The sequence below is a fragment of the Schistocerca americana genome, chromosome 6 (assembly GCF_021461395.2).
Source record: "Schistocerca americana isolate TAMUIC-IGC-003095 chromosome 6, iqSchAmer2.1, whole genome shotgun sequence".
Lineage (NCBI taxonomy): Eukaryota > Metazoa > Arthropoda > Insecta > Orthoptera > Acrididae > Schistocerca > Schistocerca americana.
This window is the reverse complement of record NC_060124.1, coordinates 574,015,461-574,087,549: the sequence shown is the minus strand read 5'-3', so window position 1 is coordinate 574,087,549 and position 72,089 is coordinate 574,015,461. Positions and strand designations below refer to the sequence as shown.

Genomic DNA, 72,089 nt, shown 5'->3' with positions numbered 1-72,089 from the left:
CCATTCACTATGTGGAACTGTATATATTGTGTTCTGTCGAAGTTTAATGAGAGCCCATTTGCAGAGAACCACTTAATTATTTTCTGAAAAACATCGTTTACAATTTCATCAGTTAATTCTTGTCTGTTGGGTGTGATAGCTATACCCGTATCATCAGCAAACAGTATCAGCTTTGCATCTTCGTGAATATAGAATGGAAAGTCATTAATATATATTAAGAACAGCAGAGGACCCAAGACTGAACCTTGCGGCACCCCATTCTTGATTGTTCCCCAGTTTGAGTGCATCCTTATTTTAAGATAGTAAAGAATACCGGGAATTTTCGAAGTCTGTTTCCTCAAGAGTCTTTTAGAGTTGCAACTGCTTTGGATTTGAGTTCTAAATTTCACGTACCATGCATATAAAAAAAATTACAAAAATCCGATTACCGTGCAGTCTCCTTGTAAGTAAAAGAAGAGGAAGAAGAAGAAGCACAGCTCACATACCTATAGGAAATCGGACTAAGTTGTAATGAAGTTTCTAAGATTTAAGCGTTTCGACGGAGCAACGCTACGGGCATTAAAACGTACTGTTCGGCAGCAAACTTCATTCAGAGTACACAGTGTTATAGCCCTTCGATAACTGATGTCTAAGTGCTAAAGCTAGACTGTAACTTCTGACCTAATAAGACAAACAGAATCGCCTGAAATGAGATTTGATATTACACGAATTAAATTTGTAGTCATTTGTAGATCTTACAAAGAAATGCAGAATAAAGTGGAAGAATCATGTTCAACTTGTCGAAGGCCGTGGTGTGTCTAAAAATACCGTACACCAAAATCTCAGAGAAAAATTAAATATTGGCCATCCTTTTAAACGATGGCGTGACCAGTTCTGCATCTGAAGAGGCCAGCGGGTCTAATCCAAGATGTTGATGATGATAATACTTATTACTTTATCACCTTGTGGAAAAATTCTCTTGTACAGGAGATAAAGAGACTTCCGGTTGAAATTACCTCGTCATGTGGACAACACGAGTAACACATTCGAGTGTGAATGTCACCTTTAGACCTTTGCGTTTATATGTTTGTCCTTTGCACTACGTCCATGTTCAAATGCGTTCGAATCTACTGCTGGACAGTCAGCGAGCTTTGTTTTCGACTTTTTCCCATATCATCGCAAGTAATTTGTCGTATAGTTTAAGAAATCTTCCGGATCAGTGGTTCGAATTTCCGTCAACAGATTCCCATGTGAAAAGCCACTCCTTTTCTTTAAGAACTCATGAAGCAATTTCGTCTATTTCATTGTTTTCGTTTTTTTCAGCCATCATTATGGCATACGCTTTCTCCTGGTTCGACATGTTGAATATTGAACGGCTGAGGGCCCCTTTAAGGTCTATAGGCATTAGTTCATCTTCGGTACTATGAAATAGATCTCTTGTACTGAAAGCTCTTTGGTTTCTATATTTTTGGAGGAGGTACTTAGAATCAAGAGAAAGAGTCCGGTAAATATGGGCTCTAAAATCTGTACCTTAAGGGGAGGTTTACTATCTTCGGCCCGAAAAAAGCATGTTCTTCGAGAATATTTTCTCTGGATGTGCTATATATATCAATTTCAAATTTAGTCAAAATGTTTATTGACATTTACTCTACAAACTGAAATTTTTTCGACCGGAAATGTCGAAGAGCAAATGCGGAAGTGCCATCGGCATGAAAAAAAAAATCGATGTAAACCTCCAATCGCGGTATGTCACAGGTCAGCTGGCTCTTCTGAAATCAAAACTGAGTTGACGTTAGAGAAGTATGTAAGATTCTTTAGGAGTTGTACCTCGCTTAAGTTATTTGGACCATAGAAAACAAAATGGCGGCCGTTTGAAAAAAATAGGGCGGCCAAGTTAAAATATTTATAGTTGATGGATCGGAATAAAAGTGGTACAACACCTAGACAATTTAGTTAGCTTCGACGGAAACAAAGAATCATGACAATCGGTTCAGTAGATTTGAAGTTGCCATATCGCGCGTTAGAAAAAGTCATTTCGAGAAAAATGCGTTTGAAGTTTTGACTACATATAAATGCAATATTATGCAACCTACGTTCAATCTGCTATTCCGGGTCCATAAATTAGTCGTTCCTCTTCTTCATACAGGGCGTTCTGCTCGACCTGGGCCATCCTGCGCTGCTCCAGAGCGCTCGTACAGCCGGTGACAAGCGATTTTCGGCCGCTTGAATCCCGTGGTTGTCCGAATGCTTGGAGAACTGCGTCGAATAGAGTCCCAGGGTGACGTTCATCATTGTCATGGTCTTCAAAATTGCTGAATACCCTTCGTTGAAACTGCTCACTGCCAGGAACGTCGCAATCTCAACAGTCTTCCCACCAGAATGCAAATGCTTGTGGGCTAACTTCCAAACACACGCGTTCAAACTTTCATTTGAATTTTGTGTGTTTCCTCCCAAGCATCGGTACAGTAACTCGTCCTCTGAAAGGGCCTCTGAGATGGGATGAATCACTTTTTGAACTTCTTTAGAGAGCGGCTGGTCGTGTTGCTATTCGTCCAGATGTCCGGTAGCCTCTGCAATGCGCCATTTGCACCAGCTAGTTTCCCCAGCCGGACAATTTTGATGTTGTGGGTGGTTATCCGTCGAACACTTGTGGAAATACGTTGCCCAAATCGCCTTCTTCATCTGTGTCACTGAATTGGAGTGCCGTCGGATTGCCAAGCCTTAGTACGTCGTAAGCTTCTTGATCATTTTATCAGTTTTAGTCATGGGCAAGCACATAGAATAATTTTTCGCGGCTGCAAAGTCAAAATTCCCGAAAAAAACTGGTGCGTGAAAAAGGCCGATTTGAGGCAGGTGCATTTTTTTGTTCAACCGCGAATAGCACACATTTCCGTTCCGTATTCGGAAAAATCGTTTCAGGGGTGGATTCTAAACACTTTTATGGATCCAAAAAAGCTATTTAAAAAAATCGATTTTTTGAACCAAAAGATAGTAAACCTCCCCTTAAGAACTATGGACACTTTCTCAGTAGAAGAGAAGTGTTTCGCAGAATCGAAGATGAATAAATTCTCACAGCTCTTAACGTATGCACTTTAGAGCCTGTGTTTGTTGACAGATTTTTTCCTGATCAGTGTCACCTCATGTGTCCCACTGTCAAATGTATCAGAAGATTTTCGCTTATAACTATTGACTCGGTCGTTAACGGATCAGGAAAGGGTCCCTTACCTCAAATCGATACATTTACCCTTCTCCATCATCCCTGGAAATTCCTTAACATAATAACAGACAGATCGTGTATTGTACATTATATTAAGATTTTTAAGTAAAGCAACCGTCGTGTATGCAGAAAGGTTTACAGTGACTGCTTGAAAGTACTGTCCAATTAGTGCTGGTAAATCCATTTGGAAACTTACTTGTGTGAGTGGAGAAAAACAACGTGAGAAAGACGACGTGGCGTGCTTTAGCCTGCGCCCGCCTGCGCTGTAGAAGTCTTGCGAGCTTCTGTATGCTGACTGCGCGGCAGTCCTGCGCGTGCGCAGTAGAGCTGCGCGAAAGCCGCGAGTAAATACATCACAAAGTGCGTGGGACGGCGGCACACGGAGCAGCTAGCTAGTCAGTCACTGAAGTAAATTAAACGTCTCAGCATTTTATTCTGTTCTTGTCGCTTGCTTCCTATACACTGGTAATGACTACTTGAAAGCTACACACTACAGTTTAATTAATAAATTGGCCTTTGAATGCCACGGTTAGTTTCACCGCACTCTCAGTACTTCTAATCAATTCGTCATACGCTGTCGGTTCGCTATACAGTGTCGGACACTCAAATTGTAACATCGTCAAAGCGGCCCGCAATAAATGGCAAATTCACATGGGGTGTACTCCATACTTCGATATTATTATTACATTTAATATTACAAAAGGTCCATTGCTTACCTAGTGCTTACAGTAATGTACAGTAATACTACTAATACACAATTCTACTTCATTTACAACAAAAATAGTTGTTTATAAAGTTCTTCCTGCAAATTCTTGTAGTTATGCATTCTATGGAGGTCGACTAGCCGCTTCCAGGGCGTTCCCGTCCCAACCGGGGTAAAGTGGGCCAACTACTACCATGCCTTGTATTCTGAAAACGTATTTACTACCTCAAAAAACGCCAGCTGTTTGATAATACTAGCGTTCTAACTACCGCTAGTACTACATCAGTATTAAGAACGTTGTCTTAATTCTACATCATCTTAGAGTGTTTTAGAGGGAGGAGAGAAAACCGTCTTGCTAAACGGGGCATTCAGATCGTAGGCGATGGCCATACCAAAAGTAGGCTAGTCTGAATCCGACGGTAAACCCTGCCGAATAACATACATAGACCGCAAGACCTTGTTATTCAACACGGTATGGAGTCTCCAGCTCTCAAACATTCCTCCTACTCCATCTTGCGTCCTATTCATTACGGCCAGCAGGTGGCCAAACCACAGACCTCCTACTGGTTATGTCTTGTTCGTTTCCAACAATCATAATCCCAAATACTGTTTCATTGCCGTATTAGAAATTGGATCAGTTAGTTTGCAAGGTATCAGCATCGTTAAGAAATTGTATTACGTCCTGCATGCCAAGTCGTCTTCTACATACACTGACGGAGAAAAATCGCAGCACCAAGAAATAATTAACGTAGAGTAAAGAAATTTCGGGCATATGTTTGTCTGGGCAACAAATTTATGTGATTAACGTTGTAGAATCACAGGTTAATGTAAGCACGAGAAAAGCCGTTGCAAATGTGAAATTCTGCTGCCGGCCGGAGTGGTCGACCGGTTCTAGGCGCTACAGTCTGGAACCGCGCGACTGCTACGGTCGCAGGTTCGAATCCTGCCTCGGGCATGGATATGTGTGATGTTCTTAGGTTAGTTAGGGTTAAGTAGTTCTAAGTTCTAGGGGACTGATGACCACAGCAGTTTAGTCCCATAGTGTTCAGAGCCATTTGTGAACTGCTGATACATTAATATCCGGTGAAGCGCCAGAATGTTGAATACAAGCATGTGGGGGAGTTCATGCCTGTTGCACTTAGTCGGTCAATAAGGGAACGGTTAATGCGAATCACTGATGACGCTGGAGTTGTCATTCCATGATGTCGCATGTGCGCTCGGCCGGAGACAGATCTGGTAACTGAGGAGGTTAATGTAACACGTCGACACTCTGTAGAGCATGGTGGGCTACAGAAGCAGTATGGGGCGAGCGTTATCCTGTTGGAAAAAACCACATGGAATGCTGTTCATGAATGTGAAACGTGACAGTCTAATTGAAACCCATTTAAACACGTAAATTTTAACCATAAACAGTAATTTCTGACAGACGTGTATGGAAATATGTACTTGAGGAAAAGCTACGAAGAAAATAATTATGGAATCTTAATTACACTAATGCGTAGAAGCTCTGTAAATGAAGGGAACATTTTCCGTAAAGGGAACGTCTAGTAATTAATAAAAAATGTAAATGTATTATTGTAATTTCTTATTCGAGAAGTTATTCTCGAATAAAATAACAGACATGTACCGGTACTAAAATCGAAGTGTACTAGCTGTTGTGAAATAAACATACAGTTGTTTATGTATTTTCAATTTTTATGTCAATTTTAATTGTTAATTAATCAAAAAAAGATTCAAAACAATGCCGAGGATTGTTTGGGATTGTTAAAAAAGTATAAATAGTTATAGCCATGCTGGCAAAGGGAATCAGTACTTTGTGTGATGTTGGACAGAAAGCATGTTGCTTCTTGAGTAAGATTTATTTCAATATTGTAAGTATGTTACAACTTATTTCAGATTTTGTCAAGATGCTTTTAATTACAATTACTTTGAAATTGTAATAAATGTTCAGTGGAAACAATATACGGGATTAATTATTTAAAAAATAATTTTATAGATTTTTTTTTTTTCAGTGGCTGATATCCAGGAGTTCTGCTGCGACAGATTGTCAGATCTGATGAGTAAAATGGCGCATAGAATGTTATAAATGGTAGCACAGTCTGACGTACAAATTTGCCGTTAGGATGTTTGGGACAGCCACGGCAGTGCTCCTGCTGTCATACTACATCGCACCCCAGACCGTAACTCCAGTGCGTGTACGCCGCAGACAGGTTTGTTACAGGCGCGCGACTGGCCTCCTAACCAATTCATGGCCATCACTGGCGCCGAGGCAGATCCAGCTTTCACCAGGAAACACAAAAGACCCCCTCTCTGTCCTCTGAAGTTGCGGACGGTTGCGGTTTCGGGACAGTGGAATGTACGCTACAGGGGGTCTGACTCTGATTTGTCCTTGAAATAACCGATTTGTAACAGTTCATTGTGTCCCTGTGGTGCCAACTGCTGCTCGAACTGCTGTTGCAGACACAGTGCAATGCACCACAGCCATAAGCCGGACTGGAGTCCGGTCTTCTTCTGTCCGTAACTTTCTGTGATTACTGCTGCCAGCAAAGGTCTACGTTGGCTACGTTCCTGCCAAGCCTCCATTCAATACAGCGGAAGGAGCACCCAGCTTCTCGTAGCCCTATTACACGACCTAGATCAGACTCAGCGAGCTGCTGATAATGGCGTCTTCGACGTTTTAAATATACATTCTTGACTAACATCAACTCACTGCATCCAATCTCAAAAGTAGCTAACGCCCACGACAGTTACAGCGCGTGTTTAAAGTAAACCTGACGCTGCTTGCGCCATTCCTGTGCTACTGAAGCGAAATCTGAATAGGCGTCAGCTTTCAGATGTAGAAACGCGTCTACCAGCTTTCGTTCATCTCGCACAATTCCTTCTTGGTGTTGGGACTTTTTTCCGTCAGTGTATTTGTGCAATATCTTTAAAAGTGAGACACTGGAAGTTGATGTGCACTGGGGAACCCAGATGAACACTACAGTCGCATCGTTCAGAATCCTGTTTCCCTTTTCTGTGTAGATACACAGAGTATGGCTCGTCTGTAACAAGAGGCAGGTTCCAGAAGCACCGGTAGACTGTAATACACTGTACTCTTCTTACAGCCGTAGCAAGTTTCACAAAACACAGCCTGTGGGTTCATAAACAGGAACTGTATCCGACCATTGACACAAATAAATTAGCATGACATATAATCTCCACTACCCAAGAGTAACAAGTCTTACCTCCAACTTCCTCACTGTGCATTATAAAGTGCCAGTTCTGACGGAAGTATGTCCACAGGTACTTATACAGGGTGGTCCATTGATCGTGACCGCGCCAAATATCTCACGAAATATCGCTTTGAGATAGATGGCGCTGTAATAGCCACAAACGTATAAGTACGTGGTATCACTTATCATTCCGCCAGTGCGGACGGTATTTGCTTCGTGATAAATTACCCGTGTTAAAATGGACCGTTTACCATTTGCGGAAAAGGTCTATATCGTGTTGATGTATGGCTATTGTGATCAAAATGCCCAACGGGCGTGTGCTATGATTGCTGCTCGGTATCCCAGGCGACATCATCCAAGTGTCCGGACCGTTCGCCGGATAATTACGTTATTTAAGGAAACAGGAAGTAGGTGTTTTAGCTGCTGTCGCGGCTAATCCGCACATCAGTAGCAAACAAATTGCGCAAGAATCGGGAATCTCAAAAACGTCGGTGTTGAGAATGCTACATCAACATCGATTGCAGTCGTACCATATTTCCAAGCATCAGGAATTGCATGGGGACGACTTTCAACGTCGTGTACAGTTCTGACACTGGGCACAAGAGAAATTACGGGACGATGACATATCTTTTGCAGGCGTTCTATTTAGCGACGAAGCGTCATTCACCAACAGCGGTAACGTAAACCGGCATATTATTGCAACGGGGCAACGGAAAATCCACGATGGCTGCGACAAGTGGAACATCAGCGACCTCGGCGGGTTAATGTATGGTGCGGCATTATGGGAGGAAGGATAATTGGCCCCCATTTTATCGATGGCAATCTAAATGGTGCAATGTATGCTAATTTCCTACGTAATGTTCTATCGGTGTTACTACAAGATGTTCCACTGCATGACAGAATGGCGATGTACTTCCAACATAATGGATGTCTGGCACAAAGCTCGCGTGCGGTTGAAGCGGTATTAAATAGCATATTTCATGATAGGTGGATTGGTCGTCGAAGAACCATATCATGGCCCGCAAGTTCACCGTATCTGACGTCCCCGGATTTCTTTCTGTGGAGAAAGTTGAAGGATATTTGCTATAGTGATCCACCGACAACGCCTGACAACATGCGTCAGCGCATTGTCAATGCATGTGCGAACATTACGGAAGGCGAACTACTCACTGTTGAGAGGAATGTAGTTACACGTATTGCCAAATGCATTGAGGTTGACGGACATCATTTTGAGCGTTTATTGCATTAATGTGGTATTTTCAGGTTATCACGCTGTAACAGCATGCGTTCTCAGAAATGATAAGTTCGCAAAAGTACATTTATCACATTGGAACAACCGAAATAAAATGTTCAGACGTACCTACGTTGTGTATTTTAATTTAAAAAACCTGCCTGTGACCAACTGTTCGTCTAAAATTGTGAGACATATGTTCGTGACTATTACAGCGCCATCTATCACAAAGCGAAAAATGTGGTCCAACTAAAACATTCATATTCCTTTACGTACTACACGAGTATGTAATAAAAATGGGGGTTCCTATAAAAAAAAACCGCAGTTGATATCCGTTTGACCTATGACAGCGGTATCTAGCGGGCCAACCATAGCGCCATCTGGTTCCCCCTTCAAGATAGATGAATTTCGTTCTTTGTAGTTTTTTCGTATGATGCTTATTTCGTGAGATATTTGGCCCGGTCACTATCAATGGACCACCCTGTATACGGTTTTCCTTGATTATTTATTATGACTGTGGGTCATAATAGTACCTCACAACTTGTGAGGTACTATTGTCACTTTCAGTTTGTTGTACCATTCATTTAGAATGTTGATTACGATATGTATTCTGTTCCCTAATAGGAGTCGACTATTGCCATGCACCACGATCGGCAGGTAGTCGGCATAAGCGACAGCCCCCAACGTCGCTGCTTGATCCCGCAAAGACTGCAGTAGGGTTCAACGTTCACATCGCAAAAGACAGGCTTGCATACTGAGGCTTGGGGCACCCTTTAGTAATGTCTTTAGTCGCAGATACATCTTGGGATGATACTCTTACCACCCAGTCTCTGTAGTAAGCACTGAGACAGTTGTACAGTGAGCCAGGATACTCCACTTCGTGCAGTAGTGAGATTGGTGAAGCCCAGGACAAACTATCAAATGCCGCAGAGATGTTAACGATAACCCCAACAACACATGTACAAGCTGACGAGTGAACAAGTTCGGCTGTCAGGTTCAACGCATCCTCGGTGGACTTCACATCAGGAACCAAACTGCCACTCGTGCATAGTGACCAATATATGGTAACTCCACAACCTCACATGTAGCACATATAGAAAACTTTTACCAAGTGTGTCTAACAGACAAACTAGACGACAGAACTGAGCTTATTGTGAATCATTTTTTGGACTTTTTGAGACCCACGATCTGGGTGGCCAACTCATTCGCTCGAATTATCCAGTACACTTTCCGGGTTCTTTGGAACATTTATCCCTTGATCTAACACTTACTGAATTATGTTACTAGCGCTGGTGAAAGCACCGGAAATACGCTGAAGTGACGGAAGTCGTGGGACGCCTGCTAATATCGTGTCCGACCGCCTTTTGCCCAGCGTAGAGTAGCAACTCGATGTTGCATGGACTCAACAAGTTGTTGGAAGTCCCCTACAGAAATATTGAGCTATGTTTCCTCTATAGACGTCCATAATTGCTAAAGCGTCGCTACTGCAGGATTTTCTACACGAATTCAGCTCTCGATTATGTCTCATAATTGTCCGACGAGCGACGGGCGACCTGGGTGGCCAAATCATTCTCTCGAATTGTCCAGCATGCTTCTCAAACCAATCGCAGGCAACTGTGGCCCAGTGACATGACACATTGTCATCCAGAAAAATTTTGTCGTTATCTGTGAACATAAAGTGTATGAGCGGCTGCAAATGGTCTCCAAGTAGTCGAACATAACCATTTCCAGTCGAGGATCGGTTCAGTTGGACCAGACTATCCAGTCAATTCCATGTAAATACAGCCCACACCATTATGGAGGCACCACCAGCCTGCACAGTGCCTAGTTGACAACTAGGGTCCACGGCTTCGTAGGGTCTTCCCCACACTGGGAGCCTACCATCAGCCCTTATTACAGGAAATCGGTACTCATCTGACCAGGCCATGGTTTTCCAGTCATCTAGGGTCCAACCGATACGGTCACGAGCCCAGGATAGGCGCTGTAGGCGATCTCGTGCTGTTAGTAAGGGCACTCGTGTTAGTCGTCTGCTGGCCATAACCCATAAGGAATCGATGGATCAGGAGGGCCATAACACCATGCATTGTCTCAACGATCCAAGGCGACTGGCGCCTCACAGGACATATTCATCGTTCACTGTGCCATGAAGGATCATACAGCTACATGACGTCCTCAAGTCAGGAAATGGGTCAGTCTGTACCGAGACAAGTGTCGACACAGATAGTGCAGTGACGTCAGGAGGGCCACCGACTGTCATCACAGTGACCACTGACTTGGCTTCCCTTGATGCAATAGCAGAGAGAGAGGGGCGCCAACAATGGTGCACCCAGCGACATCACTGAACACAGTAGTGGCACCATGAGTCCAGGTTCTGCATATAGCATCATGTTGGATGTATCCTTGTGTGGGGACTCTGAAGAGAACGAATGTTACCAGCTTGTATTCATCATCAACACACAGGCCGGTACCCATAAGGATGGTGTGGAGTGCCATTGGGTATATCAAATACTTCTGGTTCAGAGAGCCAGTAGTACGGACAGAAGGCAATACATTTCTCACGTTAAGGCTGACAGGTCCAACCCCGCCCCATCAATGTATCTGTGACATTTTCTTTCAATGTGCTAACACAGGATAACATGTCGACAGTGCTGTCATAACTTGCCAGGATACAGAGGGTGTTTGATCAGTGCACTGGCAATCACGTCCATTGTTAACATCTGGCACTGCTCATTGAGGGAATGGCACACTACCATTGCAAGCTGATACGGCTGATGAATACTGGAACAACATGGATCGAAGTACCTGCATGTGTCACCCTAACTCGGTTCGACTCGATACCCAACCACGTTAGAGCCATCCTCGTCCACAGAAGTGGAAGCTTTATGTACTAAATTTCTCTTCTTGTGTCTCCCAGTACCACCTAGAAATTACAAACGTCTCCGTTTTCAACGTCGCTAACGTACGTTTCTGTGATGGTCCTCGACTTGGATGTAGCCGTTTCGAATACAGCTGCTTGATGAAATTTTCACCACCTGTGTTTGGCTGGGAAGTGAAGGAGAAGTGGTGGCGTCAAGTTCATCATCACCAATCTCTGCACAAATGTCGTGGATTAAATTCCAAACCTCTCTGTTGCGTCTCATGAATTGAGGGTATGTGACACTGTATGTGGTGATCCACCCCTCACGTGGGGATTTTAAACTTGACAGCCTCCTTAGTGGTATTGGAGAAGAGCGGGTTATGCCCTGGCAAGTGTTTTCACCATCTGCCCTCCCTCATTATCATGCAACACAAACATCACACCTATTACAGAAATGTCTCCATCTACATACACAACCTGCAAACCTCCGTACGGTACATGGCGAAGGGTACCTTTTACCACTAGTAGTAATTTCAAAAACAGAGTGAGAGAAAAACGACTGTCCAAAAGACTTCCTTCGAGCCCTAATTTTGTCGCATCTTATCTTCATGGTCCTTACGCAGAAACTACGTTGAAACGTTCTACAGTCAGCGTCAAATGCTGATTTCGATTTCCTAAATTTCTTCAATAGTGCCTTGTGGAAAGAGGATCGCTTTCCCTTCAGGGATTCCCATTTCGGTTCATGAAGAATCTCTGCAATACTTGCGTGCTGATCAAACATACCAGTAACAAATCAGGCAGTATGCCTCTGAATTGCTTCGATGTCTTCCTTTAACCCAACTTGGTGTGGATCCCAAACATTAGAACAGCACTCAAGAATAAGTCGCATTAGCGTTCTATGCTCCGTCTCCTTTATGGATGAGTTACACTTCCCCAAAATAAAACGAAATCGATCGCCTTCCCTATTACCAACCTGACATACACATTCCATTTCATATCGCTTCGCACCGTTACGCCCAGATATCTAATCGAAGTGACTGCGTTACGCTGAACGCTGCTAGTGCTGCATTCAAACGCCACGAGACTCCTACAGTCACTCAGCAACGACACCTTCAAATTGCTCTGAGAACTATGGGACTTAATATCTGAGGTAATCAGTCCCCTAGAACTTAGAACTACTTAAACCTAAGTAACCTAAGGACATTACACACAACCATGCCCGAGGCGGGATTCGAACCTGCGACCGTAGCAGTAGCGCGGTTCCGGACTGAAGAGCCTAGAACGGCTCGGCCACAGCGGCCGCCGACGACACCCTCCCGCACACCACAGCGTCAACAGCGAACAGCCGTAAATTTCTACTCACTCTGACCGTCAGGTTGTTTATGCACGAGGGACTTTAATAAGTAACACAGCACGTTTTTTTCTCCGCCAATTTAGCTTAAAAATGCAGAATTTGTTGTGGAACATCGAAGTTTCAGTTCCGATCGGTGACGGCGCTATATGTAGCCTTCAAAATGGTATCTGTAACGAATGTGCGTTCCAAGCGGAGAGCTGCTATTGACTTTCTTTTGGTTGTAAATCAGAGCATTACTGATACTCATAGGCCCTTGCAGAATGTCTACGAGACCTAGCACTGAATAAAGGCACGGTGAGTTGATGGGGGGGAGGCATCTGTCGTCACCGCATCAAGGTCGCACAAACGTGTCCCATCTCCCGCGTGCTGGCCGGCCGCACACAGGTGTGACTCCCGCAGTGCTAGAACGTGTGGACACTCTCATTCGAGGTGATCGACGGATCACAATCAAACATTCCGCTGCTCAACCGGACATCTCTTTTGGTCGTGTTTACATACGCGCACACCAGCTGGGGTGCTCAAAGTGTGTGCTCTCTGGTTTCTCGCCGGCTAACAGAAGTCCATAAAGAACAGCGTAGGACCGTCTGTGCGCGTTATGAGGCTGTTCGTGACAGTATTTTGTGATACACTGTCACATGCAACGAAAAATGGGTTCATCATTTCGAACCGAAAAAAAATGGCAACCTACGGAACGGCACCATCGTCAACCGAAAAAGTCATGGCGACGGCCTCCTTGGTCTCTTAAAGGGGGTATTCTGTTTGGTATCGTCACTCACAGTGCGACGATCACTCTAAAGTGAATCGTGCTACCCCTCTCAGGAAGAATAAAAAACTTCAGCGTGTTCGTCGCCACAAAACTGCAAACCATCTTGTTCTTCTCCATGACAACGGAAGGCCTCACACAAGCCTGCGCACCCGAGACGCTTTCACAAAACTACATCTACATCTACATCTACATTGATACTCCGCAAGCCACCCAACGGTGTGTGGCGGAGGGCACTTTACGTGCCACTGTCATTACCTCCCTTTCCTGTTCCAGTCGCGTATGGTTCGCGGGAAGAACGACTGTCTGAAAGCCTCCGTGCGTGCTCGAATCTCTCTAATTTTACATTCGTGATCTCGTTGGAAGGTATAAGTAGGGGGAAGCAATATATTCGATACCTCATCCAGAAACGCACCCTCTCGAAACCTGGCGAGCAAGTTACACCGCGATGCAGAGCGCCTCTCTTGCAGAGTCTGCCACTTGAGTTTATTAAACATCTCCGTAACGCTATCATGGTTACCAAATAACCCGGTAACGAAACGCACCGCTCTTCTTTGGATCTTCTCAATCTCCTCCGTCAACCCGACCTGGTACGGATCCCACACTGATGAGCAATACTCAAGTATAGGTCGAACGAGTGTTTTGTAAGCCACCTCCTTTGTTGATGGACTACATTTTCTAAGCACTCTCCCAATGAATCTCAACCTGGTACCCGCCTTACCAACAATTAATTTTATATGATCATTCCACTTCAAATCGTTCCGCACGCATACTCCCAGATATTTTACAGATATTTTACTCCGTGGCTCTGTTGTTCCCCGTCCTCTCTACTGCCCAGACCTCGCATCCTCCGACTTCTGCCTGTGTGGCGGAATCGAAGAGGCACGCCGCGCGAAGGAGTACGTGTGTGATGGGGAGGATATCGATGCGGCAAGACGTTGGCTCCTAGATCGGCCAGTAGACTGGTACCATGCGAGCATACAGGCCTTCCCAGTATGGTGGCGTAAGGCAGTCGCACTGAACGGAGATTGTGTTCAAAAATAGGGCTCTGTGGCAAAAAAAAGTGTTGCATTACTTACCGAATGCCCCTCGCACTACCAATTCCGATTTCGCACTCGAGTGTTGTAGTAAATATGTGAATGTGATCTGTAACTAGCTTATTATGACAACTGAAAACCCAAAAAGCTTAGATCAAGAACCATCGATAGTGTTTGTCGGCTCGTGTGGCGAATGTCACATACGCAAGCGCATGCACAAGCGGGGCTGTACCGTGAACGTGACGAGACAGGAACACGCCCAGGACGTATGCACTGAGGGGTGCAAAAATTCACCGAACAAAAAAAAAAAAAAATTAACCGGGAGTAGTCCTACCCTCATGTTCGTATCTTCTGCCTACGAGAAGGAGTCTTTCTCTCGACCTGCGACAGCAAATGCATGCTGTCTCACACTGTCATTTCGTCCAAGTAGCCGGCCGCGGTGGTCTAGCGGTTCTGGCGCTGCAGTCCGGAACCGCGGGACTGCTACGGTCGCAGGTTCGAATCCTGCCTCGGGCATGGGTGTGTGTGATGTCCTCAGGTTAGTTAGGTTTAAGTAGTTCTAAGTTCTAGGGGACTTATGACCTAAGATGTTGAGTCCCATAGTGCTCAGAGCCATTTGATCCATTTTTCGTCCAAGTAGCATCGTGAAGAAACGACTGCTGCCGAACAGAATCTATCACTAACTTGCTTTCTCTGCCGACAGGAAGCTTGGTTTACGCAGCTACTGACTGAACATGTTGCTCTTGTTCGACAATGGAGTTCTTGCCTCTACTTCGCTACGGCGGCGAATGCCGAAGCAAAGGCCCTGTTTCAACGAAGGCATGTCACTTCTGCCATTTCTGCAAGCTGAGAACTAAAGGGAGTCTGTCTGGGCTACAGTTCCTCAAGGAAATCAAGTCTCTCATGAAAGCTGTGTATCTTATCTCCAAAAAAGTGCAGCTGTTTTTGATGCTAAATATAGCAGAGATGTTGCTGCAGCGCTGCTAGTTAAAGAGATACCTACTTTCGAGTTCCAGGTGAAAGAGCTGCTCTAGAGCACTGACACAACTCGCCAGTTGACTATTTTAAGCTCTTTCTTAAGCTTTTTTTAAAGAGGTACTTATCCAGACAGAAACTGCTTTCAATATATTTATATGATAAAATCTGCGTAAGGTCGAATATGGGTGGTGGAAGCAGACTGTCAAATGTAGTTGTCTTTTCGCCAGAATACGACATAGTTGTTAAACGTTACTTGAAAACATAATCAATGACTTTGCTTCTTTCAAAGCAAGGGTATGTCAAGTAAAATTATATTAAGAACACAGTTCCATTAAAGAAATAATATCTCAACCCTTAGTTACAGCCCTTTTATTTTATTTTTAATTAATAATTTACGCATTATTAATTATTTTTCAGGAGCCGATAAGATAGTTTCTAAATTACAATGTTTTTTTTTTTACCATACATCATACTAAAACAAATTTGCAGTAGCTGCCATGTACGATACGACATAGATTTTGTTTTTACTTTCAGTTTTTTTAGAAATTTTACACAATTTGTTATTTATTCACTACAATGATAGATTTAACTCGATGTGTACAATATTTTTCATCAATATAGTTAATTTAAGTACTGAATTTCAATAGTGTTTTATTTTCATTACAGTTGCCTTTAAAATATGCTAAATGTATGTAGAATATTTGCAAAATGGCAGTATTATGTCCGGCGGAAGGGGGGGGGGGGGCTAGCTTTGGCAGTTCTGCTAGCGGCGCATGATCAGCTCTGTACTGCTCTGGCTGTACAAGAAACAACCATGTCTGCTGCAGTCGTAGAAGCGTGACAAGATGTGAACAGACTTTGACAAAAAGTATTAATTAGAGTTCAGAAAGGCTTGGTATACGAAAATTCGGTCTCGTAATAGTGCTGATTACACAAACAGAAAGAGGCCGACTAATTTTGAAACAAAAGTATAGAATTAGAGAAAAACGTCCAACAAGAGACGAAAATAGAAAGAGAGCAAATATGCGTTTACTTGTATAATTAGACAGTAGAATGACAGATGAATTAACTCCCAGTGAAACAGTCTACACGGGATCGAAACCAAAGGTGTTCGTTAATGGCATTATGAAGAAACCGAGATCATATAGATCGACGATTATAGGCCTATATGTAGTTCCTATTGAAGAATTTGAGCGGTTTACATCATATGTTACTGGGTAAAATCATCATCAGTGCTTCCTGGAGTAGGCTGCACACCTCAGTTTTGGATCTTATCGTGTTTTTCCGCAGAAATGCATCAGAACGTTCTCGATTTACATAGTCACATTTTCAACACAAAATAAATTTAAGGATGAAATGCATTCCCGCGATAGCAGTTAATTATGTTGTGACTTCAGGCGATCTAAACGAAAAGGTTTTGGTGGCATATAACCCACTTGATGCAGCATGTAGGTAAAATGTTATATGTGGAGTCCAGGCGGATGATAGAGATCGACAAGAGATTAAACAGGCCATCAGGTTTACAGTAATATGTGAGAAATAAGGGCACTCACTAAATCCGTGTTACAAGATTGTGAAAGAACTGAAATTAAATTAGAGACTCGTATACTCACTTTCGATGTGTAGACCTATAGGTGCAATTGGGTTACTTGTACGGCTCGAGACACAACGTAGCCCTACACAGTCCAGGGTACGAATGTGTTATTTCCCAACGACATGTTTACAACTGTCAAACTCGGAGATGCAGTGCTGCCACACGCAACACGCCTGTACGTCAATTAGTCCAGTCAAATTCTTGCAAATGTGGGGTTCAAGATTTAATTTTTTTAACTCGTTCATAAGGTTGTAAAAACTTGAAATTCAAGTTTTATCAACAAAATTTGTGTTGACTAAACTTTTTGCAGTCAAAATACTGTGAAAATATTAGACATTTTTTCAGTTTTTTAAAAGAATATCAATTTTTTGTGCGCCTAGCGCTTTGGCGTCTATTTCGTTCTTAAAAGAGCACAAAATTCTCCACAAATTAGATTCCTACCGCTTTTTGCTACACCCAGTAACAATGGCGTTGTAGTTTTCAAAAAAATACGACTTTTCGAACTTCGAGCAGAATGACAAAATACCTAGTTTTGAGTACTTTTATTTCAGTATCCGTTTATTTAGTAAAAATATATTATATATTACGTTTTATATTGGACCTGAACATCTCACTTTGCGGCAAGGCCAGCATATATGTTATTGCGGACGTTACATTCAGTACCCAGTGACCCTTTTGGGATGATCACTCGTAGAAAGTTTGTGAAGAAATTTAATCATTGGAACAGTACTGCACAAATACTTGATAGGTCACCTAGTAAAACGCCATCAGCTGGTGAATCAATGACTTCAATATTACACGTTCCGGGATAACCCATCATCAGATATCAAATACACTGACTAGTACAGATGAACTGAAGTTACACTATGTGATCAAAAGTACATTTTTCATATTAGGTGCATTGAGCTGCCACCTACTGCCATGTACTCCATATCAGCGACCTCAGTAGTCATTAGACATCGTGAGAGAGCAGAATGGGGGCTCCGCGGAACTCACTGAGTCCGAATGTGGTCAGGTGACTGGGCGTCATGTGTGTCATACGTCTCCACGCGGGATTTCCACGTCCCAAATATCCCTAGATCCACTATTTCCGATGTGATAGTGAAGTGGAAACGTGAAGGGACACGTACAGTACAAAAGCCTATAGGCTGACCTCGTCTGTTGACTGATAGAGACCGCCCACAGTTGAAGAGGGTCGTAATGTGTAATAGGCAGACATCTATCCAGACCATCACACAGGAATCCATTTCAAGTACCATGACAGTTAGGCGGGAGGTGAGAAAACTTGGATTTCATGGTCGATCAGCTGCTCATAAGCTACACATCACGCCGGTAAATGCCAAACGACGCCTCGCTTGTTGTAAGGAGCGTAAACATTGGACTATTGAACAATGGAAAAACGTTGTATGGAGTGACGAATCACGGTGCACAATGTGGCGATCTGATGGCAGGGTGAGAGTGTGGCGAATGCCCAGTGAACGTCATCTGCCAGCGTGTGTAATGCCAACAGTAAAATTCGGAGGCGGTGGTGTTATGGTGTTGTCGTGCTTTTGAAGGAGGGGGCTTGCAGACCTTGTTGTTTTGCGTGGCACTATCACAGCACAGGCCTACATTGATGTTTTAAGCACCTTCTTGTTTACCAATGTTGAAGAGCAATTCGGGGTTGGCGATTGCATCTTTCAAGACGATCGAGCACCTGTTCATAATGCAGGACCTGTAATGGACTGGCCTGCACAGAGTCCTGACCTGAGTCCTACAGAACACCTTTGGGATGTTTTGGAACGCCAACTTCGTGCCAGGCCTCTCCGAACGACATCGATACCTCTCCTCAGTGTAGCACTCCGTGAAGAATGGGCTGCCATTCGCCAAGAAACCTTCCAGCACCTGATTGAACGTGTGCCTGCGAGAGTGGAAGCTGTCATCAAGGCTAAGGGTGGGTCAGCACCATATTGAATTCCAGCATTACCGATGGAGGGCACCACGAACTTGTAATTCATTTTCAGCCAGGTGTTCGGATACTTTTGGTCACATAGTGTATATGTTACATAAATGATCGTCTGCCTCTGACAGGTATGTATGTAACACACAATTTCAGCTCATCTGTACAACTTAGCATACCGGAATCTTATATCCGATGACCAGTTATCACGAAATGCGTAATATTAAAGTCAATCATTCACCAGCTGATGACTTTTTACAAAGTGACCTATTCAAAATTTATGCAGTACTGGCCCAGCAATATAATATGGGCGCTTGCTTCCTGTACGACTCCTTGCCGCACCTCCAAGAAATCGAGTCACACTGTGAAGTGAACAGTGTAATGTGAGAACACGGTGTAATGTGAGAACAATTTGTAGATGCAAGATCGAGATGACATGGGCTCACGTAAGATCTGTGATTGATTTTCAGTGAATCCTCTACATCTACATCTACATTAATACTCCGCAAGCCACCCAACGGTGTGTGGCGGAGGGCACTTTACGTGCCACTGTCATTACCTCCCTTTCCTGTTCCAGTCGCGTATGGTTCGCGGGAAGAACGACTGTCTGAAAGCCTCCGTGCGCGCTCTAATCTCTCTAATTTTACATTCGTGATCTCCTCGGGAAGTATAAGTAGGGGGAAGCAATATATTCGATACCTCATCCAGAAACGCACCCTCTCGAAACCTGGCGAGCAAGCTACACCGCGATGCAGAGCGCCTCTCTTGCAGAGTCTGCCACTTGAGTTTATTAAACATCTCCGTAACGCTATCACGGTTACCAAATAACCCAGTGACGAAACGCGCCGCTCTCCTTTGGATCTTCTCTATCTCCTCCGTCAACCCGACCTGGTACGGATCCCACACTGATGAGCAATACTCAAGTATAGGTCGAACGAGTGTTTTGTAAGCCACCTCCTTTGTTGATGGACTACATTTTCTAAGCACTCTCCCAATGAATCTCTACCTGGTACCCGCCTTACCAACAATTAGTTTTATATGATCATTCCACTTCAAATCGTTCCGTACGCATACTCCCAGATATTTTACAGAAGTAACTGCTACCAGTGTTTGTTCCGCTATCATATAATCATACAATAAAGGATCCTTCTTTCTATGTATTCGCAATACATTACATTTGTCTATGTTAAGGGTCAGTTGCCACTCCCTGCACCAAGTGCCTATCCGCTGCAGATCTTCCTGTATTTTGCTACAATTTTCTAATGCAGCAACTTCTCTGTATACTACAGCATCATCCGCGAAAAGCCGCATGGAACTTCCAACACTATCTACTAAGTCATTTATATATATTGTGAAAAGCAATGGTCCCATAACACTCCCCTGTGGCACGCCAGAGGTTACTTTAACGTCTGGAGACGTCTCTCCATTGATAACAACATGCTGTGTTCTGTTTGCCAAAAACTCCTCAATCCAGCCACACAGCTGGTCTGATATTCCGTAGGCTCTTACTTTGCTTATCAGGCGACAGTGCGGAACTGTATCGAACGCCTTCCGGAAGTCAAGAAAAATAGCATCTACCTGGGAGCCTGTATCTAATATTTTCTGGGTCTCATGAACAAATAAGGCGAGTTGGGTCTCACACGATCGCTGTTTCCGGAATCCATGTTGATTCCTACATAGTAGATTCTGGGTTTCCAGAAATGACATGATACGCGAGCAAAAAACATGTTCTAAAATTCTACAAGAGATCGACGTAAGAGATATAGGTCTATAGTTTTGCGCATCTGCTCGACGACCCTTCTTGAAGACTGGGACTATCTGTGCTCTTTTCCAATCATTTGGAACCCTCCGTTCCTCTAGAGACTTGCGGTACACGGCTGTTAGAAGGGGGGCAAGTTCTTTCGCGTACTCTGTGTAGAATCGAATTGGTATCCCGTCAGGTCCAGTGGACTTTCCTCTATTGAGTGATTCCAGTTGCTTTTCTATTCCTTGGACACTTATTTCGATGTCAGCCATTTTTTCGTTTGTGCGAGGATTTAGAGAAGGAACTGCAGTGCGGTCTTCCTCTGTGAAACAGCTTTGGAAAAAGGTGTTTAGTATTTCAGCTTTACGCGTGTCATCCTCTGTTTCAATGCCATCATCATCCCGTAGTGTCTGGATATGCTGTTTCGAGCCACTTACTGATTTAACGTAAGACCAGAACTTCCTAGGATTTTCTGTCAAGTCGGTACATAGAATTTTACTTTCGAATTCAATGAACGCTTCACGCATAGCCCTCCTTACGCTAACTTTGACATCGTTTAGCTTCTGTTTGTCTGAGAGGTTTTGGCTGCGTTTAAACTTGGAGTGGAGCTCTCTTTGCTTTCGCAGTAGTTTCCTAACTTTGTTGTTGTACCACGGTGGGTTTTTCCCGTCCCTCACAGTTTTACTCGGCACGTACCTGTCTAAAACGCATTTTACTATTGCCTTGAACTTTTTCCATAAACACTCAACATTGTCAGTGTCGGAACAGAAATTTTCGTTTTGATTTGTTAGGTAGTCTGAAATCTGCCTTCTATTACTCTTGCTAAACAGATAAACCTTCCTCCCTTTTTTTATATTCCTATTAACTTCCATATTCAGGGATGCTGCAACGGCCTTATGGTCACTGATTCCCTGTTCTGTACATACAGATTCGAAAAGTTCGGGTCTGTTTGTTATCAGTAGGTCCAATATGTTATCTCCACGAGTCGGTTCTCTGTTTAATTGCTCGAGGTAATTTTCGGATAGTGCACTCAGTATAATGTCACTCGATGCTCTGTCCCTACCACCCGTCCTAAACATTTGAGTGTCCCAGTCTATATCTGGTAAATTGAAATCTCCACCTAAGACTATAACATGCTGAGAAAATTTATGTGAAATGTATTCCAAATTTTCTCTCAGTTGTTCCGCCACTAATGCTGCTGAGTCGGGAGGTCGGTAAAAGGAGCCAATTATTAACCTAGTTCGGTTGTTTAGTGTAACCTCCACCCATAATAATTCACAGGAACTATCCACTTCTACTTCACTACAGGATAAACTACTACTAACAGCGATGAACACTCCACCACCGGTTGCATGCAATCTATCCTTTCTAAACACCGTCTGTACCTTTGTAAAAATTTCGGCAGAATTTATCTCTGGCTTAATCCAGCTTTCTGTACCTATAACGATTTCGGCTTCGGTGCTTTCTATCAGCGCTTGAAGTTCCGGTACTTTACCAACGCAGCTTCGACAGTTGACAATTACAATACCGATTGCTGCTTGGTCCCCGCATGTCCTGACTTTGCCCCGCACCCGTTGAGGCTGTTGCCCTTTCTGTACTTGCCCAAGGCCATCTAACCTAAAAAACCGCCCAGCCCACGCCACACAACCCCTGCTACCCGTGTAGCCGCTTGTTGCGTGTAGTGGACTCCTGACCTATCCAGCGGAACCCGAAACCCCACCACCCTATGGCGCAAGTCGAGGAATCTGCAGCCCACACGGTCGCAGAACCGTCTCAGCCTCTGATTCAGACCCTCCACTCGGCTCTGTACCAAAGGTCCGCAGTCAGTCCTGTCGACGATGCTGCAGATGGTGAGCTCTGCTTTCATCCCGCTAGCGAGACTGGCAGTCTTCACCAAATCAGATAGCCGCCGGAAGCCAGAGAGGATTTCCTCCGATCCATAGCGACACACATCATTGGTGCCGACATGAGCGACCACCTGCAGATGGGTGCACCCTGTACCCTTCATGGCATCCAGAAGGACCCTTTCCACATCTGGAATGACTCCCCCCGGTATGCACACGGAGTGCACATTGGTTTTCTTCCCCTCTCTTGCTGCCATTTCCCTAAGGGGCCCCATTACGCGCCTAACGTTGGAGCTCCCAACTACCAATAAGCCCACCCTCTGCGACTGCCCGGATCTTGCAGACTGAGGGGCAACCTCTGGAACAGGACAAGCAGCCATGTCAGGCCGAAGATCAGTATCAGCCTGAGACAGAGCCTGAAACCGGTTCGTCAGACAAACTGGAGAGGCTTTCCGTTCAGCCCTCCGGAATGTCTTTCGCCCCCTGCCACACCTTGAAACGACCTCCCACTCTACCACAGGTGAGGGATCAGCCTCAATGCGGGCAGTATCCCGGGCAACCACAGTCGTAGTCCGATCAGGGGATGCGTGGGACGAGCTGGCCGTCCCCGACAAACCCCCATCCCGACCCCCACAGTGATGCCCATTGGCAACAGCCTCAAGCTGTGTGACCGAAGCCAACACTGCCTGAAGCTGGGAGCGAAGGGATGCCAACTCAGCCTGCATCCGAACACAGCAGTTGCAGTCCCTATCCATGCTAAAAACTGTTTTGCTAAGAACGTCTGAACTAATCTACAGAGAGCGCAAACAAATCGACAAAATTTAAACGGTTATTAAAATACAAGATTGCCTAGTAAATGCAGTAATGCTGCTACTTGCGCACTGCTGACACTGCTCGGCGGCGGAAGGAGACTAAGCGAAATTACACTATTCAGGTACTAAAACACGATGCTACACTCTCAAATACTATAATACGCCCGAAATTTATGAATTAAACAATGCAAGAACCAAAAACACGCAAAGAAATTAAGAATTAAACTATGTAACAAATGAGTGAGCTAGGAGTATACGACTTGCTGCTCAGCTGCTTATCCAACGGCGGCAGGGAGCACACTGACTGCGACCAACCGACACTGGCCGTTCAAAACAAAACAGTAGACAAACGACTACGCGAATTTACACTATTCAGGTACTAAAACGCGATGCTACAACTCTCAAATACTATAATACGCTCGAAATTTATGAATTAAACAATGCAAGTACCAAAAACACGCAAAGAAATTAAGAATTAAACTATGTAACAAATGAGTGAGCTAGGAGTATACGACTTGCTGCTGCAGCTGCTTATCCAACGGCGGCAGGGGGCACACTGACTGCGACCAACCGACACTGGCCGTTCAAAACAAAACAGTAGACAAACGACTACGCGAATTTACACTATTCAGGTACTAAAACGCGATGCTACAACTCTCAAATACTATAATACGCCCGAAATTTATGACTTAAACAATGCAAGTACCAAAAACACGCAAAGAAATTAAGAATTAAACTATGTAACAAATGAGTGAGCTAGGAGTATACGACTTGCTGCTGCAGCTGCTTATCCAACGGCGGCAGGGGGCACCTCCTTCCCTGAATGTGATTTTATAATGTCTATTACAAGTGGTGTGGTCGGAGCCGGGAATGTTAATTGCCATAGGTGACACAAAGAAAGGGGGGGGGATGGCGAAGGGTGGAGGGGAAGTACGAAATGAAAAGGTGGTGACCATTTCCAGAATGTAAGGTTGCAAGGAAAACATAAAGTTGTGCTTCTCCTTTTTGCGGTCAATATTATAAAAGCGGGGAGCACTGACGTTATTCCTGCTGACGCTTTAGCTCTTTTCCAAAGGATTTGTTAAATGAAACAAGGTGAAGAAGAATTAAAAGCCTTTCTGAATTATGAATTTTCTCCTTATCCAATATCTTAATTCTCAGAGAAGTGCATGTGAAAAGGAACAAAATCTTCATTCTACAACGCCTTTGTTCCAGTGAAGGATGCGAACTCAACTACAGCGTGTAATTTTTTTTTTTTTTTTTTGTCATTGATGGAAGGTACCATGGACTACCTAAAGGGGGGGGGGGGGGGAGGGAGGATTGAGGGGGTTCGGACTCCGCCCGTCCTTATCTTATGCAGAAAACTCCCATGTTACCTGATTATCTGCTTTGTGAAACCCCGTGTCTCAAGTTAGTAGTCATGCACCGCAGTTGGTTGAGATAGCAACAAACCATGGAGCTGTGATATAACACACGATAGCTGTGCTCTGAATTTGGGTTTGTCTTTTCCCCACCTCTCCGGCACCCCCTCCCAGCCCCATCGCTATGCGCGCCATGGACTGAAGCCGGTCGCATGTGTAGTTTCGCTTTGGGCAGTCAAAAATTATTGATGATAGTTTCAGACGTCGTGGATCAGCGGATTTTAAACTTCATGAGTGAATGTTTGATTAGTGACGTTTGAAAAATGTATGAGAGGGACAAGTCAGCAATCTCTTTTGGGGCTCGATCATTGCGGAGGTATTTCTTAAATTTATCTATGTAGAAGATGTTTCAACTCAAGCACTGACAGCAACAATTATAACGCGTCTCATATCTTATAACTTGGAGACTGATAAATGTATTGGGCGAGGCTTTGATGACGCTGCGGTGATCAGGGGTCGGTTACTAGGTGTGAGAATAACAATTGCAGAACGATACCCAAGAGCGCAATTCGTACACTGTGCGGCGCACGTTCTTAACCTAGTTCTAGCGCATTCATGCGATGTACCTAGGATACGGAACTGGACAGGAACTACGAAAAGTGCAATAAACTTTTTTCAACAATCTCCATTTCGGAACAACCTTCTGAACAAAATTGCGCAACATGTTAACTCTTTGTTGTGTGCTGTCCTTAGGTTAGTTAGGTTTAAGTAGTTCTAAGTTCTAGGGGACTGATGACCATAGATGTTAAGTCCCATAGTGCTCAGAGCCATTTGAACCATGTTAACTCTTCCCATTCAACGTTTACCTCCCTTTGTGAGGTGCGGTAGACCAAAAAGCATTTGGCTGACGAAAGACTTGCAGAAATGCTTCCTACAGCAGGCGCAACGCTTGTGACACTTGAAGACCCTGCTAGTAGGGATGTCGCCACCCGAGCATACCAGCTGCAGACCACCTTGGAAACTAGGCAGTTTATTGTGTCGTTAGTCATACTAAGAAAAGTGTTTTCATATACAGTGAACCTAAACAAAGCAATGGAGAAGGACAGTGTCGACTTGACGAACACTTGCAGCTATGCGAAAAAAAAATAAATAGTAGTTTGCAAAATATTCAGAGTGAAAGTTAATTCTCAGTCGTTTTCGGGCAGGCAAAACAGATGAGTCCAAGTGATACAGTTGTTCCAAGAACGACTGGAGGCCAAACCCAACGCAGCAGTGTACCGGGAGAAACTGCCGAAATATACAGTGCGTAGCATAAAGAATCATCTGATTTGGCACGTTCATATTTCTGAAACTAATAAACACACACAATGAAATTTGTGTTTTGATGAACGGGAAACTCAAAAAGTTTTCAATATGCTCGCCTTGAGATGCACGGCATATGTCAATTCGGTATTCAAATTGTTCCCACACTACAGCGAGTATGTTTTGAGTTACAGCTTCCACAGCTACTGTTATGCGTATGCGATGTCTCAGTTCATTCATTGTAGCTGGTAACGGAGAGACATAGACAGAGTCTTTTATAAACCCCCATGAGAAGTAATCACATACAGGCAGGTCCGGTGACCTTGCAGACCAGTATTGTAAGACTGAATCATTTGACCAAGGGCGACCGATCCACCGTTCAGTAATCCTTTGATTTAAAAATCCCGCACTTCCAGATGCCAGTGTGGCGGTGGCCCCGCCTTCATTTACCATCCTGTTGGTAAACGAAGTCGTTCGAATCACTCTCCAATTGTGGGAAAAGAAAGTTCTCAAGCATATTGAGGTATGTGCTTCCTATGACAGTGTTCTCGTAGAACACAAAACACTTTCTTTTGTCCCGACACCGTTTTTACTAGAACTGAAGTGGGCGCAACTGCTGCTACGTAGCAGGAACGATGTAAAACTCGCGAGTTTGCTCTTTGTTCACGCACATATCTCACACAACGTAATAGTTATGATTTTTTATCGGATGATTCTTTTTGATACACCCTGTATTACCGCCGAAACATATTTTACCCTTTTATTGAACATGTGATTACGGAACTCGATGCTCCTTTTAAACCACGTGAAGAAACAATCCAAGGGATTCAGAAGCTTTTGCCTGAGAAAACCAGTAATGACACCAGGGCAAACGAAAGTTTTAGAAAGAAAACACAAATACTTTTGGGTGAAAATGCAGGCATAGTTCTTCTGAGTGAATATGGGATATGGCGCAATCACTGGAAAATTGTAGGGCAAAAAACCGCCACTGCAGTAAAAGCTATTGATCATGCAATGAATAGTTTTCTCCTTTGATAAAAAAGCTTTTCACCTCTTTAGCCACACTCCCAGTGTCTCCTGGACCCCAGAAAGACGGTTCTCCACTCTAAAGAGGCTTAACACTTAACATTAGAAAAAAAAGGGAGACGACAGACTTACTGGTCTTGCTCTAATGAGTGTTTGTCATGATCCGGTAGTGCAACGAGATTCAGAAGGAATTGTAAGCAAGTTGGTAATAAGACACAAAAGGCTAAATATAATACGTTAAACTACAGTCACTTGAATTACAATAACTTATGATCTAAAGATACAATCAAACGCCAAAGTGTCACAAACTTAAATATAGACAAAGAATACTGTAATAATACTGTAAAATTTTATTATATAATACAATCATTCATATAATTTAATAATATATAAATACCTAGAATTGTAGATTAGTTTCGTTTGTCATCCATAAGTATCTTATTACATACAATACATATTTTTTATTTGAAGGTGGCTAGATTAATTAGTGCTTATCAGCAGCTTTACATTATGTGATGTGGATTCTAATTGCTTATGGGATTTTTAATTTACAACTGACTAATTTTATTGGCGATAAACAACAGTTTCCTTTTATGGTGTGAATGCAGTTATAGGAAAAATCTAGTTTCTCTTCCTAAAGTGCAGTGATGGACAGTATTGGGGCAAAGGGAGTTCTGCACCATTCTGTACTGTTGCCAGATGTATCCAAGATAGTGGCTATGACATCATCCAAGATGGTGGTGTGTAGAACTGGCAACAGCACATGATGTTACCCAAGATGGTGGACATGACATCATCCAATATGGCGCCCGTGACATCAGCTGATGATGCAAGTACCGTTATCCAAGATGCTGGGGAAGTGCCACACCCCCTACCATTCCCACCCTTGCAATGTCTCCCCTAGTGTGAAGTTCAAATTCCATCAGGACAATGCAACCTCTACTAACCTAAATCATCTGACCTATACCTCTTCCTAGTGATTGGCACAAAGTTTGAACTTCGGTGGTAAAGAAAGGTCACTTGCGCTATCTCTACTAACCTAAGAAAATGGCAGGAAAGAAAGGGTGTATAGCCACTTCCAATAACCTAAGTCACCCGACCGCCACCCCTTCCCAGGGATTGGTGGGGAAAGGACTCAGCCTGAGCTGGACCTAAGTCTTAATTATTTTGCATGCACAATTTATTTAAACAATTTGATGCAGTACAGCCATCCAGTGTGTTCACCATGAGGCCCGGACTCCAACTGACCTAGTACACAGTACTGCTACCAGAGAGCACTCTCATCTGTGGTGTAACCCAAGATGGTGTCATGATGTCAGCCGATGATGCAAGTACCATTATCCGAGATGGTGGGAAACAGTGTGTTTGCCATGAGGTCCAGGTCCTCTACACAGTACCACCACCAGAGTGCTCGGTCATCCATTCTGTGACATAGTCCAAGATGGCAGTCTGGTGGTGGTGGAGAGGAAGGGTATATTGTTTATTTATTAAAAAAATCATGTTGTGGGGGATGGACAACCGTTGCTCATCGTTCTCTGCTCTTTGGTAACATTTTGCATAAATTAATGCTCAGCACTGCCACTGCAGACACTGACCCCAGCTCTGACTCCACCCCGGCCACCACATCATCGCTGTGGCGTCCATGGGCTGCCCTTCCTCAGGCCATCAGGTTAGAGGTGCAGCAACCAGGCTGCTCGCAACGATCTGATTCCACAGTGTCTCCTCCTCCATCATCACGTCCTCGCCGATCACATGAGGTTCAGCACATACATCTGCCCACCACACCGCAGAACTCCAAGGTGTGCTCACAGCGATCCCATATGCAAAACACCTCTGGGCTGCATGTGTGTTTACTGTTGCTGACACTATACCTGTGGATACTAACGTCACAGACCATGCTATAGAAATCTGCTTGATAACAGCACAGGCTGCTTTCTCCCTAGCGATCCTAACAGCTCATATAAGATGCGTCCAGCTATGTGAACCTGCCCCAGCAGAAGTCACATCTCACTGTGAAACGCCCGCATGGTGACTCACCATCTAAAAGATTCACAGGAGATTGAATATTAGAGCGTGAAACTGATCTCCAACCCAGCAGTATATTAGTGAGTACCATGTTGATGTAGTAAACATACATTTCCTATCCTGTGCCATACAAACTCATCCCTTTTACATCATTTGTAGATATACCATGAAGACAGACAGCACTGTATATACTCCTCGCAGCAGTAGATATATCCATGCGAGGTCGGTGGTCATCAACCCCCCAATGGGGGACCAGAGTGCTCTCTGCAGACCAAAGCTACTCTCAGAACAGTTCTACAAATGCGGGCTCGTTTCCCCTTGGCACAAACATGTTACTGTTTCTGGTCCGGACATGCTTGCTAGCTCACTTTTCTACATCCAACTCCAGCCTCAGGGATTACAAATGGGTCAAATGGCTCTGAGCACTATGGGACTCAACTGCTGAGGTCATTAGTCCCCTAGAGCTTAGAACTAGTTAAACCTAACTAACCTAAGGACATCACAAACATCCATGCCCGAGGCAGGATTCGAACCTGCGACCGTAGCGGTCTTGCGGTTCCAGACTGCAGCGCCTTTAACCGCACGGCCACTTCGGCCGGCTTCAGGGATTACAAGAACACATGAATGTTCACATGGTTTGCCATAATATTATACCATTTTCGTGGTACTTCACGATATCACGCACACAGCAGCATCCTACCGATCGCTCGCACAATGTAATTCAAAAGATATAGAGTGGAAATTATTTTCTACAAACCCCAAACTTTAGCTAGGTGGAGAGTGCTAGAGTAACTAGAAACTTGTCCCATCTGTGAAGACCTTTATGTGAGAACTCGAAACAAAAGAGGAAAATGATATTTCCACTTGCCAATACCAATGTCGGTGATGTATCAGATTCCAAAACATCTCTATAATTTACAAAGTCAACTAAGGTGTTTCTTGTGTCTAGAGTACTGCCAAATGTGTCTTTCACCTCCTAGATGTACACACCACTATCCATGTTACCTCAACTAAATAAAGGCGCGAAATGTGTAGAAACAGTCAACTGAACAATCTACATGGGAGGGAATAACGATCCAGAGCAAACACACATCCCTATTCAATCTTCTCAAATTTCCACGTGATTCGTGATTACGAAAGCCGCCCAACACATACTAAGTATTTGTTCGCTATTCTGCCATCTAGAGGACGACACATTTAACTCAGCTACCTTTCTGCATTCCAACAGACCTTTGCATTTGGACTGCTCCTACTGCTAATGCAAAATGTGAATCAGGCCCACGACAGACCACGCATATACAGAATCTTCCTACAAAATCGTTCACATATATATTTTATCCCTGTACTTATAACTAACTGTTATGATGACGATATCAGTTGAATGATATTTGACAATGAGTGAAGTATCGGAAATACGCCCTGTTGACGGCAGTGGATCCGGAAATATAAATATCAGTACCATTTTTATCACTTGACATACTCTTCCCTTTGCTGTCACAGTACTTGATGTCAAATCCATACCTTCCTCATGAATGGACATAGTCATTTCCTTTACACAAGTCAGAACACAAACACATATTTTATAAGCTTGATGCTTAAGGAGAACCTATCACACACCACCTACTACTAAGTATAATACTTCGTCAATAACTGATTACCTATGATACAAAATAATACTGAGAGAAAATCAGTGATGGGTTTACATGTCTCATAAGTTTTTCTTGCGAGTGCTATCACTGTGTCTTAGAAAGTGATGTTTAACGTCTTACTAACCGCCAGATTTTAAAAAACCTGATCCCAACAACTACTGTGTGTTACTGTCTCAAGTGGTCTTGGTTCTACATGTGCACACAAGTACCCATGTTAAAAGCTATACTGACTTTATAAATCTACGTATGACATTACCTACGAATCACATGCTTATTCCAGACAAATGCCGAAACGATGATTGTTGGAGGATATATTATTAGACCAGCAGTCCAGTTACACGTAACCCACGATGCAAGCTAATCATAAAATCGCTCAGTTTTGAAAGTGATTTGGCTAAGAAGCGGGTTATGAAACCACTATTTGCAACCCTGTGGCGGCAGCACCGTCCAACGCACGAAGGGCTGAACTACGGCACTGCCGACACAAGTAGGGGCAGCTGTACCGTTATGCGGAATTTCGGCAACGGTGCGTCGCACACCGGACCGCACGGGAACAAAGCTGCCATCAGTGCGAGCTAGTCGACGCGACGCGACACACGTCTCCCCAGTTCTTCCGCCGCGGACCACGTGCGTCGAGTCAACGTGACTCCGCCGTAAATGCGTACGCGCGGGCGTAAACGCAGTCGCCGTTAAATTGTCTTTCGTTTCTTCGCGGACGTTACGGCGCCTCCGGTCGCGCCAAGAGCAGAACATTCTGTGACGCGGCCTTTTGTCTCGCTCGGTCCACGCGGTCGCGCCACGGCTCGTCACTGGAGTGTGCACCCTCCGGGATCGGTGACCGAGCCGTGCCGCCAGTGCAACGCGCCTATATAGGCGGACATTAGCGAAGTATATTATTTGTCATTTATTGTAACGGCAGGAAAAATAAATGTGTCCTGTCCAGAAACCGCTTTAGTCATTTATTGCCACAAAGCCTCTCCCATGAGCACAGTGCGTGGGCGCGGTGATAAATGCCGGTTCACTGCACATGAGCGACTGTAAGCGGAGATACAACACGTTCCCGCTTCACTGGTGACCCCGACGTGATCTGAGGCTAAAAAAACACGTGGTGACAAACGTTCGTCGGTACGAGAGACGTGGAACCGCGAGTAGGCTTGCGCGCATACGCCCGCGCCGAACAGTGCTCCGTAGTAATTTTTTTTTTTTTTAACTAACTTTTTTTGTATTGTTTTTGTGTGCGTATATTTTGATCGCGGACTGCTTAGTGTTATTTTTTTCTTTTCGTGTGTTTCCCTTGTGTTATTTTCACTGTGTGCTTTCCTCTTGTACGAGGATTCGACTCTGAACTAAGATGGCGACACTAGAGGAGTTGCGAAAGACCGTCGAAGAACTGCTCGCACGCAACACGAGGCTAGAGAATGAGCTACAGGCACGGACTACACGCGCGGACGCCGCGCAGCCGCAGACAGCTCAGGACAATGTTGGCGCGCAAATCCCCGCCACACCGACGCCTCCTACGACCGCCGGAACGTTGACAAGCGCTGGACGGGCATTGATCAGGCTGCCTCCCTTTTGGCCGCGCGACCCCGTGATGTGGTTCAGCCAGGTTGAGGCGGTATTTATGAGCAACCACGTGACCTGCGACCTGGCGAAATTCGGGCACGTGGTGAGCCAGCTGGACCAGAATTATGCGGCCGAAGTGCGGGATATAATCACCGCCCCACCGACGCAGTCGAGCTACAAACGGCTCAAGGAAGAGCTGATCTGGCGGATTTCGTCGTCAGAGGAACAGCGTGTGCACCAACTGCTGCGGCAAGAGGAATGCGGCGATCGGAGGCCCTCGCAATTCCTGCGCCACTTGCGGAGCCTCGCGCAGTCCGATATGGTGCCAGATTCGCTGTTGCGCACTATCTGGGTGCGCAGCCTCCCAGCTCAGGTGCAGGCAGTGATAGCCGCACAGACGGAGATGCAGCTGGACGCCGTCGCTAACTTGGCCGACAGGGTGCACGATGCGCTGACAACGGCGCCTAGCACCGCGGCTGCGGCAGCTTACGACTCCGTCCCCCCACCTCCGTGGCGGCCAGCGCCTCCCGCACCCGCATCGGATGCCGACCTGCACCAGCTAGTACAAAACTTGACCGCGCAGGTGGCAGCTCTCTCGACGCAAGTCGACCGGTTGGCGCGCTCGCAGCAAGAGGGCAGCACGCGCCGCAGCAGCAGCAGACCGGGCGACAGGCGGCGTGGCTCGCGCAGCCGGCAACGCAGCAACAGCCGCTCCAACGGTACCCCGCCGACGTCACACCACGCACAAAGCGGCTACTGCTGGTACCACGCCCGCTTCGGCAACGAAGCAACCAGGTGCCGCGCTCCTTGCTCGCACCCAAACGCCAGCTGCGACCGGACCTAGGCGCACCCGGCTGCAATATGATATCGAAGCGTCTGTTTGTTGCGGAACGGGGGGCAGGCGTGAGGTACCTCGTCGACACGGGTTCGGACCTCTCGATCTTCCCCCGTTCTATGTTACGAGACCGCAGGCGGGCCGAGGCACTCTGCCTTACAGCGGCGAACAACTCCACGATTAAAACTTACGGCACACACAGCCGCAATATAGATCTGGGCCTACGGCGCACGTTCTCGTGGACTTTTACCGTGGCCGACGTCAATGAGCCGATCCTGGGCGCAGACTTTCTCGGCCACTACGGGCTACTAGCCGACATCGCAAACGGCCAGCTCATCGACGCCACGACTAAGTTAAAGATAGCGGGACAGCGCCGGCAGGCTGCATACTACAGCGTTAAACCCGTGAAGTGCCCCGGACCATACGCTGACATTCTGGAACAATTCCCCGACCTCACCCGCCCAGCCGGTGCACCGAGAGACATCAAACATTCGACGGTACACCACATAATAACCACACCCGGACCCCCTACATCGTGTCGCCCACGTCGACTCGCGCCGGACAGACTCGCAGCAGCAAAGGCAGAGTTCGAGGCCATGCTGCGGCAAGGCATCGTGCGACCATCGAGCAGCCCATGGTCATCGGCGTTGCATTTAGTGCCCAAGAAAGACAATTCGTGGCGCCCGTGTGGGGACTATCGCGCCCTTAATTCGCGAACGGTGCCGGACCGATACCCAGTCCCACACCTTCAAGACTTCAGCTACGCCTTGGCGGGCTGCGCGGTGTTCAGCAAGATTGACTGCGCAAAGGCGTACACCCAAATTCCAGTGGCGCCCGAAGACATCGAAAAAACAGCCATCGTAACGCCCTTTGGGCTTTTCGAAAGCCTGTTTATGACTTTCGGTCTTCGGAATGCTGCCCAGACTTGGCAGCGGTTCCTGGACGGCGTCTTGCGAGGCTTGCCATTTTGCTTCGCCTACCTCGACGACATCTTGGTGTATTCCAAGTCGCCCGAACTCCACCGCCGCCACTTAACGACCGTCTTTCAGCGCCTGAGTGAAGCCGACATCGTCATTAACCCCGCTAAATGCGAGTTTGGCGTGACGGAAATTGAGTTCCTCGGCCATTTAATTACGCCCACCGGATCGACACCGCTACCGGAGAAAGTGAAGGCAATACAGAACATGCCGCGTCCGCAGACGCACAGAGAATTACGACGCTACCTCGGCATGTTGAACTTTTATCGTCGACACCTGCCCAACGCCGCAGCAGTGCAAGAGCCGCTGACTAAGGCGTTACAAGGTCCTACCTCAAAAGGAAAGACCGTCGTGAATTGGACAGACGCAATGGAGCAGAGCTTCACGGACTCAAAAAGGAGTCTCGTGGAAGCGACGCTGCTCGCGCACCCGGTACATGACGCGGACTTAGCTGTAGTCGTGGACGCCAGCCAGGCCGCCATCGGCGCGGCGTTACAACAGCGCGTCGGTGGGAGTTGGCAGCCTCTCGGTTTTTTCTCTAAAAAGCTTTCCGATTCACAACGTGCTTGGAGCGCTTATGACCGAGAGTTGCTTGCGGTGTACGCGGCGGTGAAATACTTCCGACCGTCCATAGAAGCCCGACAGTTCATCATTTTCACCGATCACAAACCCATCACCCACGCGTTCGAGAACAACCACACCAAGTGTTCACCGCGCCAACTCCAGCAGTTAGAGTACGTATCACAATTCACGACTGACATTCGACACATTTCGGGGATAGACAATATCGTCGCCGATTGTTTGTCCCGAGCGTGTGCCGTTATTTCACCCCCTGTGAACTTTGAGGACGTGGCCCAAGTACAGGAGAGTGACGAAGAACTGCACCGCTTCCGTCACGACACTTCCAGCGGCCTGCAACTGGAGCTGGTGCCTGTCCCCGGCTCCGCACGGAAGATTTGGTGTGACACCTCAACCGGCACGCACCGACCGTTCCTCCCGGGGAAATTCCGGCGCAGTGCCTTCGACCGTGTCCACGGACTGTCACACCCCGGCACCAACACCACTGCGACGCTCGTGGCTGCGCGTTTCGTCTGGCCCGGGCTTCGGAAGGACTGCCGCGAATGGGCGCGCACTTGCACGTCATGTCAGCGCGCCAAAGTCGGGAGGCACACCCACGCACCCGTGGGCACCTTCCCGGACGCGACACGCCGATTTGCACACGTCCACGTGGACCTCGTCGGCCCGCTTCCTCTCTCACAAGGCAAGCGGTACCTCCTAACAATGGTGGACCGCTTCACTCGCTGGCCGGAAGCAACGCCCGTCGCGGACGTCACAGCCGAGACCGTCGCCACAGCATTCGTCGACACCTGGGTGGCACGCTTCGGATGTCCCAGTCACGTGACAACTGATCGCGGCCGCCAGTTTGACTGCGCGTTGTTCACGCACGTCGCCAGACTGTGTGGCACCCGGTTACACAGGACAACCAGCTACCATCCGGCGTCGAATGGCATGGTCGAACGGTTCCACAGGACTCTCAAAGCCGCTCTAACCTGCCACGACACCTCATGGCCAGAGGCGCTCCCACTGGTGCTGCTCGGCCTGCGAGTCACGCCGAAGGAGGAGATCGGCGCGTCACCTGCCGACCTCGTTTACGGGCAATCTCTGACAATCCCGGGCGATTTTGTCGAAGATGCAAGTCTCCCACGCGACGCCGTGGCACCCACTCTGGCGGAACGTCTGCGCAGTCACATGGCCGGCCTCCGAGCGCACGCACCGACGCGGCACGGCACCGGGAAGATATTCGTCCACGCCGACCTGCAGCGCTGCACGCACGTCATGTTGCGTACCGACGCAGTACGGCCACCTCTCCGACCGCCCTACAGTGGACCGCACCGCGTGATCGCCCGAGGAGACAAAACGCTGGTCCTCGAGTGCAACGGAAAGCCGTCGACAGTGTCAGTCGACCGCGTCAAACCAGCCTACGTCTTGCCCGCTCCATCAGCCACGCATTTCTTCGACCCGGCAGAAGATCTGATCACGGACGACACGCACTCTGCCAGCGGTCAGACGGAACCCGCACCCGGAGCCGCCGGTGACGCACAGCCGCAGCCTGCTGTCATCGCGCCGCCACGTGCGCCTCCCTCCACCACGCCCAGGCAGCTGGTACGGCCGCCCGGACCGCGCCCACCACAGGCGCACCGGTCGCCCCCACCACAGCCGCCAGCGGACTACGTCACGCGCGCCGGCCGCCGCGTCCGATTCAAACGGCCGTGCTGCGTCGCCAGCGCGCCACGACACCCAAACCGGCAATCACGCGCCCGAGCCACCGAACGCCGTCAGAATTCGGCGCCCACGAGCCGCCGTCCGCTGTAGAGACCCGACCTCCAGCTGCAAGTGCCTTCGGCCGGTAACTCCAGTCGAGCGTTCGTCACAGCTCCTGGACCCGCGTTCGCGTCTTTTGCCTCCGCCGCGTCGGGCGTTGAGGCCGGATCGGCACCCGCGCCTGCTTACCTCATTCGCTTCTCCGTCGAGCCCCGGACATCGCGCACCACACCGCCCGGCTTGTCCGTAGTAGCTCCCGGACCCGCGTTCGAGTTCCGACGGTACCGCACTCGCGCAAGCGCCTTCCAGACGTCGCCTCCAATGACCTGCAACGCGCGCCTTCACGCGCATCGCTACGGACAGTCGCAGCCAGTGCCTGCTGCCGCTGTCACTAGCCGCCAGCGCGAGGACACGCCCACCGCACGCTCGCCGGTCCGGCGCGCTGACGTCACGGGCCGCCGCCCTTCCGACGCCGACCGACCCCCGCCAAAGCTGCCGCACTGCCATCACGCAGTGCACGAACTTTAAACACACGCGAACGATCGCCGCGTTTTCGCAGCTACGGAGCTCCGCTCTCCAAGGGGGGATCTGTGTGGCGGCAGCACCGTCCAACGCACGAAGGGCTGAACTACGGCACTGCCGACACAAGTAGGGGCAGCTGTACCGTTATGCGGAATTTCGGCAACGGTGCGTCGCACACCGGACCGCACGGGAACAAAGCTGCCATCAGTGCGAGCTAGTCGACGCGACGCGACACACGTCTCCCCAGTTCTTCCGCCGCGGACCACGTGCGTCGAGTCAACGTGACTCCGCCGTAAATGCGTACGCGCAGGCGTAAACGCAGTCGCCGTTAAATTGTCTTTCGTTTCTTCGCGGACGTTACGGCGCCTCCGGTCGCGCCAAGAGCAGAACATTCTGTGACGCGGCCTTTTGTCTCGCTCGGTCCACGCGGTCGCGCCACGGCTCGTCACTGGAGTGTGCACCCTCCGGGATCGGTGACCGAGCCGTGCCGCCAGTGCAACGCGCCTATATAGGCGGACATTAGCGAAGTATATTATTTGTCATTTATTGTAACGGCAGGAAAAATAAATGTGTCCTGTCCAGAAACCGCTTTAGTCATTTATTGCCACAAAGCCTCTCCCATGAGCACAGTGCGTGGGCGCGGTGATAAATGCCGGTTCACTGCACATGAGCGACTGTAAGCGGAGATACAACACGTTCCCGCTTCAACCCCCTCACGCCGCCACCGCTAGATATTTCTCCAGTATTTGTAACGCATTCTCTCTCAATGCCATGTCATAGGTTCTGCGTTGGCGAGGGTTACCAAACTACATTAGAACTCATCTGTCACATTGACTGAATAGCTGATGGCTATGCGTACCATTTCGACTGATTCCTCATATTGCAGTCATGTACGTGATCACTGTTTAGGTGCTAGCCATCCCCAGAAGGTGTCACCATGCCACAAAACTCCTTCTACAACTCAAACAAGCGCTGACAGTTGTAACCAACAGTGTGCCAGGGGATGGATGGGATGAATAAGACACCGCCAGAGTACTGAAGTAATAAGCATCACAGTTGATACTGTGAGCAATTTTAGCAATTTTACACTAATTTCAACACTGACCAGTGACGCCACAGCGTGTTTCCCAGTTTCAGTGTCATAGCTAAACCACCCCTTATCCACTTTGCAGGTGTAGTTGCGAATGTGGATAGATGACTATGCAGTACGTCCATTCATTCTTAATTCTCGAACACATACATCATCAAAGTATATCAGACAGCACTCTACATATTTCTAACACCTCGGGCATAGTGCTTCATTGGCGATCTATCTCTGTGCTGATGGGAGTCACAGAGCATTCTCACAGTCTTAGGGTATAATTAGAGGCTGAAAGACCCCCTCACACTGTCATTGACCAACCCACCCTGCAGTAGTTTAGCTATGACACTGAAACTGGGAAACACGCTGTGGCATCACTGGTCAGTGTTGAAATTAGTGCAAAATTGCTAAAATTGCTCACAGTTTCAACTGTGATGCTTATTATTTCAGTACTCTGGCGGTGTCTTATTCATCCCATCCATCCCCTGGCACACTGTTGGTTACAACTGTCAGCGCTTGTTGGAGTTGTAGAGGGAGTTTTGGGGCATGGTGACACCTTCTGGGGATGGCTAGCACCTAAACAGTGATCACGTACATGACTGCAATATGAGGAATCAGTAGAAATGGTACGCATAGCCATCAGCTATTCAGTCAATGTGACAGATGAATTCTAATGTAGTTTGGCAACCCACGCCAACGCCGTAAAACTTGTCCAGTTTCCTTCGCTGTAAATGAAATTTATTTTAAATCATCCAGTGTGTGCGTTGCATTATGGTAACAGCAGTAACAACATGATTTACACAGTGCAACTTCTAGAGGTAGCCCAGTTGACCTATCTTCCCTCCAAAATTCATACTCCCCGCCATGGGGGTTTGGCAGGGGTGTGTGGCTCTTTCCAGCCACCTTGGGTAACGGTACTCGCGTCATCAGCTGACATCACAGCAGCAATCTTGAATGACATCAACCGCATCACAGAGCGACGTCTTGGATAACTGTACTGTGGGGTTATGTCCGTTTTGTCTGTGAGAGGCAGTGGATCAGAACATCTTAATGTCAGTTTAGAACCTAACACAGAACTCGAGGTCATGGTGGAAAAACAAAATGTATGCAATGTATAAAGTGTGTTAAAGCAGAAAAATATAAAGTTTCAAACAACGAGACAGGGCCACAGGGATGTCTCTTACGACTTACAGTACAGTCCATGGGGTACGATCATTCTCCTAGAGTACAGGTGATGGAACTTCATACTGGCCTGTGCAGTTGATCACTACCTGTATATTTAATAGTATCATCACATGTGCCCAATGCCTGCATGCATGTGGTATTTGTTTTCGATATATAGGCGGAGGGAGATGTGGTAAAAGTCTTATCTAGCACTCTATCGGATGAAGTTAGTTGAGCTTTTACAGTTTGCAGTGTTTCTCTGATGGATGGTACAGAATAACGAAGATAGTATGTTGTGGGGATAGATGTGGACGGATGTGAATCTGTACTACTTGTATGTAGTTTGGGGGTGCACCACAGTGCAGTAGCAGAAATCCTCGTCCATCTCTCAGTTCCTGTTTCCATCGAATCCTCAAAACACAGTCCCGATGCGGCTTAGCCTGTTTCTACACGGGTTGCAGAAGGTGGTAGGTATAGCTTTCTCCAACTTCTACTCAGTTCCGACTTACATTGGAACAATCACATGCGAAAATCTACAGGGACAGTAGCATAGAGTCGGAGGGGTAGTCATAAGATGCGTAGGGGCTACCTAAAACCACGTTGAAATTTTACTATAGCAGATAGGTTTGAGACAGGTTGCTCGTTTCTAGATATGATAGTGCCAGAAATATGATTAACTAGTGACTGTAATCATTAGAGGACTTCTCGATAGGGTCCAACGCAGGGGTAGGTGGTTGAATGGAAAGACATGATTCCTAATCGCAGACATCTTTTCTAGCAGATAGCATAACACTAGAGATCTGAAAGTTAGTGTACATTTCTTATGATCTCAAACATCACACCATCTACTACTGTTTGTGATCCTTCTCAACAATCATCCCCTATAGCTCAGTGGATATATCGCAGAACCTCTGACATGGCATTGAGAGAGAATGCGTTACAAATACTGGAGAAATATCTAGCGGTGGCGGCGTGAGGGGGTTGCAAATAGTGGTTTCATAACCCGCTTCTTAGCCAAATCACTTTCAAAACTGAGCGATTTTATGATTAGTTTGCATCGTGGGTTACGTGTAACTGGACTGCTGGTCTAATAATATATCCTCCAACAATCATCGTTTCGGCATTTGTCTGGAATAAGCATGTGATTCGTAGGTAATGTCGTACGTAGATTTATAAAGTCAGTATAGCTTTTAACATGGGTACTTGTGTGCACATGTAGAACTAAGACCACTTGAAACAGTAACATACAGTAGTTGTTGGGATCAGGTTTTTTAACATCTGGCGGTTAGTAAGACGTTAAACATCTCTTTCTAAGACACAGTGATAGCACTCGCAAGAAAAACTTATGAGACATGTAAACCCATCACTGATTTTCTCTCAGTATTATTTTGTATCATAGGTAATTAGTTATTGACGAAGTATTATACTTAGTAGTATGGGGTGTGTGATAGGATCGCCTTAAGCATCAGGCTTATAAAATATGTGTTTGTGTTCTGACTTGTGCAAAGGAAATGACTATGTCCATTCACAAGGGTGGTATAGATTTGATGTCAAGTACTGTGACAGCAAAGGGAAGAGTATGTCAAGTGATAAAAATGGTACTGATATTTATATTTCCAGAGCCACTGCCGTCAATAGGGCGTATTTCCGATACTTCTCTCATTGTCGAATGTCGTTCAGCTGATATCATCATCGTAACATTTAGTTGTAAGTACAGGGATAAAATATATATGTGAACGACTTCGTAGGAAGATTGTATCTATGCGTGGTCTGTGGTGGGGCCGTTTCACGTTTCGCGTTAGCGGCAGGAGAAGTCTGAATGCAAAGGCCTGTTGGAATGCAGGAATGTAGCTGAGTTAAATGTGTCGTCCTCTAGACGGCAGAATAGCGAACTAATACTTAGCATGTGTTGGGAAGCTTTCGTAATTGCGTGGAAATTTGAGAAGATTGAATAGGGATGTGTGTTTGCTCTGGATCGTTATTCCCTCACATGTAGATTGTTCAGTTGACTGCTTCTGCACATTTCGCGTCTTTATTTAGTTGAGGGAACATGGATTGTGGTGTGTGCGTCTAACAGGTGAAAATTTGGCACCTTTATTTAGTTGAGGGAACATCGATTGTGGTGTGTGCATCTAGGAGGTGAAGGCACATTTGGCAGTTCTCTAGACACGAGAAACACCTTAGTCGAGTTTGTAAATTAGAGGGATGATTTGGAATCTGTTACATCACCGACATTGGTATTCGCAAGTGGATATATCATTTTCCTCTATTTGTTTCAAGTTCTCACACAAAGGTCATCACAGATGGGACAAGTCTCTAGTTACTCTAACACTCTCCACCTAGCTAAAGTTTGGAGTTTGTAGAAAAATAATTTCCACTCTATATCTTTTGAATTACATTGTGTGAGCGATCAGTAGGATGCTGCCATGTGCTTGATATCGCGAAGTACCACGAAAATGGTATTATATTATGGCCAACCATGTGAACATTCATGTGTTCTTGTAATCCCTGAGGCTGGAGTTGGGTGTAGAAAAGTGAGCTAGCAAGCATGTCTGGACCAGAAAAAGTAACATGTTTGTGACGAGGGGAAACGAGCCCGCATTTGTAGAACTGTTCTGAGAGTAACTTTGGTCTGCGGAGGGCACTCAGGTCAGTCGTTGCGGAGTGGATGACCGCCGACCTCGCATGGATATATCTACTGCTGTGAGTAGTATATACAGTGCTGTCTGTCTCCACGGTATATCTACAAATGATGTAAGAGGGATGATTTTGTATGGCACCAGATAGGAAATGTATGTTTACTACATCAACATGGTACTCAGTGATATATTACAGGGTTGGAGATCGGTTTCACACTCTAATATTCAAACTCCTGTCCTCAGTGGGGGAGCAGTGTAATTGAGTAAGAGTCTTTCCATATTTGACGATATGGAGGGGCACTTTGCAGGGTTTAATTGTCGGTGCAATACTGCTATCTGCGTAATTTTTTTTTTTTTTCCCACTGAAAGTCTCGTCAGCAGAAAGAAAGAAAAAGCGGATGGTGCTTCCACACCGGCTGCATCAGTAATTAGCTGGGTAAATTCGATAAGAGCCAATCATATTCCCCCATTCATTCACATGACATCCTTTTTGCTGGGATATAGGAGCCTCTACATAGTGGTGAGAACGTTTGCATATGTTGCAAGCAGGAAGGGGTGCCACATTAGGACTGCGAGAAAGAATGCACATTCGAGGTTATTCTGAGCTATTTTCATAAACATGTTCTCTTAAGACAAGAATTTCCATGCAGACAGGCAGAGACATCGTGAAAGCTCCAAAAAAAGCAACCGATAACTGTTTCTGGGACATTATAGAGTTTACATGAGGTTGACTATAGAGTTTACATGAGGTTGACTCAGTTTTTATTTTACGTAGCCATGTGACATCAGTGTAACATTGAGAATCTTTTAGATGGTGAGTGACCATGCTGGCACTTCGCAGTGAGGCGTCAGGTACGCATCGCTGGACACATCTCGTATGACTCGCCAGAATCGCTAGGGGGAAAGCAGCCTGTGCTATCATGGAACAGATTTCTTTAGTGCTGGCTGTGACATCAGTACCCACCGGTAAACACACCTTGGAGTTCTGTGGGGAGGTGGACAGGGGTGTGTGCTGTACCTCATGTGATTGGCGAGGACATGATTGGTGAGGAGGAGATACTGCGGAATTGGGCCACTGCGAGCAGCCTGGTTGCTGCATCCCTAACCCGCTAGACTGAGGGAGGGTGGCCCATGGACGCCAGAGCGATGCTTTGGCGGGCGCGGCCAGGGTGGGGTCATGGTCAGGGGCAGCAGCTGCAGCGGTGGTGGGGACGGAGGCATCGTTGGGGATTGGGTGGTAAGATGTGTTTTTTACTAGTGATCTTTTTTTAAGGTGTATTCCATCTATTCACTTACCAATAGGATGCTGCAAATTAAAAACTACTCCATACATGTGTAAAATATGGATATAATTAATTTGCATAAATTTTTTATATCAACGTGGTGTTAGTGGTACAGTAGTTAAGGGGAGGGTGTGCATGAGTGGGTGACATGAAGCAGAACGGCAGGTTAAGTACAGAAAACTAGGTTAATTTGCGTAATTCTTATGTAAAATGCAGTGCAATAGTTTAAGGGGATGTGTGACAAAGAAGAATGCGTCAGAAATGGCGTTCAAAAGCACGTGAAATTCGAAAAGTGTACCAGAAAATGGTGAGTAGACATAACTAATTAGTTAATTTGGTATCAAAGGCGGTAGAATAGTTTAAGGGTATGGGGGTGACATGGAAAACCACTTTGGAAAACAATAGGTTAAGTGCTGACAAAGGGCCAAACATTAGGTTAAGACATCCAGAGTACAGTGCTGAACATTAGGTTATGTAGCATGTTTGCTCCATGCAATTACTTCTTACAAGACCTACATGTTTCCAAACAGCAGAGAATGATGCGAAAGAAAAATCCAACCTCCACAAACTGATTTTTTTTATATATAAACAATATACTCTTGAATTTCCAGTTATGAGACCCTTCCTCTCCACCACCAGATTGCCATCTTGGATTACATCACAGAATGGCTGACCGCACCCTCTCGTGGTGGTACTGTGTACTAGGTCAGTTGGAGTCTGGATCTTGTGGTGAACACACTGGATGGCTGTACTGCATCAAATTGTTTATATAAATTGTGCATGCAAAATAATAAAGACTTATGTCCAGCACAGGCCGAATCCTTTTCCCGCCAATCCCTAGGAAGAGCTGGCAGTCAGATGACTTAGGTTAGTGGAGGTAACCCAAGTGACCTTTCTTTCCTGCCATTTTCTTAGTTTAGTAGAGGCTGCACTGTCCTGATGGAATTTGAACTGCCCACCAGGGAGGGGGGGGTGGCAGGGGGGCTTAGCGCTTTTCCACCATCTTGGATAATGTTACTTGCATCATCAGCTGATGTCACGGCCGCCATCTTGGATGACATCATGGCCGCCATCTTGGGTGACCATGCACTGTTGCTATGTCTACACTCCACCATCTTAGATGACTTCATCGCTGCCATCGTGGATATATCTGGCAACAATGTAGAGTGTGCAAAACTCTCTTTGCCCCCAATACTATGGGCACCCCCGCTAAAAGCTGTAGGTGGATCAGTGGAAGGTACCTTATACACAAAGTAACCTGGCCTTGAAATGTTCCCTTCAAATCAGTACCCAAATTTATGTTTCTTACCCGCAAAGTTATTTTTGATCTCAGTTTTGTCTTATACTGACGATATAATCTGGAGCAATCAAGTGCACACCAAGGTAGAAAATCAGAGACACAAAGCAGAGAGCAGGGAAAAGTGATAGCTTTTTTCCAAGAAAATTCCGCACTGGCTGTATGAATGATTTTTATTAAATCTGCGACTGGTTTCGCAGGTAAATGGTGGGGAGTGGCTACAGGGCAATTTTCAACGTTACTATGTTACAAATAGCGTATACTGCCTGAGGATGCACTGATAAGTGGTGCGAGACCAGCGCAGATTTAATCAAAATCATTCATACAGGCAGTGCGGAATTTTCTTGGAAAAAATGCTGAAGTTTGGCTATGGTTACCCGCCCCACAAAACAAAAGTGATAGCGGTTTGGTTGCCAGAGATAAATAGTAACACTAGGGCAGTGTAAACTACAGACACACTGTGCAGCTGTCCGTGGGGAGAAGTTTCACTTCAGAGAATTAACTGAGAACTCCATCCACCGCCTACATGCTGTCATAAGGCGTCACTGTAGAAGATGGTCATGAAAAGGCAGGTCTTAGCAGAGGCACCAAGCTGGGTACTTGCTCCTGAGAACTGCAACGTCAGTGGGTTTACACAGATTAGAATGCTACTACAGCAGTCCCCAACCACAGAAGGGCAGAGGGCGGGGCCAAGTGACGTAAAACACTGTTGTTTCTGGCCATAACAGGAGTGGCAGTGACATTTAGCTTCCATCTGAACGCTGTTGATGCCAGCCTTGGAATTTGTTAATGTAAACTCCAGAAGCATCCCTACCTATCAAGTAGGAGTAGGGGAGGAATCTAAATGTTGTTGGTGAGAGGCACCCTGGAGGTGCAAAGCGACTCGCGAGATTGTCCAGAGCTTGTTAAGTGCTGGTGGGTTGGTGGGTGAACTATAGAAAGGGAGAAATGGTGTGCTGCCACGATTGTATAACAGTGCATATTTTTGTATTCAGAGGGAGTTCTCAGTCAGATCGCTGGAGCACCGACTCCGTGTCGCTCGCAGGCAGCCTCGGTAATCTGCGACATGTCTGTTTACCTCACTTGGAATGCTGCTCTCGAGTTTGTACTTAACAGACTGCTAGTGCTCGATACTTCTGTTAGCATCAGCTCCCATGGCCTCAAACACTTACTTATATTGTGCAACCACTTACCTCCCTTGCATTTTCTAATGTTTAGAATTGGCATTCAGTTTAGTAGCTAGTCTGCTCGCAAATAAATACTACTAATCAAACCCCTGAATTCCATGAGTTTACTGCTGCAAGTATCCTGTCGAGTCCCAAAATCCGCATCTCTCGTAGATGCCCTGTGACAGCGTTCGGCGCTGATCGAAGACATCAGCCTGCCTTCACTGGGAATTTGTCTTTCTGCATTTGATCCTCACTGCTCGGAAATTGCAGACTGACCTCGAACCCTCTGTCTTCCCTCTGTCTTGTGTCAGGACACAACATAGTTACATATGTCTGGTGCCAGATGAGTGGTGATTTTCTTAACGATTTTTGAGATAGATGGGAGCTTCACACACACTCAGCCTTACGCCATGAGTAGACTGACGACTTTCAGACTCACATGAGAAGCAGCACTTGCACCTCGGTGAGAACAGATGGAGCGCAAAGAGCGGAAGAATTACACCGAGGTCCCGGAGATGGACGCCTGACGAGGGAAGATGCAGCCAGGGCAGCTTTGCCTCCACGGCTTCACGACAACGTGGGGGTCAGGTGAACGGTCGAGTGACAATGAGATGAAGCTGTAGCTGCGGACCAGCGAGGACCGCCAGGACATACACGTGGCAATAGCGCGACCCGGCAGCGTAGGTCGCGTGGAGCCTTTGCGAGTTGAAGCAGCGGCCGGCGAGCAGACGGCAGGCAGCGGCCCTGAGCGACACAGCCGGGGGCAGCGAGGCACCGCGGCCGCCACTGCGTGCCCAAATCCTGCTCGGCTCAGCTCACCTCACCTCGCCTCAGCACAGCGCTCCGCTTTCAGCAAAGATGCTGTCTCGTATCATCTCTGCACAACACATCAGCAGATAAAAGTAAGTCATGGCCTCATCTAACAATACAGATGCCGATGGTGGAGCAATAGTACACTACTGGCCATTAAAATTGCTACACCACGAAGATGACGTGTTACAGACGCGAAATTTAACCGACAGGAAGAAGATACTGTAATATGCAAATGACTAGCCTTTCAGAGCATTCACACAAGGTTGGCGCCGGTGGCGACACCTACAACATGCTGACCTGAGGAAAGCTTCCAACCGATTTCTCATATACAAACAGCAGTTGACCGGCGTTGCCTGGTGAAACGTTGTTGTGTTGCCTCGTGTAAGGGGGAGAAATGAGTACCATCATGTTTCCGACTTTGATAAAGGTCGGATTGTAGTCTATTGCGATTGCGGTTTATCGTATCGTGACATTGCTGCTCGTGTTGATCGAGATCTAATGACTGTTAGCAGAATATGGAATCGGTGGGTTCAGGAGGGTAACACGGAACTCCGTGCTGGATCCCAACGGCCTCGTATCACTAGCAGTCGAGATGACAGGCATCATATCCGGCCAGCCAGAGTGGCCGAGCGGTTCTAGGCACTACAGTCTGGAACCGCGCGACCACTATGGTCGTAGGTTCGAATCCTGCCTCGGGCATGGATGTGCGTGATGTCCTTAGGTTAGTTAGGTTTATGTAGTTCTAAGTTCTAGGAAACTGATGACATCAGAAGTTAAGCCCCATAGTGCTCAGAGCCATTTGAACCATTTGAACCATCTTATCCGCATGGCTGTAACGGATCATGCAGCCACGTCTCGATTCCTGAGTCAATAGATGGGGACGTTCGCAAGACAACAACCATCAGCACGAACGGTTCGACGACATCTGCAGCAGCATGGACTATCGCTCTGAGACCATGGCTGCAGCTACCCTTGACGCTGCATCACAGACAGGAGCGCCTGCGATGGTGTACTCAACGACGAACCTCGGTGCACGAATGGCAAAACGTCATTTTTTTGATGAATCCAGGTTCTGTTTACAGCATCACGATGGTCGCATCCGTGTTTGGCAACATCGTGGTGAACGCACATTGGAAGCGTGTATTCGTCATCGCCATACTGGCGTATCACCCGGCGTGATGGTATGGGGTGCCATTGGTTACATGTCTCGATCACCTCTTGTTCGCATTGACAGCGCTTTGAACAGTGGATGTTACATTTCAGATGTGTTACGGCCCGTGGCTCTACCCTTCATTCGATCCCTGTGAAACCCCACATTTCAGCAAGATAATGCACGACCACATGTTGCAGGTCATGTACGGGTCTTTCTGGATACAGAAAATGTTCGACTGCTGCCCTGGCCAGCACATTCTCCAGATCTCTCAGCAACTGAAAACGTCTGGTCAATGGTGGCCGAGCAACTGGCTCATCACAAAACGCCAGTCACTACTCTTGATGAACTGTGGTATTGTGTTGAAGCTGCATGAGCAGCTGTACCTGTACACGCCATCCAAGCTCTGTTTGACTCAATGCCCAGGCGTATCAAGCCCGTTATTACGGCCAGAGGTGGTTGTTCTGGGTACTGATTTCTCAGAATCTGCCGGCCGAGGTGGCCGAGCGGTTCTAGGCGCTACAGTCTGGAACAGCGCGACTGCTACGGTCGCAGGTTCGAATCCTGCCTCGGGCATGGATGTGTGTGATGTCCTTAGGTTAGTTAGGTTTAAGTAGTTCTAAGTTCTGGGGGACTGATGACCTCAGAAGTTAAGTCCCATAGTGCTCACGAGGGAACCTCCCCATCGCACCCCCCTCAGATTTAGTTATAAGTTGGCACAGTGGATAGGCCTTGAAAAACTGAACACAGATCAATCGAGAAAACAGGAAGTTGTGTGGAACTATGAAAAAAATAAGCAAAATATATAAACTGAGTTGTCCATGCGCAACATAGGCAAATCATGGAGAGTCTGAGCACACGAGTGCCGTGGTCCCGTGGTTAGCGTGAGCAGCTGCGGAAGGAGAGGTCCTTGGTTCAAGTCTTCCATCGAGTAAAAAGTTTAATTTTTTATTTTCGCAAAGTTATGATCTGTCCGTTGGTTCACTGACGTCTCTCTTCACTGTAATAAGTTTATTTAGTGTCTGTGTTTTGCGACCGCACCGCAAAACCGTGCGATTAGTAGACGAAAGGACGTGCCTCTCCAATGGGAACTGGAAAGATTTGACCGCAAGGTCATAGGTCTACCGATTCCTCCACAGGAAAACACGTCTGATATATTCTATACGACACTGGTGACGGCATGTGCGTCACATGACAGGAATATGTTGTCGACCCACCTAACTTGTACGCTTGGCGAATGGGTGAAAAGATTCTTCTACCTTGCCCGATTTAGGTTTTCTTGTGGATGTGATAATCACTCCCAAAAAAGTGATCGCATCAGACGGACGGACGGACAGATCATAATTATCTGAAAATAAAAAATTTAACTTTTCACTCAAGGGAAGAATTGAACCAGGGACCTCCCATTCCGCAGCTGCTCACGCTAACCACGGGACCACGGCGCTCCCGAGCTCACCCTCTCCTTGATTTGCCTAAGATGCGCATGGACTACTCAGTTTGTATATTTTACTTATTTTTTTCGGAGTTCCACACAACTTCTTCCTGTTTTCTCGATTGATCTGTGTTCAATTTTTCCTGGCCTATCCTCTGTGCCAACTTATAACTAAATCTGAGGGGGGTGCGATGGGGAGGTTCCCTTGTCAGAACCATTTGAACCATTTTTTTCTCAGGATCTATGCACCCAAATTGATTGAAAATGTAATAACAAATGTCAGTTCTAATATAATATATTTGACCAATGAATACCCGTTTATCATCTGCATTTCTTCTTTGTGTAGCAATTTTAATGGCCAGTAGTGTATACAACATTGGTGTTAGTCTTGCCCTTAAACTCATTCCTCAGGCTTTTGATGGTAGAAAATCTGCTTTAAACGAATTTGTTAATAATGTGAACATAGCTGTCTCATATCACCTCTCCACAACACATCAGAAGATAAAAGTAAGTCATGGCCTCATCTAACATCTAACAATACAGATGCCGATGGTGGAGCTGTAGTATATAACGTTGACTGAAGAGTCAACAGTTATGTCCACAAAGGAAAAAGCATTTCGTGACAAATGTCATCATGGCAAGGCGGGGAAGATAATCCTTAAGTGTTTCTCATGTGGACGTGTCGGGCACACGTCTAAGGATTGCAGAAGTAATGTTAAATGTGAAACCTGTGGCAGGTCAGGGCATTTAACGCGAAACTTCCGACCTGAGAAAAGAATTCGCAAAGTAGAATCGTCTCAAGCATGTCGACAGTCGGAGGCTCGAGGACAGCTATGTGCGAAAGTTGCAATTTATTGGGACATAGAGCTCTCTGTAAGAATGCGAAGCCTGTCATGTGTTTCGCAGATCACAGGCCAGGGCACATGGCTAGACAGTGTACTCTGAACGCAGGGAATTCTGTGAAAAAGAAGAAGAAGGGAAACGAAAGGAAAAGCATAAGTTCACAGTCGCCCTATGCTAAATTGGGAAAGGTATTCAAGCCGACTGTGAAAAAAAAAATGAGTTTGTAGAACTGAATTGCCCACAAGTACAGTAACTCCATTAAAACTGCTTCTAGATAATGGAGCACAAATTAGCATATTCAGTATGAGGTATCTGCAAACACAGGTCGGCTATAGACCTGAAGCATGTATAAAGATTAAAGGTATTACGAGTCCGTTCAGACATATACATGAGACGGCAGTTTTAGGTCTTGGAATAGATCGGGAATTAAGAGTGATACATAAGTTTCATCTGACAGGAGGGCAACTGGATATTCCCTACGCCGGTTTCATCGGTAAGAGACTTCTTTACGCAGCACGGTGTGGTAATTGATTACGCCAGGGAATCCTATGGATCAGGGGTAGGCCCCTTAACCCTTAAATGCATGATTTTTTATTTCAAGCTGTAAAAATTACCATGTTAAAATTTTTTTAAATTAAATTAACAAAGCACTATTGTTGAAAATCGCTTTGTAGCTGATCAGCTACATTTTGAGTTAACACCTTACGAGCCACAATAAATGTGCTTATTTTGCTCCCTCAATTTTGACCAAATCTCTCGTAATTTAATTGTTGATTATGATTAAATACTTTGTATAGGAAGGGAAAAATCCTAAAATAATAAATAGGACATTAATGTTGTAAATATTGAGCATTTATTGTATATTTTATACACTTTTATATATGAACAATAAGGTATCTAGTTCCAACAGGTTTGTACCCAAGCATGTGATAATCACTTTACATGAAAAGTTTGAAAACAGTTCTTTTGTTTGTGCAAACACAATGCAACTGCACATTTATTACACTGAACCCAGGAAAATCCCTTGCATCCTGGCATTTTGCACCTCTGTCTCACTTGCAAGTATGAAGGCAGGTGACCTACTTGATCCAGCCTTACATCTTGTGGAGGTACATGTGCTGTGGGCCCCTTTGTCTTCGTAGCTTGTATTTGGTTTTCGAGTTCATTACTTGGCCTTCCACGTTTTGCTGAAGTTTGACCTGAGCGACACAAACAGTGAGCAATTTCCATTCGAAATTCGGAGAGTTTCATAGTTCTCCTAATCCCTTTGGTTTCTGCTACTCTCCTATACAACAGCCAGGAATTGACTACTCCCATGTCCAGGAGATGGTAAAACAATCTTATATACCATTTTCGACTTTTCACAAGAATTTTATGTCGACCCATTATGCTGTCAAGAAGGTCAACACCTCCCATATGTTTATTGTAGAGCTTAATGATTTGTGGACAAGGTATCGTTATTCTTGACTTTGTTTTTTTGTCATACCTCCCTGCTTCATGAATAGGCTGCTGTCCAGCAAGTGTAGAAAGCAACATCACACTCTTGTTATCTTTCCACACTACATTTGATATGTCGACACCATCCACTGTTGCGACGTGCTCTACTGATGCACCTCGTGCCATTTTCTTCAGCTCAGCTTCTGAAGGGAGCTTGCAGTCTGGCACTCTGTTTCTTCTGACTGTCCCGAGTGAGTAAATTCCTTGTTTATGTAACCATACAAGCAGTGGCAGACTTGTGTAATAATTGTCACAGTACAGTTTGTGGTTCATATTTCTTGGTAGTATCCTACTGAGTCGAACTACAACATTTGCACTTGCTCCCAAGTCTTCCTCCCCAGTCACTCGTTTTTCTGGTTCATTTTCATCTCCAGTGAAAATCTCAAAATCGTAGGCATAACCAGATATGCCACTAATAACAAATAATTTGTATCCATATTCATGAGCCTTGTTTGGCATGTATTGTTTCAAATAACTTCTAGCCTTTGTTGAACATATCTGTTCATCAACAGAAACACACTCCTCAACAGGTATTGTTTGAAACCGAGATCTCATCAATTCTATTATGGGTCTTATCTTGAAGAGTCTATCATGACCTTTTTCACCCCTGGGTATCATTGCACTGTTGTCATTGAAGTGAAGAAACTTACGTATTTGCTCATACTGATTCACTGTCATTGTTGTCGTGATCAGATGAGTACCAGTAACTTCTCCCCAGTAATCCCTCGTATTAGGTACATGAACTATTGACATTACGAGACAGATGCCTATAAATTTTTTTATGTCATCACAGGATAAATCTATTGGTCTATCAGGATTACACTGCACACTGTATCTATGAGACTCTTCGACAATTAGATCAAACAATTTAGATGGAAATATATGTTTGAAGAATTGGTATGGAGTATTTAAGTTTATTACTTCTTCTGGTAACGAAGTATTGTCATGAAATTTTGACTGCAGTTCGGGAATAATCAACTGTTTATCTTTCCAAACCACACTCCTGCTGTTTTTGGTAACATTTTTGCTGCTGCATGGCAGTTTCAGAGCATTATCAGACAACTGTGACGTCGATTCCTTCATTATAACATCAGATTGTCTTGTTCCAGAAATATCTTCAGTCCTAATTACTGGTACTTGACTTCCTTCGTCACTACTGTCACTATCACAATCAACAGATTCTGGAGCAACATATGTCTCATCTTGAATGGAATCGTCAGAGAAACACTCAAGATCGTCATCACTGCTTAGTGGAATCTCTAACCATTCCATAAGCATTTCTTCTTGACTCTTTCGAGACATTTTTACGTCAGCGCCTGAAATGCAATAAATGAAAAATGTAGCTGATAAGCTACATACACAAAAACAGGCCTCATTTCAAATCTATCGCAAAGACACTCGAATTAACTGTTTACACCATATCTACTTACGTTTTCAAAATGAAAAAGTAATTTTCAAACCCAGAAATCAGTGCACAAACACCAAAAACACACCTCAACTTTCCGCCAAAACACACACTTGGCAGTATGTCCACACAGCTCACTGTCGAACTGCTTCAGCTCGTCCTGCCATCTATGATCGCTATGAAGAACTACTAGAAACTGCAGCGGAGTGTATACACTTAGCTACATAACGAATTTGATCGAAAATGTTTCTCCATATGGAATAAATCGAAGAAATGAGGTCTGTAGCTTATCAGCTACAGTATGCATTAAAGGGTTAAACTGGGTACGAAGACAGAAGCGCAGTGAGCAAGTACACAGGGTCAGGGGCTTAGAAAGACACAACCAGTCTTTGAAACTGCAACCTGTGAATGCAGTGGAGCTAAAGTTGATCAGAGAGGCTAGTAAACAACCTTATGCTGAAGAAATGGCGAAGTAAACAAGATACCCATAGACAGGCGTGTTACCCATGTGAAACGTACGCTACAGAGCCTAAGACAGGCGAGGTGGCTAAAATAAAGTTGGGTCCTCGTAAGAACAGGATTTTGAGGATAAAGGCTGCAGATACTAGCCTTAGAGAAGGCATTATCAAGAAACAAGAGTTGCAGGAAACCGTGAACTTACCTGAGGCGCTGGTGAGCATATGAAAAGGCTCTTGTTTAATTAGCGTGTTAGATACACGAGAAGAGGAGGTTTCTATGGAGGTGGAAGAAGTTCCGCCATTTATCCCCACTCCGAATTAGATTATGCGCAAGATGGAGAATGTCTCAAGTGAGAAAAAAATAGAGTATCAGTTTATTAAAAGAGACCTAGTGGTTAAATCATTTAAATGCCGTAGAAAAACAGTTCGTAACAGAGGTGTGTTCTGCCTATAATGATACCTTCCATAAGTTGACGCATACAGACACAATCCGGCACGAAATAAAACTGATGCTCGAAGCAGAGCGACAAGTAATTTGCTCTCACCCTCACAGAATACCAGAAGTGCAGAAAGAGGCGCTACAACAGGAGATAAATCAGCTGTCGCAGGACGATATGATAGTGCCTTCAACAAGAGCCTTTAATTTCCCAATACTCATGGTTCCAAAAAAGATGCTAAGGCGCTGCAGTCATGGACTGTGCGGCTGATGCCGGCGGAGGTTCGAGTCCTTCCTCGGGCATGAATGTGTGTGTGTGTGTGTGTGTTTGTCCTTAGGATAATTTAGGTTAAGTAGTGTGCAAGCTTAGGGACTGATGACCTTAGCAGTTAAGTCCCATAAGATTTGACACACATTTGAACATTTTGAACAGAAAAGGTGGATGCATCTGGTAAAAGGAAATGGTGGGTGGTAGCTGATTACAGAAAACTGTCAACACAGTCTTCTCACTTCCACATATAGATGGAAGTTTAGATGGACTGAGTAAGGTAAAATATTTTTTAACTTTTAATTTGGCTAAGGGATACTATCAGATGTTACTAGATGAAAAGCTTACAGCTTTCAGCACACCATACGCTCTTTATATGTACAGAAGAATGCCACTGGGACTCTGTTCTGCATCCTCCACATTCCAAAAATTGATGAATTCGCTTCTCATGGGTTTACGGGGTGAAAAGGTGTTTATTTATTTAGACGACGTGGTACTTTTCGGTCATTGCTAGAAGAATACAGTGCCCGATTAGGCGAGGCTTTCGAGAGGCCGAGGTAGCATAACTTGAAGTTGCAGGTGGATAAAAGTGAATTTTTAAGGAAGGAGGTCACATGTCTGGAACATGTTTTAACCGAAGATGGGTTAAAACCAGACCCAAACAAACTAAAACCAGTGGCGGAATATCCCCAGCCCAGCACAACCAAAACATTAAAAAGTTTTCTAGAGTTAGTTGGGTACTATAGACACTTTCTGTGTGACTTCAGTAAAGTGGCAAAACCACTACATGAGTTGTTTAAAAAAGGTGTTAAGTACGAATGGGATGCCAAGCAAAAAGAGTCGTCCCAAGTGCTAAAACAGAACCTACTCAACCCCCAACATTACAGTACCTACTCAGATTTTTCAGAAAAGTTTATAATCACCACGGACGCCAGCCAAGACGCTAGTGGCTCAGTTCTTAGCAAAGGGAAGTTAGGTAAGAACCTTCCAGCAGCATATGCGCCGAGATCTTTGAACAATACGGAGCGAAATTATAGCACAATTGAGAGTTACTGGTCGTAGTTTGAGCGGTCAGACATTAAAAAAAAAAAAAAAAAAAAAAAAAAAAAGGCTCTGTGCACTATGGGACTCAACATCTCAAGTCATCAGTCCCCTAGAACTTAGAACTACTTAAACCTAACTAACCTAAGGATATCACACAAATCCATGCCTGAGGCAGGATTCGAACCTGCGACCGTAGCATTCCTGCGGTTCCGGACTGCAGCGCCAGAACTGCTAGACTACCGCGGCCAGCTGCCGGTAGTCGAGGAAGACGAAACTGCTGAAGAAAGGACGGAAATCTTGCAGAAATTCCATAACGCACCCACAGGTGGTCATCAAGGGATCGTAAGAACTTACGATCGAATTAGGAAATATCGAACATGGTCCGGTGCGAAAAAGGATATTGAGGAGTTCATCAGAAAATGCGCTAGCTGTCAGTAGACCAAAATAACGCAAAACAAGATAAAAATGCTGTTGGTTATAACACCAACTCAAGATGTGTTTCATAGTGAAGATATTGACATCGTCGGTCCACTGAGGATAACAGACAGAAATAATAGATATATATTCCAACATTCCAGGATGCTGTAACGGAGTTCATTGCTCCAGAACCGATAGAAAAGCAGGCTGCTGATACAATAGATCGTGTCCTTGTAGAAAGAATAATTCTGAGATTTGGAATACCTTCAGCAATACTCAGTGACAATCGTAGCAATTTTTTTAGTGACACAGTAAAGAGAGAATGTGCAGTTCATTAAGGACAGATAGAGTACGGACCTCCTGTTACCATCCCCAATAGAACGGAGCATTTGAAAGGTCACGCCGAATTCTTTAGATAATGTATCAATAGGGCTCAATCAAATTGGGACGAATGGCTTCCATTTGCAGTATTCGTTTATAATACCACGGCCCATAGAGCCACGGATTATACACCACATGAATTATTTTTCTGTAGAGCATGTAACACACCTAGTATATTGCAGAGAGATACCGCAGGTATTACTCACAATTATGAAGACTATGTACTAGAATTAAAAGAGAAAATGAGACAGATGCAGCAGTGTGACCGAGAATATAATAAACAATGTAAGGAGAAGAACAAAAAGTACTATGACAGAGACTAGAAGCCGAAAGATTTTGAAACTGATGATGAACTCCTGTTGTTCGATGAAAGTATTAGAAGGGTTTGAAGCCGTAAGCTAGACATGCAGTGGCGTGGCCCATAGACTGTACTAAGGACAAAGGGCCAAAATGTGGTAATTCGTTTAAAGAGAAACAAATTTTTAACTCTTCTACCGAACTAGAAATTTTCTTGAATTTCAGATGAGGAAACTGACAGGAGCTTTGCACCTGGTGGGCTGTATTTCTGCTGCCAGCCGAAGTGGCCGTGCAGTTCTAGGCGCTACAGTCTGGAACCGAGCGACCGCTACGGTCACAGGTTCGAATCCTGCCTCTGGCATGGATGTGTGTGATGTCCTTAGGTTAGTTAGGTTTCATTAGTTCTAAGTTCTAGGCGACTGATGACCTCAGAAGTTAAGTTGCATAGTGCTCAGAGCCATTTGAACCATTTTTTTGTATTTCTGCTGTGTACGCACTTGGACAATTTCAAGGGTTTAGCACAGAGAAGTTTCCTTCATCGTCGGGCTTGTATTATGACAGTATTGGCAAGGTACAGATCTACAGTGTGACATGGAAAATTGTCAGTTATATTAATCTGGGAGAACTTCAAAGAAAAGCTGATGAGACAGAGAGACTACCAAATTTATTGGTATGATACTGTAAAAAAAAGTTAACGAGTTTGAGAATAGCTGATCAAGAATGGCATGTCAAAAAGATCCAGAATTTGCAGGGTCTAATTGGACAATCAACCAGACATGTGACATGTAGGAAATGAGATGTCTTAAATTTTGTCGATGAAATTAGAAAAATATTGTTTGGTACATTAGATGAAAAGAATGCCTCCTATTTCAAAGCAAAGACTGATTTAATGAAAATTAACAGAGCAGTTGCTTAAGTTGACCAAAAAACAAGCAGTAATAGTTAAAGCAAGTTTCAATCATACAGTACTTAGTCTTGCAGGTAACGAGGAAATGATTCTTAAAAACATGGAAAAGCTCCATAGGTACATGAATGAATATGCTAACTGATTGAAAGATACAGCACATAGCTGTGATCACTACTGTGAATGAACATTTAACACAGTTCGTATCAATTTACACTCAGTTAGAAAGAGAATATGAGATGTTAATTTCTGCCATAATGAATGCTCAGAAAGGAATGCTGGAATCTCATATAATTAATCCAGTACAACTAGTTAGGTACCTGCATTTAATTCTGGATGATATTAAAGACAAGAAGTTCCCAAAATCTTGCACAGAACAGAGTGGGTACCAGTTATTATGTTTAACTGTTGTTGATGTGTTTATGTCTGGCCATATACTAAGTTATGTACTGAATGTGCCATTTGCAGAAAATGAACTGTTTAATCTGTACCAGGTCTAACCCCTACCTTCTGAAGTTGATGGAAGTCAAGGTTTATTTATGTACATACAGCCACAAAAAGATTATTTGCTATTTGATGAATCCAAGTGGCACTGTGCAATACTGAGTAACAAAGAACTGTTGTGTAAAAAGATAGATGGTGTACACAAAATTTGTAAACAGAAGTTTGTTTTGATGTCTACATATGATCATGAACCACATGAAGCAAGGACGTTGCAACTTGTAAGGGAAATTCTCAAACATTTTGTCAAGAAGTTTGTGAAAGTAAAAGATAGTATTATAACTCTACTGAGTCAGGACCAATGGTTATTCATTGCTCCAAAAGATGAAGGCTTGACAATTTTGTATAATCACAGGAAGCCAGCAGATATGATGGTCAAAGGTACATGGAAACTAACATTTTACAGAAACTGTTATGGTTATGGAACTCACATGTTCATACAGTCAGAACAAATAATAAGAATTAATGTGACCAGTGAAGACATAGTGCCAGCTTTAAATATGGAAATTGACTGCCGTATAAGGAAAAGAAGAACATTTATGAGTTACAGTTAGACATACCATTGGAATACAACATTTAGATGACTTTAAACAGAAATAGAAGATGAAATGGCCTTCCAAGAGTGGTATTGCTTTTCAGAAATACCATGGTATCATTATTTGATTTGGTCTTATGTAGGAATTGTAATATTAACAATTATGTTTATATGTTGTTTGTGCAGAGACTATAAATGTTTCAGAGAGTTGTTTAACTACTTGTGAAAAGGCATGGGCAATGATTGATGGGGCAAAGGGTATGTGAGGAAGACCATAGTAAATGCATGTGAAGTGTAGGAAAATACACACATACATAGTAGACAGCCTCTTTGGTCAAGCAGAGGAAATAGTGAAGAGTGTGATGAAGCCTTTTGCATGTTTGAACACAATGAGGAAATAGCTGCATTGCCTATGCCATCACCATACAGAGATCAAAGGTAATGCAAGGCACTGAAAATACTGTTTTGAATCGCATAACTAAAACATAAACAAAAATTTTGTAAGATTGTGTGTTTTGTTTCAGATTTATTACAGTAATGATGATATGTAATTGATACATTTATGTATAAGTGATGTGAAGAAAAATTAACAAATAAATATGGACATATGTATGTAATGTAAAAACAAAAGAAAGAGAAAAATATTTGATTTTGTTGTGTATTTGTATCTAAAGAAGAGAAAAGTTAATTAGACAATGATTTAAATTTATATTCTATGTAATGTATGTCTTCATGAAAAATGAACCAATGTTTTATGATATGCTTATATGCATATGTATCTGCGTGTGTATAAGGGCAGTGAAAAATGAAACAGTGTGTCATGCAGATGTTTACTCGTGTGTAAAAGTAAAGTGAAATAAGAACTTTACAGAGTGCAAAATGTTAAGATTCAACCAAGAATGCCTCTAATGTTGTTTCTAGAGCTAAGACGTTATAACTAAAACAGAAGCCAGATTACAAATTCATTGCCAAATAGTTGTCGCTGGCCGGTGTGGTCGTGCGGTTCTAGGCGCTTCAGTCTGGAACCACGTGACCGCTACGGTCGCAGGTTTGAATCCTGCCTCAGGTATGGATGTGTGTGATGTCCTTAGGTTAGTTAGATTTAAGTAGTTCTAAGTTCTAGGTGACTGATGACCACAGATGTTGAGTCCCATAGTGCTCAGAGCCATTTGAACCATTTTTTGAAATAATTGTCAACAAATTTTTTCCCATGGGGGGAGATGTCATATACTGATGACTTACTGACTTGTATGCTGTTATGCTTGAGGATATCTGGAGCTATCAATGCCATTCCAAGGTAGGAAATAAGAGACACAATGCACAGAGCAGGCAAAAGTAGTGTTTTGGTTATGTAAATAGTAACACAAGAGCTGTGCAAATTGCAGACACTCAGAGCAGCTGTCTGAGGGGAGAAGTTTCACTTCAGAGAATGAACTGGTAAGTCCATCTACCACCTAGATGCTGTCATAGGGCATCACTGTAAAAGGTGGTCATGAAAAGGCAGGTCTTAGCAGAGGCACCAAGCCTGATACTTGCTCCTGAAAACTGCAATGTCAGTGAGTTTACACAGGTTAGAGTGCTACTACAGCAGTCCGCACCCACAGGAGGACAGAGGGCAGGCCAATTGACTTAAAAAACTATTGCTGCTGGTCCTTATAGGAGTGGGAGTGACGTTTAGCTTTCAGATGAACACTGTTTATACCAAACGTAGAGTTTGTTAATGTAAAATCCAGAAGCATCCCTACCTACCGAGTAGGAGTAGGGGAGGAAGCTAAATGTGGTTGGCCAGAGGCACCCTGAAGGTGCAGAATGACTAGCCAGATTGGCCAAAGCTTATTAAGTGCCAGTGGATTGGCAGGTCAGCTATAGGAAGAGGGCCGCGCGAGATTAGCTGAGTGGTCTAAGGTGCTGCAGTCATGGACTGTGCAGCTGGTCCCAGCTGAGGTTCGAGTCCTCCCTTGGGCATGGGCATGTGTGTTTGTCCTAGGATAATTTAGTTTAAGTAGTGTGCAAGCTTAGGGACTGATGACCTTAGCAGTTAAGTCCCATAAGATTTCACACACATTTTTATAGGAAGAGGGAAATGGTGTGCCCTCACAATTGTTTAACAATTCATATTTTGGTATTCAGAGGGAGTTCTCAGTCAGAACGCTGGAGCACCAACTCTGTGTCACTCGTGGCCAGCCTCGGTAATCTCTGACCTGTCTGTTTTCCTCACTTGGAGTGCTGCTTTCGAGTTTGCACTTAATGTGCTGTTAGTGTTCACTACTTCTGTTAGCGTCCACCCCCATAGCTTCAGACACTATTGTGCAGGAAATCTACAACAGATTTCTGCCAGATGTCACCTTACTTTAATCAGAGGAACAAGTTTGAAAGATATTTATGCGACTGATCCGTCTGCTTGACTGTCCTATGAGATAAAATGGTGGTGTTTTTATGGAGCAAAGTAGTGGCTAATTCTTACTTGACATCACTTGTTATGACTGCATAGATCTTGCTATTATGAAGGTATCAGTGGTTCTCACTCTGCTGTGCTTGCTTAATGATTTTGTTGTAGTATAGACTTGTTGTAAAAGCTCTTCATATATGCTGTTACATTAGCAATAGTATTTCTCTCCTGGTGTAACTAAGGTGACATGATCCTGTCTAGATGGTCTGCCCACATGTCACCCCCCCCCCCCCCCCCCCCCCTGGCCACCTACATTCCCTCTCGAATGCATAACCAATGGCATGCAATTTGTATGTGTGGTTGTCAGCATGAAGCAGACTCACTCAGCAGCCAATGGCATACAAATTACCCCACCCTTTGAGTGATCTGCATTTGCATATAAAGGCATGCAAGTCCAGGTTCCTACTCTTCGAGCAATGCTTGTACCATAAGGTGACTGTGTTTGCACTATTATTTTCTGTCCATCATGAAGCACTATCAGCAGTGACACCAGCAGTGGTCAGCTGGGATGAAGAAGAGGTGTATAATAAAGCATACATGCCTAATAATAATAATAATAATAATAACAATAATAATTATAGGCATGTATGCCTTATTATACCTTGTCTTCTTCATATTATTGTTATATCAAAAAACAAAGATGTAGTGACTTACCAAATGAAAGTGCTGGCAGGTCGACAGACACACAAACAAACACAAGCTTGTGTCTGTATATGTGTGGATGGATATGTGTGTGTGTGCGAGTGTATACCCGTCCTTTTTTCCCCCTAAGGTAAGTCTTTCCGCTCCCGGGATTGGAATGACTCCTTACCCTCTCCCTTAAAACCCACATCCTTTCGTCTTTCCCTCTACTTCCCTCTTTCCTGATGAGTGAACAGTTTGTTGCGAAAGCTTGAATTTTGTGTGTATGTTTGTGTTTGTTTGTGTGTCTGTCGACCTGCCAGCACTTTCATTTGGTAAGTCACTACATCTTTGTTTTTTGATATATTTTTCCTACGTGGAATGTTTCCCTCTATTATAACCATATCATTATATTATTGTTATGTACATACAGCAGCAGCCATGGCCCACAGCATGTGTTCCAGATCTGCCATTGTTAGGCTATGCCACAGCACGAGTAGAACACCTGCGATGAGCCCCTGATCAAAAGCTGGCTGATGGCACATGAGTGTTTCCACAGTTGCAGCCCATAGGGCCATCACACCTAGTGACATTTGACTGTGATGCAGCATAGCCACAGCATCCAAATCCCATAAGAGTAATGTTATTCTCCAACACACATAATGTAAGTGTCAGTGGTTCTTAATGTATAAATGTAGTTCTTGCACTTGACAATGACTTTGAAGTAGTTATAGAGGTAGAAAATGCACAACTTGTCAGCACTAAAATGAAGTATTCATGGTATGAGTAGGACTATCTATGCAGTGTGTTGGAGTATATAGACAGGAAGATGACAGATGAGTATGATCCATCTCGTACTTCTGCTGACATTCATATATTTGATCACAAAATGTCTGTAGTAGATATGTATAGTGAGGCTATGCTAGACTAAAGCTCATGGGTCCTCATAGGACACAAATATATATCTAAAATATTCAAGTGTTGTTAAACTGAAAGACTTCTTTCACACATTATCAAATGCCACAGATAGACCGTGTTGTTGGTGTTGATATGTGAGAGGATTGTACTATGAATTTGTTGAGTCCTTGCACAACAACAGTGTAAATACAGATCAAGTGGAGAAAATGCTTCAGCACCTGCATTCCCCCTTTACCAAAGTGTGTAAGTGTTAAGTCCATACATACAAAATCAGTAGAGGAATGCCCATGTATGTAATTGCACTTATAGGCATGAATATAATTCAGGACGAATTCAAAGTTTATAGAAAACAATCTTTTGGCAGTACTATGAAACTGAATGACTGTGTGTAAATTTTAAAAAAAGTTCTGTAAAACTGTTCTTGTTTGCTACCATCCTACAATAACTTTCATGGTGGGAGAGGATCAATAATAATAATAATAATAATAATAATAATAACACAGATAAAGCAAATTAATTCCGAGTTTATTATCAGACACCATACATTAAAAAGAGAGAGAGAGATTGTAGAAATGCAGAATAATTTTATATACATAGCATTAACTGATCAACTATATAATATTTAAAGCAACACATGACTGGCAGAGGTAAAGTATATTTAGAGAGAAGGAGAGAGATTTCTTTTATTTACGATATTTACAGTGTAGCACCTAGCAGCAGCAGGACAAACACACAAATATGTACACGATATTTGTTCAAGCACACATAGTGTGCAGTTGTGTACATTATATGCATAATAATAAATAATTTGCAAGCACACATAGTGTGCAGTAATTCAAATGCATACACACAACTACGACAAACATTTCATTCAACTATTACATACACACACACACACACACACACACACACACACACACACACACACACACACACACAAATCATTCAAGCAAATAATGTGAGAATGTGAGGGTCCTGATCCAACGTGCACAGATGAAGCATTTGTGAACATGTAGCGACAGATCAACTTTCAGTTGTAGTGCAGCATGCACCTCATGGTATTGCAACTGAAAGACTACTTGTTGCACCATATGAGGAGATTCATCAGCAGCAAAAAGAAACTCCTTATAGTCTTTGATTGTGAGAGCCCACAAGGCTGCATGATGCACCCCTTTTCATGTCTCTGGGTAGCACCTGCATCTACAAGTATGCATACACATTCGATCTGAACTCTACAAACTTCTCAGTCTATGAGCCATTCACCTCATCTTTCATCAGGCCAATAACATTTCTCTGAGATATTACACTGTAAGGAGTGTTGGCCGCTTATCCAGACATGTCGAATTCCTTGTGATTGCATGTAATTACTTCTCATGGATCACAGCCTTTCACCCAGTAGGTGAAACGATCTGAATCCATATAAAGTATCTTGACATCAGTGAAGTTTGATTTTGCAAATATGTAGTTAAATTTGTGCATATGGGCTATGGAGATGTCCAAAACCCATATACCGATGTAGAGTCTTCAGGGATTCCCCTGAAACCTTAGCAACTAGCCCTTCAATGAAGATTGTGGCCCACTTAAAATTTAATTTAGTGACACAGTCTGTTGCACTGTTGCATGTCAATCTTATTCAAGACGGCAAAGACCCACACTGACACTATTTACTTACATTACAGTGGTGTCAACATGAGGTGGGTGCAAAGAATAACATTTGACTACTACAAGTGAGTCAGGGAAAAACAACAGTGGTGCGTCTGGCAAGCCAGACAGCAAACCTCAGCAAAAATGTAGTGGGCCAGAGCATCTAGACAGGATCATGTCACCTCCAGAACACCAGGAAAGAAATGCTATTGCTAATGCAACAGCATATATGAAGAACTTTTACAGACAAGTCCTACACTATAACAAACTTGTTAAGCAAGCATGGCAGAGTGAGAATCACTGATATCTTCATAATAGCAAGAACTATGCAGTCATGACAAGTAATCTCAGGTAATAATTAGCCACTACTTTGCTCCATAAGGCAGTTGAGCAGATGGATCGGTGGTATAAATAACTTTCACACTTGTTCTTCTGATTCAAGTAAGGTGACATCCGGCACAAATCTGTTGTAGATTTCCTGCAAGCTATTGACCAATGACAGTTGCTACTGGAAGAGATGGCTACCTCAACATAATCACCAGCTGCAGAGTTCAAGACCACAGCCTGCTGCTGTTGCAGATGGGTGGACCTGAGGGTCTTCCCTGTCATCCTGGGCCAGGACACCAGTGTTCCTGCTACTTTGACAGACTGACTAGCGCCTACCTGAATGGCAGGCCAAGATCATCACACTACATGACTACATGGCAACTGTCATCATGGTTGAACAGATGAAGAAAAACAGCAGTGAGTGGGAGGGACAGAGCATCTCCCAGATTGGCATATGTAAGTCTAACACAAGCACCACTTTCTCTCACTGCCATAGTATCGCAGTACAGCCAGCACCAGAGTCACTGCAGATGGCACGCCACCATAGAAGCAGCCATCCAGGAACAGAGTGTCAGCTACCATGACAGCTACCATGACAGCAGCAAGTCAAGAAAAAGAACCATCTCTGCTTCCATCTCCCATTAGTTGCCTCTTGCAATCCTGGTGTCAGGAAATGACCATGCTTCTGAATTGCAGCATTGGCATCAGAAGTCTGTACAGAGTGTTTCATACTAGAGCCACACCATCAGTTACAAGTGTGGAGTGAGTCATTGAAAAGTTTTGTTGCTAACACAAATATTTTTTGGTTGTGATCATGTCCAGAATATCAGACAAAGAGTTAAGAGCTACTTTTGCAAATCCTAGTGAACCCATAGGTGTGTCTGAATTTAAGGAGAATTGTAGTGAAGTGTATTTAGTACTGGTAGACTGTAAAATCTGTAATTTGTCTGGCAACAATGCATCATCTGATACGTTTATTCCTGAAATATGTTCCACTTATGGAAAATATGGTCATGCAAAAGGTAACAGTGTTATGTGTTGTCGAGTGTTGATGAGACAAAGTAATAAATAATTTTTTGTATTCATGATAATGTATAATGTGTGTGGTGTATAGCATTTACTGTGACAGATAAGAAAATTGCACAAATATGGTGCAAACATGAGAAACTACTACAGTGGATGTGATATCAGATCTGAGAGAGCAGGTTAAATTATTAAATGAACAGAACAAGCAAATTATGCAGCCGTTACGTACTCTGGTGCTAGTGAAGTTAATTCAATACTGGCAGTATCTTCCTCATCCATGGATCCTGCAGTCACTAACCTTACTTCCCATTTAACTGAAAAATATCATAGCATGTCACTGTTTCAGTTCAGGGCATGTTATCTGCAGCCAGCTTGTGCAACTGGTCAGAACTAACATCACTGCAAATGGCCAAATTGCACTTGTTGGGTGAGGCTAAGATGTATGTCATGTACCATGAGGTTTTGAGTAAGGTAATATATTTACAGAGTTGGCAAATTTCTTAAAGCACAGTACAGAAAACAAAATAGTGCTCGTTTCTTTTGACAAAAGTTAAGTAATTTGAAACAAATGTCAAATAAGAATGTGGAAGGGTTTCCAGCCAGGATACACAAATTGAACATCCAAACTTATGAGTTGCAAATAAACCAGTTGCTGATGCAGTTTTATTGAGAGGGAATTTCTCCAGAATTTTCTCACAGAGTGCTAATGTAAAACCCACAAGACATAGCAGCAATGCTGCATGTAGCCAAGAGAGAGATGGTGCTATTAAGTCTCAGAATGAACAGAAAATATTTGTATCAAACAAAGGATGTTGCTGCTGTGGAAGAAAGGTTCATTTAAATGCACAGTGGTTGCTAACCACACTGTTTTAATTGTCAACTGGTTGGCCATAGGGCACAGAATTGTAGATCAAAGAAACAGGGTAATGGTAATGGGAAAAAGAAGTCATTAAATGATAACAGCACACACAGAGATGGATTGCTCATTGGTGGGATGGTTGAAAGGGAAGTAATGTGAATTTTTGGTAGATACAGGTGTACATGTATTGGTTGCCAATCTGGACCTATGGATAAGAGCAGACTGCATGTAGTTGATTCAATTAGGATAACATGGCTTGGCCTTAAGATAGGAAACCCAAGGTTTCATGAGCAAATGGTAGTATTGCCAACTATGGAACAAGGTGTTTCTTCAGTATTTAGGTTAGAGTTTCTGGTTAGGCATCATGTTACAATCAACTTTTCGCAACAGATGGTCATACTCAGTGGTAAATTATTGTCATTGGGTATAACAGCCACAAACGTTTATATATCACAAGATGCACCCATTGAAAAGGTGGCATCAAATAAACTGTGTGCAAGTGCATTAAAAGTTGTTTTGTATGACAGAGCACCAGCAAGTACAGGATAACTAATCTGGGTACCAATAGATATTGACATTCTACAGGATGTAGCATGTTTGGTAGAACTACTAGGATGTAATGACATGTGGAATGAGTAACATTGTTTTGCACATAGGTTGATAATGCGTACAAGGGATTTTAAAGGTTGGGTTATGGTGCCAATAAGACTAGATAATTTTGAGGAAGGTGAAGTTAGTCTTCCAAAGTGATTACTGATTGCTGCATTACAGGTTATTAAAGAGGAAGATTTCAAAGATTGTATGGTACAAGGAAGAACAGAGCAAACTGGTTACAGATCTGTATTGCAAGAAAAAGTGAAGTATATTAAGGATGAAGACAGATCATTAATGGAATCAGTGTTAAAACAATATAGAGATTTGTTTAACCCACAAGAAGTGTTACCTTGTACTCCAATCACACAGCATAGAATACCAACAGGGAATCATCCACCAGTACTTATAAGACAATATCAATACCTAAGCTTTTACAGCCTTTAGCAGAGAAATCTCTGGATCAGCAGTTACCAGATGGGATTTAGAACATAATGATAATCCATGGTCAGTAAATGCAGCAATTGCACCAAAAAAGTCACCAGATGGAACAAAGAAACACTGATTTTGTTGTAGCTATAGATTCTTAACCCCTGAGCAGACATGCCTATGTATGAAGTGCACCAAACACAAATAATATTGTCTTGTACCATTCCATTGTTACTTTACAATTATGAGTCCATACCTATTCAATCATTATTGCTTCTGTTAACACATTGTTAAGTTGTGCTCTCACATATCCAAGTGAGCAGCAGTAGTATAAGAAAACAGTGAGCTAGCTGAGAAAAAAAAAGTACAATCCACACAAGAAAATGACCCAGATTTCAAGCTAGCAGCATAATCCCACAATGAGGTAGTAGTCTTTGAGATAATTAGCAATCAAATAAGTGGTTAAGTGTGATCTGATGGACTCTGCTGTTTAATGCTTCGAGTGGGTCATTACTATGGGTTAACAATTGTATGCAGCATGAGAATGATATAATGAAAGTTTATTTTATTATTGTTTAACAAAACAGTGACTTTGCTCATATAAAGTGAGTTTATGCTATTGTTGTTTACTTAAATTGAGATAAACTGTGATTCTGCTCATACATGTTTACTTTGGTTACATAAAGACAGCTATTCTTTACATGGGTACAAAGTATGGCATGTACCCATTTGTGTTTAAAAAAAAAGGCACACCCACTCCACGGTTCAATGAAAAAATGGTAGCAAATATGTATCTGATACTTCATATTACTGACACATTAGATAATTTAGGTCAGTGCAAGTTCTTCTCAAATTTAATTTTACAAAGTGGATAAACTCAAACAGAGGTGAACTCTGTGGATCCATCTAAAACATAATTTACCACATCTTCTGGTAACTGCCAGTACTGTTGGATGTATTTTGAGTTGAAAAACGCCCCAGCTACTTTCAGTGTTTATTAGATGGAGTTCTCAAGATGTTCAAACCAAATAAGTGCATGGTCTATTTAAATAATATAATAGTATTTCCAAAAAGTCTAGATGAGCATGTTCACCATTGGGGGGCAGTATTTGACTGCTTGGGAAAGGTTTGACTTACACTTAGTATTGATAAGCACCACACTGCACAATAACAGTTAAGTTGTCTGGGACCCATAATTAACCCCAAGAAGAAGTAAGGACATATCTGCACCTTACATCAGCAGTATGTGGCTTTACAGTCCCTTACACAGTTAAAAAATTATGATCTTTCCTTGGATTAAAAAATTACTACAGAAAATTTATGATGGGGTTTCCTGAAGTGCCATAACCACTAACAAAATTATTGCAAAATTAGCTGGACACCTGAGTGTCAGACAGCATTTCAGAATTTAAAGGATAAATTAACTACAGATCCAGTTTTGAATTTTCTAGATTCCACAAAAGAATTCATGTTGTCATGTAAGGCAAGTGGAACAGCTTTATGAGTTTTGGGGCAAATCATTGATGGGGAAAAACACACAATCACATATGCATCTGGTCAGCTTAATAAGGGAGAGCAACTTACCTGCTCAATTAAGGGATCTGACATTCCATGCTCCGATCCATAGAATGCCCTTGAAAAGAAGATGCTGGCATTAATATACAGAATTTCAAATTTTAGATGTTATCTATATGAGCATAAGTTCACAGTGATTATTGATCATGCAGCTTTATAATGGATACCTGGGCTAGCAAGATCCTCCAAGGCACCTAATGAGATGGGTTGAGAAACTAAGTGAATTTCAATACAATGTAAACCACAAACTGGAACATTGCAAGTCTCTGGGTCTGATACCAAAGATCTGAAGAAAGCACAGGCAAGTGATAAAGTATGTAAGGGGTGTCATAAAGAAATGTGGTTCTGCCTTGGACAAACACAATTTTTTTTTCTATGCAGAACCACATTTCTTTATTACTACATATTAGGGAAAAAATGTGCCCTAGGAAAGAACTTTGACTACAATAAAGTGTTAGGTGTATTGTAAACCCACACAGTTTGTCATACAAGAAGGAATATTGTGTAGATCAATGATGCATGGACCACATGTTGTAGTTCCAGCAGCTTTGCAGACAGCAGGCAAGCATATGATCATATCTTATGTCTTGGCAAAGAGAGCAACAGATAGAAGAGTAGGAGACAGGTTCTGGTGGGGAACAAGACATGCTGATGTTCAACAGTATGTCAAGAACTATGTTCCTTGTGCACAATATACTGATTTATGCCTACAAAAGATACAATTACAAAGACTACTTGAGTCTGACTCAATAGGAGCCAATATTTTGGAATTTCACAGAAGTCAATCAGGTAACAAGTATGTATTAACAGTTGTTGATCCTTCTTAAGGTATTTAGTAATGGCAGAAATACTGCATCAGATAGGGAGTGGAATAGCTCATTGTATGGTAAATTATTGGACACTTAAATATGGGGTACTAAAAAAAATTGTTACAGACCATTGGAAAAATTTCATGGCTGATCTCATTAAGCGGTTGGGTTGCATACTGAAAGTTAAGAAGTTGTGTATGAGTCCATTCCACCCAGAGGCTAATGGTTACATGGAAAGAGTTCATAGCACTATATCAAAGATGCTGAATCATTATGTGAATTCTCAGCACTTAAACTGGGATGTATGTTTAGATGCTTTAATTTGTGCCTACAATTAAAAAACAGGTTTATCACCTTATGAGGTTTTATATGGATGCAAAATGCAATCTCCATTTGATGTGATTCGACCGCAGTTGGGAAATGAAGGTGAACATGTTAATGTGTTTGCAAAAACTCTACAAGAAGTCTGGCGAGAGGTAAAACAGGCCAACACAAAAGTGCTAGAACATCAAGAGTGAGTAGGGTTAAGTAAGAGAAATTTACCACAGTAATGGGTAAGTCCCTCCCCATGAACCACGGCCCTTACCGTTGGTGGGAAGGATTGCATGCCTCAGTGATACAAATAGTGATACCGTAGGTGCAACCACAATGGAGGGGCATCTGTTGAGAGGCCAGACAAATGTGTGGTCCCTGAAGAAGGGCAGCAGCCTTTTCAACAGTTACAGGGGCAATAGTTTGGATGATTAACTGATCTGGTCTTGAACCACAACCAAAATGGCCTTGCAGTGCTGGTACTGCAAATGGCTGTATGGTTAAATGAGGATGGCATCCTCTTGGGTAAGATATGCCAAAGGTAAAATAGTCCCCCATTTGGATCTCTGGGTGGGGACTACTCAGGAGGACATCGTTGTCAGGAGAAACAAAACCGGCATTCTATGGATTGGAGTGTGAAATGTCAGCTCCCTTAATTGGGCAGTGGGTTAGAAAATTTAAAAAGGGAAATGGATAGGTTAAAGTTAGATATAGTGGGAATTAGTGAAGTTCAGTGGCAGGAGGAACAGGACCTCTGGTCAGGTGAATATAGGGTTATAAACACAAAATCAAATAGGGGCAATGCAGGAAAAGGTTTAATAATGATTTAAAAATGTAGGGACATGGATAAATTACTATGAACAGCATGGTGAATGCAATATTGCAGCCAAGATGGAAGGAGATTGAGGAAGTTTATGATGAGATAAAGGAAATTATTCTCATAGTTAAGGGAGCTGAAAATTTAATAGTCATGGGAGATTGGAATTCGATAGTAGGAAAAGGAAGGGAAGGAAAAGAAATAGATGAATATGGACTGGGGGAAAGGAATGAAGGAGGAAGCCATTTGGTAGAATTTTGCACAGAGCATAATTTAATCATAGCTAACACTTGGTTTAATAATCATGAAAGAACGTTGTATATGTGCAAGAGATCTGGATTAATTATATAATGGTTAGACAAAGATTTAGGAGCCAGATTGTAAATTGTAAGACATTTCCAGGGGCAGATAAGGATGCTGACCACAATTTATTGGTTATGAACTGCAGATTAAAACTGAAGACGCTGCAAAAAGACAGGAATTTAAAAAGATGAGACCTGGATGAACTGAAACAACTAGAGGTTGCAGAGGGTTTCAGAGGGACCATTAGGGAATGATTGACAAGAACAGGGGAAAGGAATACAGTAGAAGATGAATGGGTAGCTTTGAGAGATGAAATAGTGAAGGTAGCAGAGGATCAAGTACATAAAAAGATAAGAGCTAGCAAAAATCCTTGGGCAACACAAGAGATATTGAAATTAACTGATGAAAGGAGAAAATATAAAAATGCAATAAATGAAGCAGGTGAAAGGAATACAATGTCTAAAAAATGAGACCAACAGGAAGTGCAAAATGGCTAAACAGGAATGACTAGAGGACAAATGTAAGGATGTAGAAACTTATATCATTAGGTGTAAGGTGGATGCTGCCTACAGAAAAATTAAAGAGACCTTTGGAGAAAAAAGAATGACCTGTATGAATATCAAGAGCACAAATGGAAACCAGTCCTACACAAAAAGGGAAAGCAGAGAGGTGAAAGGAGTGTACAGAGGACCTATACAAGGCAGATGTACTTGAGGGCAATATTATGTAAATGAAAGAGGATATAGAGGAAGATGAGGAGGGAGATATGATATTCCATGAAGAATTTAATAAAGCACTGAAAGACTTAAGTTGAAACAAGGCCCCAAGAGTAGACAACATTCCATTAGAGCTACTGATAGCTTTGGGAGAGCCAGCCATGACAAAACTCTTCCGTCTGGTAAGCAAGGTGTATGAGACAGACGAAATACCCTCAGACTTCCAGAAAAATATAATTACACCAATTCCAAAAAAAAGCAGGTGCTGACAGCTCTGAAAATTAACAAACTATCACCTTAATAAACCATGGCTGCAAAATACTAACACAAATCCTTTACAGAAGAATGGAAAAACTGGTAGAAACTGACCTCGGGGAAGATCGGTTTGGATTCTGGAGAAATGTAGGCATATGAGGCAATACTGACACTATGACTTATCTTAGAAGATAATTTAAGAAAAGGCAAACTTACATTTATAGCATTTGTAGACTTAGAGAAAGCTTTTGACAATGTTGACTGGAATATTCTCTTTCAAATTCTAAAGGTGGTAGGGATAAAATATGGGGAGAAAAAGGCTTCTTTCAATTTGTACAGAAACCAGATGGCAGTTATAAGAGTTGAGGAGCACGAAAGGGAATTGTAGGGAAGCAACCTACTCACGCTGTAGTAAATTCACATCAGTTTCCATTGTGTGCCAGCCAGTCTGCTGTAACTAGCTCTGAAGTCATAAATGTTGCGCAATACCTTAAAAATCAAGCAAATGACCTAAAACTTTTCTAGCATGTCAGGAATAATACTAAATTAATGTGTGTTGAATATCAGTTCGATAACTT

At 44.1% G+C, this 72,089-nt stretch overlaps 1 protein-coding gene across 1 annotated transcript; it reads right to left on the bottom strand.

Annotated features, from left to right (window-relative positions):
* Positions 1 to 46,063: 46,063 nt before the first annotated feature.
* LOC124620291 (piggyBac transposable element-derived protein 4-like) lies at positions 46,064 to 52,516 on the bottom strand. Its single transcript, XM_047146962.1, has 2 exons — positions 51,204 to 52,516; positions 46,064 to 46,265 (listed from the first exon to the last, which is right to left on the bottom strand). The coding sequence occupies exons 1-2, from the start codon at positions 52,514 to 52,516 to the stop codon at positions 46,064 to 46,066; spliced, it is 1,515 nt and encodes a 504-aa protein (XP_047002918.1).
* Positions 52,517 to 72,089: the final 19,573 nt, after the last annotated feature.

What these genes read in the sequence shown, in the direction of transcription:
- LOC124620291 (XM_047146962.1), bottom strand. Translation starts at nt 52,516, where the DNA reads ATGTCTCGAAAGAGTCAAGAAGAAATGCTTATGGAATGGTTAGAGATT. An exon ending in CCTATTCATGAAGCAGGGAG is followed by an intron (nt 46,266 to 51,203) that starts GTATGACAAAAA and finishes TTGGGCACGCAG; the next exon opens with TGGCGGCCGCGGTGCCTCGC.